Genomic DNA, 72,089 nt, shown 5'->3' with positions numbered 1-72,089 from the left:
GAGGATGAGAGGTTGTTCTAGAGTTCTGTGGTTCTAAAGGGGAGGAATGTACCAAGTTGCATTGTTGAGGGTTTTGGCTGAGTAACTTGCATGAGAAAAGATATCACATGGTCCTGTAATGTGTTTCCCTTTTTGGCTACATGTAAAGAAAATGATGCAATGTTTACAGGTGGGTAAGAGCTTTAAGTAGTTCTCCACCTACCACCGTCTTCCCTCTTTAGAGTGATCACAACACACCTCTGTACTTGGTGGACTATCCCTGTCATCTGACTTGACTATCCCTTTCTCATTGTAGGTATGGTCCTAGCAGTGGCAGTCGCCCTCCTATCGGCTGCTTTCTCCTTTCATTACTTCAGCAACTAATTCCTAAGCAACGATCATCTTCTGATCAGCGTGGGAACATCAGTGCAGCCTTTTCTCCCACTCTGCCTGTAATTTGAGCTGAGCCATATGGGCTCAGTGCACTAGCAACCAAAGAAACTGCCGGGAGTTTCGAGTTTCTTATATACAGTGCAACAGCCTGGTTTACCTGTTATAGCATGCAACTAGCGTAAGTGGCTCAAATTTCAGAAATTGCCAGAGCCATGCAGGCTGATTATACAATGTCACTTAGGTATCAAGGAGATCAAAGGGAAATATGTCTTCTATCAACTTTCTGATCCATTGAAGGTGCTTTGTAGAAGAGTTGAAATTTAAATTGAATGATGTGTTCAAGCTCACAGTGAGGAAGACAAAAGTCACACCTGTGATGACAGCCAGAGCACCTGAGTGCTACCAGTCACTAGTAGTTTTTAATAAATATAATGTAAATAATCGTACAATTATTGTATATAGAGGCTATATGCATGACACAGGATGAAGGAATAACTTTGCCAGGACACACCAAGGGATGAATATATTACAGGTTAAAATTATAGATACATTTTTTAAATTGAGAACCTAGCGTGTAAAGGCTATTCAGATGTAGTGGTCTCAACTCTTCTAAGATGTAGGAAGAAAGTGACTATAGCATCATATGTGAAAGCCTGGAAGTGCTTCCAAGCATGATGCCCTCAGAGGAGTGAGGACCCGAGCTTGGCATTGATCTTTGTGGTGCTCACCTTCATGCAGGAAGGTCTGAAAAAAGGCCTAGCGGTTGGCTTCCTGAAAGTTCAGATTGTGGGGGGGCTCTCATGTTTTGGCCTTAGGCTTACTAAGAGCACCATAGCCACACATCCAGATGTGGCCAGGTTTTTGAAGGGTGCTATGTGCCTCCATCCTCTAGTACAACAGCCTTTTCTGGTATTGAGTCTTAATCTGGTCCTCCGGGTGCTGGCTAAAGTGCCCTGTGAAATTCTGGGGCAAACTTCTCTGATGGACCTTACCATCAAGACAATGTTTTTGATGGCATTACCTCAGCTGACAAGTGTTGGAACTACAGGCTTTGTTATACAGAGATCTCTTCCTCTGAATTTCAGATTCAACCAGGGTCTTACTCATAGTCCCATCTTTCATACCAACAGTGGTTTTCAGTGTCCACATTAACCAAGAAGTGTGCTTGCCTGCCCTCACTCCCTTAGGATCAGGAAAGAGTGATCAGGCATTGAAATTGTTTGGATGTTCATAGACTTTTTCTGCGGTATTTGGAGGTTCTGAATGAATTTTGCCTGTGAGATCATCTTTTTGTACCGGCAGGAGTTGCCTGTGAAGATCGACCAGCCTCGAAAGCGACTATTTCTATATGGATCCCTATTGTCATTTCTTCAGCCTGTATCGGAAGTGGAAAACATTTGCTTCTATCCGTGACTGTGCACTCCACTAGAAGCGTGATTTCCTCATGGGTGGAATTCATCAGCAATGTCCCCGGAAGAAATTTTTTTTTTTTTTTTGTATCATTCACTCTTGATGTGGCCTTGATGGTATATCATAAAATTATGTGTAATTTCTTAATTTATTTCTTCTTTATTTTCCATACATTGTACTGTTTCTAGGTTTAATTTAGTTTTTATAAAAAAAAAATATATAGATATAGATAAATAGAAAATCTGGGTAACCTTTCACACCACTCTGACAAAGAAATCCACCCCCAGGACAAAGTGACTTGAATGCTTCTTAATTACAGGCTGTTCTGCATGCACATGTATAAAATCAGCTACTTGTATATATAAGTAGCTCCTCATACATATATTTGTCATGGCTGTTTATTAAATTGTGACCTATGTGTTTGTGTAAAAACATTTTTACATGTATATTCCTATATATGTGCATTTACATTTTTAGAATTTCTCTCATGTAGTGTCAAATATGCCCCTCTTCGAAGTTTGTCCTCCCTCCAACGCTTCAGAAAACATTTGAAAACTTGGCTTTTCTCTAAAATGTAACCACTCCCTCCCTCTCCTCTCTACTTAGTCCCCTCCTTCTTTCCTTTTTACCAAGCCCTTCTCCTTCCCATTGGAGTTCCTTTCTTTAGTAATTCCTGTAAACCGTGTCGAGCTCTACTTCCGTGGAGATGACGCAGTATATAAACTTAAGGTTTAGTTTAGTGTAGTTTATATGTTCTGTATTTTTTAAGTTCAATAATTTCATTGAAAAATTCAAATACACGCAGTCCCCAACCCATTCTCAAATAGCTGAGTTCCAAGCACAATTAAACATGAACATTGACAAGTTGACAAAAAAAAAAATCCATATATAGTTAATAAAAACTCGATGCTTAATGAGCTTTTTATACAATTCTTGCATATTTATTTTTAAAATTTCTATTCTGCTTATAACCTAAGCGGACTACAATAATCACATACAGAAATCCAGAATAAAGTAACAACGTTACATCTTTATAAATAATCAAAAAGACTTAGCAGAAAACTAAAATAAACCTCCTCTAGTTCAGGGGTGCCCACACTTTTTTGGCTTACGAGCTACTTTTAAAATGACCAAGTCAAAATGATCTACCAACAATAAAATTTTTATAATAAATCATTTTTATTGAACATGAGAAAATACAAATAATATGAAGAGTGGATATACAAATATATATAATTACATAAATAAAAAATCAATAATAAATTAAAACAATTTCAATCTTACAAACTCATTGATCACCACCCACCCAACTTCTCGATTAAATAAGCATATGAATATAAGAATTAAAAATAATAAGTAGAACTACTTATCTATTCTTCTAGGACAGCATATTTCATTAAAAAATATATATATATACAGTGGTACCTCGGTTTACGAGTGCACCGGTTTGCGAATGTTTTGCAAGACGAGCAAAACATTCGCAAAATCGGCGCCTCGGAAACCGATCGTGCTTCGATTTGCGAGCACCCCCCCTGCGAACCGGCACCCTCCCCCCCGCGATCCGGCACCCCCCCCCATCGGGCCCCCCCGCTGCGACCTGAGGTCCCCCCAACCCACCCAAACCCTCTTCTTACTTTTCTGTAGCCTCCGCAGCGGTACCGGCACCAGCATGTCCTGTGCGTGGTGCCGATGCCTGAAGATCTGCTTCCTGTGCAAGGCCTGAGAGTTCACGCCCGATGGCGGCAGGGGGAGTGCCGGATCGCGGGGGGGGAGGGTGCCGGTTCGTGGGGGGGGGCTTCGGGGGGAGCAATGCCGGTTCTCGTGGGGGGGGAGCAGCGCTGCTGGCCTCGGGGGGGGGGGGAAGGTGGAGGGTGGAAACATATCAAAGCAAGTTTCCCTTACTTCCTATGGGGAAACTTGCTTTGATATATGAGCATTTTGGATTACGAGCATGCTCCTGGAACGGATTATGCTCGTAATCCAAGGTACCACTGTATATATAAATATATAAAATTAAGGTCTACATAACAAAACACGACTGTGAGCAGCTGAAGTTAGTGTTTCTAAGAATGGTTTCCAAATAAATAAAATTCTACTTTGTTTCGTATCCCAGAAGAAACAGACATAGCCTCCAAAAACACTAAATATAACATTTGTGCTCTCCAATGACCATAATTCGGTCCTGTAGGCCCTATCCATGAATAAAGAATAGCTTTCAACCCAGAGAGAATTACCCTTTTCAAAAAATCTTTAAACCCCTTAGGTATTGGATGTTGTACGTCAAAAAGCCAAAATAGGCTGTAACTATTATAATGCCATGTAACATGCCACATTCTACTAACCCTAAAAAAAAATCTGACCAAAAATTAAAGATCAAAGGACATTCCCAAAACATATGTGATAATGTCGCCTTAGGATGATCACATTTAAACAAGAGCCTACAGAAGCAATTGTTGCCCTATATGCTCTCCAGGGCGGCATATACAAACAAAAAAGAAATTTATAACCCATCTCAAAATAAGAAACGTCAGGTAGAAGACCATGTAATAAAGATAAAAATCTTTTGAGATGAGTACCCTGTAAATTAATCTTCAATTCAGCATTCCAATCTTGAGCTACTGTTTCATAATCCATGCTAGTAGAAAGTTCCATCGTCGAGTACCTAAAATATTTTAAAGCAAATAGATATGGCAATGCTCATCAATATCTCCTTCCAGAACTGCACCCACAGTATTAGCAATAACTCAAAGTTCCAGATAAAGTTATTTTCATAAATGCCATAAATCTCTGTGAAGAGACCTCAGTCCCACCACTCCACCGCTGTAAATTGTTCCAAGCGAACAGACAGCAAGTTTGGCTGAAAAACTTCATAAACGAACCCAATCTGACATACAGTGCATTCCGAAAAGCGATCAAAACCGCCCTCTTCGCCAAATTCATTGACTAAAACTGTCCCCTCCCCCACTAGGACTTCCCCGCTGTAAACGCCTTTTCTTTCTCTCAAGAAGCTCCTTTCATGTATTCAGGTATTCTCTACCCATAGAACTCCAATTAATACGTTAGTACCAAAGCATTCAGGTACTCACTATCCATAGAACTCCAATTAATACGTAAGTTTCCCTTTTAGATTATTGTTTAATATTTAGACTCATTGTATGGTATTGTACTTAGACTTACTGTATTGTATTGTATTTTATTTAGACTCATAGTAATGTATTGTATTGTATTGTTATTGAGACTCATTGTACGGTATTGTAAGTAGACTTATTGTATTGTATTAAGACCTTTTGTTATTCGCTGAATGTCCAGCCTTCTTACAATGTAAACCGCCTAGAAGTCGCCTGACTATGGCGGTATAGAAAAATAAAGTTATTATTATTAATGCGGGGAGAATCACGTGGTACACCTCATCATAGGTCTCAACATATTATATTTTTATTTTATCTGTTTTTTCTTTTTTCCTTATTATTATATTACCCAATCTTAAATACTTTTAAATTAGTATAAAAAATACTTAAATATTAGCATAAATCACTTATCTCAGCCAGCCTTAATACGGGAGTAATGACCCAACATGTTTCGCACATTGCCGTGCTTTTTCAAGGGTCTCCCTATAGAAATAGAAAGGGGACAGTTAAAAAACCTTCATATAACAACCCCTATCCCTCAAATATATCTTATTCATTACCTCCCCATTAAAAAGTTCTTACCGAGGCTATAATATATGAGAGAAAGATGGCAACGGCGTCTAGTCCCAATGTTTAAATATCAGTTAGGTTTGTGTTAAAGTACCACCCCCCGTCTCCTATTGGTCCACCGATCAACCAATCAAGGATGCCCATTCCAGCTCCCCATTCAAACCATTAGATTCCACAGTATCAAATGTAAAAATGTATCTTTGTTCCTTCTCATTCAACCTTCTAAAATCCTTCCCACCATCCTACCCAATAACTTGCTCAATTACACGCAATGTAATATCTTCAATTGCTGCTGGACAGGGGAAGAGGTGCTGATGACGGGGGGGTGGGGGCAGAAAAAGGAGGGAGGCCTACTGCTGGACAGGGGGAGCAGGAAAGAGGTGCTGCTGGACAGGGGAAGAGGTGCTGATGGACGGGGGAAGAAAAAGGAAGGGAGGCCTGTTGGACAGGTGGAGCAGGAACGAGGTGCTGCTGGACAGGGGAAGAGGTGCTGATGGGCAGGGGGGGAAAAGGAAGGGAGGCCTACTGCTGAACAGGGGGAGCAGGAAAGAGGTGAAGATGGACAGGGGGGGAGGTAAAACAGGGAGAAGGGCTGCTGCTGGATAAGGGGAGCAGTGAAGGGGTGGTGGTGGACACAGGGGAGGTAAAAGGAAGGGAGAATGGACAGGGGGAGCAGGCAAGTGGTGGTGGTGGACAGCCAAGGAAAAAGAAAGACAGAAAGAAAGACAGAAAGCGGCTAAGGAGAGAGAGAGAGAAAGAAATAAAGACAGACACACATACACACACACACACATATATTCTAGCACCTGTTAATGTAACAGGCTATAAGACTAGTACAGGTATAATCACTTAAATCATTGGTATAAATTTATAGCAACGTTTACTGCACCCTACCTTCTTTGTCCCTCCTCAGACTGGCCAGCTAGCTGAAGGTCTTCTACCTTAAACATTCTGGAATTTATTTTTACCTCTCGCTTATCTATTTATTTTTTTTTTGTAAAATTTTTATTATTTTAAAAACTACAACAGTGTAGTACGTTTGATTGAATACAGAAAAATATTACAGAGATTACACTTATACAATTAGTATATAGAACCATAACTTTACCCACCCACCCACCTATCAATTATTAATAATACAAGACAACTTTATTTATTACATTGATATGAAGAATTAATATCAATTTCTCAATTACCTCTCCTTCCCCCCCCCACCCCGGATGTGTAAAGAAAAACTTAGAGAAAAATGCAGAAACCATTAATGTGAAGCAGCCAATGGACTCCCTACTTTGTTAAATGAAACACTGAAACACTGCATTCATTCTCTCATATTTGTATGTATTACATACATTTGTCCACCAAAATGTGTAGTTTAATCTATCATGGCTTTTCCAATTTTTCGTGATCAATTGAACAGCTATTCCAGTCAAAACCAGGAAAAGACGGCTTTTATATTTATCAAGGGGAGGTTTAATATGTAACATAGTACCACAAATTATGGCTTCATATGTTAAGGGAATATCCGATTCTAAAACAATATTTATTTGTCCCCAAATTGACTTCCAGAAACTAAATATCAGTGGACAAAAAAATAACAGATGATCTAAAGTCCCTATATCAGCATGACAGTGCCAGCATCTATTAGATTTGGAACTATCTAATTTTTGCAAACGAACTGGGGTCCAAAAAATCCTATGTAATAAAAATAACCATGTTTGCCTCATAGATGCTGAAGCTGTACATTTCAAGAAGCTATTTCAGTAGCCATGCTGAGGGCTGGTCTAGCGAGTCTCAAATGACCGTGGATTTGCTGCTCCATCCCAGGTCGACCAAACTGATTCAGTCCTGAATTTTATCCCACTGCGTGCAGAGACTTTTTCTAATTGTCCACTGCTTTGGCTTGAGGCAATCAGCCTGGCATTCAGTGGGGATAAAAGGTGGACTGGATCCATTCGTTAACTAATCCAGAGAGGGATGGAGACTTTGAATATTCCTGTGTTTCCACTGCATTTGAACTGGGTCATACAGGACATCACCGTCTCTTAGCTAATTTAGGCTAAAAGCTTCCCTGGGCTGGACAGCAGTGGCACCAGGTCTTCAGGGCGGTGAGAGCCTAAGCAGAAGGGATGGGAATGTGCACCCGACACTCCTGGAGTTTGGGGAAGAGTACAGTTCCTCGGAAGAACATCATGCTGTTACGTATTTTTAGAGAGGGTATTTCCATGATTAAATGGATTTCAAAAATAAAAGATGAATCGATATTGGGAATTCTGCTGTGTATTTCCACCACACCTGACCCGTTTCTGTTCACAATGCTAACTATTAAACAGAGAGCTTATCCAGGCACAGGACCTTGGGCTGGTGCCTCCTGAGAAAAAGCATGTGACTGAATATTTGGGGTGGAAAAGGTGAGTATAAGAGCATCGTCTCTTATCTACCGCCCTCCCCAAGAGTGACAGATGAATAAACTGGTGTAATAATAATAATATCGAACCCATTAAACCGAGATGTATATCATTGATGCCTGACATAACATGTCTAGAATCACAAAATTCTGAGGGTTGTGGTTCCAGGATAATTAACATAGAAACATGACTCCAGATAAAGGCCAAATGGTCCATCTAGTCTTCCCATCCACAGTAAGCGTTATCACTTTCTCTGAGAGATCCCAAGTGCATATACCAGGCCCCCATTGAATTCAGACACAATCTCCGTTTCCGCCACCTCTTTCGGGAGACCGTTCCACGCATCTACCACCCTTTCTGGGAGAAAAGTATTTCCTCAGATTACTCCGGAGACTATCACCTGTTAACTTAATCCTATGCCCTCTCATTGCAGAGTTTCCTTTCAAATGAAAGAGACTCGACTCATGCACATTTATATTAGGTAGGTATTTAAACGCTTTTATCATATCTCCCCTCTCCCGCCTTTCCTCCAAAGTATACAGATTGTCCCCATACGCCTTATCACAAGACCACATACCATTTTAGTAGCCTTCCTCTGGACCCACTCAATCCTTTTTACATCTTTTTGAAGGTGCAGCCTCCAGAATTGTACACAATATTCTAAATGAGGTCTCAAAAGAGATACAGATGCATCAATACCCCCTTTTTTTCCTACTGGCCGTACCTCTCCCTAGGCAACCTAGCATCCTTCTAGCTTTCGCCATCACCTTTTCAACCTGTTTGGCCACCTTAACATTATCACATACAATCACACCCAAGTCCTCCTCTTCTGTCGTGCACATAAGTTCTTCACCCCCTAAACTGTACCGTTCCCTCTGGGTTTTGCAGTCCAAATGCATGACCTTGTTTTCTTAGCATTAAATTTTAGCTACCAAATTTCAGACCTTCTTCAAGCTTCACCAGGTCTTTCTTCATTTATTTACACCATCCGGCGTGTCTACTCTATTGCACATTTTGGTATCATCAGCAAAGAGGCAAATCTCACCCGACAACCCTTCAGCATTATCATTTATAAAAATGTTAAAAAGAACAGGCCCAGGAACAGAACCTCGAGGCACAGCACTGGTAACATCCCGTTCCTCAGAGCGATGTCCATTGATCACTACCCTCTGTCGCCTTTCACTCAACCAGTTCCTGACCCAGCCCGTCACTTCGGGACCCATCCCAAGGGCACTCAGTTTGTTTATCAGACGTCTGTATGGAACACTGTCAAAGGCTTTGCTAAAATCTAGATTTATTCTAGTGTCGGAGAAAGATGTGGCTCGGACAGACCTCGGGATTCACCTACTACACTCCCTCACCTCCATGCAGGATCCCTATATGTAAAATCTCCCAGATAGATGCTTCTCTAAGCTGCTCTTAAAAAGAAACCAACACAGAACCTCCCACCATAGGAGTTGGTGGTTGCGTATCGCTGAACTGGGCTTCCCCAGGCTCTCCTTGATTTCTGTATTTCTTGTCTTTGCACTGCATACGCCGGGTAACTTAAAAAATTACCAAACTTCAGAAAAGCAGTAAACACTTTTATAGACTCTGACTTCTAAATTGTTACCTGAATGTGTCTAAAATATTGTTACCATGAAAATTAACATCATTCTTTGTCTGTGCTATGCAGTTATTTAATTATACTATGTATGCTGATCTGTAACCCATTCTGGGCTCTTTTGGGAGGATGGGCTAAGCAACCAAATAAATATATAAAGAAAACCAAAATGCATATAAAGAAATTTTGGGCTGCATTTCAAATCTTAGATTTATAGGTGCTATTCTGGATAGCACCACACAAGGGCGACAATTACTTTAGAAAGAACTATATTTAATAGCTCAGTGCTGTCCTCCTGTGGTCATTCCTCGGAATACAGGTATAATCGCTTAATCATTGGTTTAAATTTACAGCACCGTTTACTGCACCCTACCTTCTTTGTCCCTCCTCAGACTGGCCAGCTAGCTGGAGGTCTTCTACCTTAAACATTCTGGAATTTTTTTTTTTACCTCTCGCTTATCTATTAAAACATACAAAGGGCAGTAGAAGGATGACAAATATTTAGTATATTAACTCATTGCTTCTAAGATGTTAGAGACATGCATTTTGGAGGCAATGTGCCACAACTGCCAAATTTCCAGATCCAGAAGAGAGATCGTAGGTCAGTTCTGGGTTTCTGACAGCCTTATCCTTTATGCCTTTGATTTTCAGCACAAAGTTCAGTGGGTAAATGCAGGGACTACGAATCCCATAGTGCTTTAGGGTGGAAGTTCAGAACCAGGACTGGCCAAAAAGGCTCCAGCCTGGAACTGGGAAACTTGGTAGCCCTGGGTTCGCTTTCCAGCCTTTAGGGAAGACTCCACAGCTACTGCACAGCACAAGCTGTTTCAGTAGCCATCCTGAGGGCTGGTCTAGCAAGCCTCAAATGACCGTGGATTTGCTGCTCCATCCCAGGTTGACCAAACTGATTAGTCCTGAATTTTATCCCACTGCGTACAGAGACTTGTTCTAATTGTCCACTGCTTTTTCTTGAGACAATCAGCCTGGCATTCAGTGGGGATAAAAGGTGGACTAGATCCATTCGTTAACTAATCCAGAGAGGGATGGAGACTTTGAATATTCCTGTGTTTCTACTGCATTTGAACTGGGTCATACAGGACATCACTGTCTATTAGCTAATGAGGCTAAAAGCTTCCCTGGGCTGGACAGCAGTGGCACCAGGTCTTCAGGGCGGTAGGAGCCTATGCAGAAAGGATGGGAATGTGTACCCGATACTCCTGGAGTTTGGAGAAGAGTACAGTTCCTCGGAAGAACATCATGCTGTTACGTATTTTTAGAGAGGGTATTTCCTTGATTAAATGGAATTCAAAAATAAAAGATGAATCGATATTGGGAACTCTGATGGGCCAATCCTGTCCCGCTGAGGCATTTGCTGTGTATTTCCACTACACCTGACCCGTTTCTGTTCGCAATGCTAACTATTAAACATGGAGCTTATCCAGGCACAGGACCTTGGGCTGGTGCCTCCTGAGAAGAAGCATGTCACAGAATATTTGGGGTGGAAAAGGGGAGTATAAGTGCATTATCTCCTATCCACCGCCCTCCCCAAGAGTGGCAGATGAATGAACTGGCGTAATTATTCTTTACGGAGCCAATGGTTCTTCTCTCTCTGATGCTGCGGGAGTGTAATGACTGTTCTAAATAAGCAAGGTCTTGCAATACGAGTACATACAGTATACACACGTCACAACTGAGCCAATGGTTCTTCTCTCTCTGACGCTGCAGGAGTGTAGTCACTGTTCTAAACGAGCGAGGTCTTGCAATACGAGTACGTATAGTATTTTGTATTAAAGTTTTTGGGTTGTGGAACGAATCGTCTGTTTCCATTATTTCTTATGGGGAAATTTGTTTTGATATACGAGTGCTTTGGATTACAAGCATGCTTCTGGAACGAATTATGCTCGCAAACCAAGGTTTGACTGTATATAAATTGTTGCAGGGAATGGACCAGAAGGTTTAATGACGTATATAACTTTCCCAATAAATAGAGCTACCTCCCGGTACAAACGGTCATTGAAGCTTGGCTATTCTATAAGTTCATATGGTCGTTTGAAATCTTTGATGAACAAATCTTTTGAGTGTCAAACACAAGGCCCACGGGCCAAATCCGGCCTGCCTGACCATTTTGTGTGGCTCACAGCTGGGCTCCCAGAACATCCCCTTTTCACGGCCCAGCATGTCTTCCCTCCCATGCCGTTCCGATGTCGCCGTCATGCTGAAAAATCTTCCAGCCTTGGCACTGATTTAGCAATGTTCACGGCTCTCCTTCCTGGGTGGGTTTTTAGACATATTTCTGTTTCGTTTATGAGACTCAAATTGTATAATATCTTTCGTTGAACCTTTGCTCATAATCAACAGCAATGAGAAGAGTGAGGAGGAATACTTTCAAATAGTATATTTTGTATGCAAAATTGTCATACAGATTGGCACCCATATGTTAGTACTAGAAACAAACATAAAATACATAAGAACATAAGAATTGCTGACAGTCTGAAGGTCCATCAAGCCTACTATCCTGTTTCCATCAGTGGCCAACCCAGGTCCCAAGTAGTAAAATAGATTTTATGCTGCATTTCCTAGGAATAAGCAGTGGATTTCCCCCCAAGCAATCTCAACAATGACCTATGGACTTCTCTTTTAGGAAATTATCTAAACCTTTTTAAAACCCCGCTAAGCTAACAGATTGCACCACATTCTCTGGCAACAAATTCCAGAGTGTAATGACACATGCAAAGAAATATTTTCTGCTTTGGGCAGGGCTCAGCTCTTATATAGCCCTTTCTAACCCTCTGCCAGGTTTCTTATAAAAAAATTTTAGAATCTTTTTGACTTATTTCCACAGGCTCATATAGAAAGCAGGTAGGGACATGTCAACATTTTGACTTCTCTTTCATTAAATTTGTTAACCTGAATATTTCACATTCTTTCAACTTCAGTCAATTACTTAGAGGCCAACAGTCATGATCTTTTAGAAAAGAATACACCCTATCCTGATTGCTTTCCTGTTGACTTACAGTAAATCATTTAACAGAAGCATTTCTAATGCAGGACTGGTCCACACTTTGAAGTGTCTTAGGCAGATTTGCACACAAACATTTCATTTTCCTTTTCAGCCTTTATTTGCACTTCATTTTATACGGTCTCAAAAATGCCCTCAAAATCCAAAAAAATGAAATTGCTGCATAATTAATTATTTTTGGTACAATCTAGATTAATATTTCAAAGAACGGGCCTGTGACAAAGATCAAAGATTTTGAATTAACAAGAATTGAAAATACACATTTTTACTGGTCGTAGTTGAAGTTTAAGTGTTTGACACTTAAAACTATATCAGGAAAATAAATGAAATAGTCTACAATTTGTATTACATACTATTTTCTCATTCATTTAGGTCATTTTGAGGCAGTGGGTAGTATAAGGCAGGGTTTCCTCAACAAACATCAGCCATAACAAGCAAGCAACAACCATTTCTTCCTCTCTGCGCACCCAATAGAGAGAATGAATACCTTTATAAAGGGATAACCACAGCCATCCTTCCCTTAATCTAATCTAATCTAATCCTTAGGTTTGTATACCGCATCATCTCCACGTTCGTAGAGCTCGACGCGGTTTACAGTAGGAGAAATAGGAAGGAACTACAACAGAGGGTTAGAGGTAGAAGTGTGAAGAACATTTAGAGGACTTGGGATGCCAAGATATAAGAGTTTCCTTGATTCCTAAGTTGGAGGGAGACTTACATTTTTTGAGAAAAGCCAGGTTTTCAGATGTTTGCGGAAAACTTGGAGAGAGCTCAAGTTCCGAAGAGGGGAGGTAAGATTGTTCCAGAGCTCAGTGATATACAGCAGAAAATTGGGAAAAGTTACTTCCCTGACCCCTCATCTCTTTAGTTAGTTTACATTTCTGGAATTAAATACAGGATATCATCTTTTCTCAAAGAAACTGTGAGACCACATGAACACTTTTCAGGTAACAGAAAAGTTATCCAAGGTACAGTGGTTATTTCAGAGATTCAAATGTGCCTTCTCCATGGTATTAGCATTTTAATTATACCTACAATCAAAAATAAGGTTAAATTAATGCTAACAAAAATAGTTAGGTATTTGATCTTATCTGATAGGAAATGTCTAAGACCCTAAAAATGTTTGCCATAATAATTAATTACAAAAGACGTGATTACCTGGCAATCTGTAAAATTTCATTAATTTGTGAAGATGATTTAATGACTTTCAAGTCTATACATTTAACAGTGTACTGTATATTAATGAATAAGATGTATTTGATTTTTTGAAGCCAAAATTCTATGCCATAAAAAAAACATTGGCTCTCTTTTTTCATATAAGTAAATGGTTTTCAGTACATGAAATTATATGAAAATAATTTGGACTTATCAGAGATCCATTAAAATGCTGTATAAGCTCTTCGATATCTTCCAACCCTCTATTTGCCCTGCCTGTATGCTAACCTTTCTTTCTCAGGTAGTAGACCATATGCATTTAAGTGGGATTCCACATCCACAGCACAAAATTCCTCATTAAACTTTTCCGTAACACTAATAAAGTTACTTATCAGCTCCCCATTTTTATAAACTAATACAGTCGGGAGTACATCTTTTGAAAAGTGATCGTTCGCCCCCGTTTCAGATGCCTTTATTTTACAGAATTTCACTGAAGGATATTCTAGCGCAAGGCAGGCCAGGCAGTTATTCAGCGTGTCGCATCCTTTTATGCCATCCTCATAGATATGAACAATGATGGAGGTGCTCTTCTGTTCTTTGGCAATGACTTCTAAAAACTCTTCACCACTCTTAAGCTCACACAGGTCTCCATATTTGGGCTCAAAGCTCAACCTCTGGTGCATGTCTTGCATACATTGCTTGCGGTATTTTTGTAGGCAGTGTTCATCCTCTTTGTCATGAGTCAACTCGTATTCTTGTGTACTCATCTGTGAAAAATCCATGCAAAGTTGGCAAATATCAGAAACAATTTATGTTTAAAAGTGTGATGCTATAGTGTTGGCTCTGTATGATGGTGTTCTACTATGAAATATAGTTATGTGTGAAGGTAAAGCCAGAGAGAATGAACTAGGCAGACGAGGTGGGCCTTTTTTTATAGTAATTTTATAATTTTTAAAATTTTTATGATCCTTTTCCTTTATTATATTTTATGTACTGAAAGATTGGGTCTTTGTAAAATCATGAGTTGTAATTTTGCACAAAATCCATTCCTAGCAATAAAACCTCACATGTCAGTGTCATACTAAGACTTCTGAAATAGAGAGTTGCGCAGGGACAGAAATCCCACCCATCCCCGCCCCTCCCCGCCAGGATCCTCTCCGTCCCCACCCATCCCCGCAAGGAATTACCTCCATCCCCGCCCGTCCCCATAAAAAGCAGCAATTCCTTCTGACAGGATCATCAATTCCACAGTTTCTTTTGTGTTTGCGCTGCTGTTTTCCTTGTGGAATCTCTTTGGTGGAACCCTTTTTTTGTTTTCTGTTTAGGTAATTAACTTATAAACCCCCTCTTTTACTAAGGCTGACGTGTCCATTATATTATATGGACGAACCCTGCTTCCAAAGCCTTCATCCCCGTGGGAGTCCCGTTGGCTAGAGGGGGGTCCCTGTGGGAGTCCCGTGGGCCAGAGGGGGGTCCCCGTGGGAGTCCTGTGGGTTAGGGGGGGGGATTCCCACGGGACCCGCGGGATTCCCGCGATCCCCATTCCCGTGCAGACCTCTATTCTGAAATCAATCCAAGGCTTTGAAGATAAGCTGAGAGATGATTTACAGCTTGAAAGCAGAGATCTTATGTTACTGAATGGCTATCACTTAAAAGATGCTAACAATGGAACTAAGCAGGGTTTATTTTTTTGCTAGGTGGAAGGGACTACATAAATGGATAGCTGCTTTTTAGAAGGTTTACTAGCAATCTGACCTCAAGTGTGGACCTCCTAACTTTGTCATTTGTGTCAAACGTAACAGCTCTAGATATGTCAGCTTATTATTCGATTCATTAGGAAGCAAGATGCAAATGTGATCACTGATTTATAATTGCTGGACTATAGGACTTTATTTCAGATCGTCTCAAAACTCTCCTAGTCTCCATTGCATGCAAATCTCTCTCATGAATGTTTAATGTAGATATCCTGAAAACCTGACTAGTTGAGATGCCTCCAGGACCAGATTTAGGAACCGCTAGTTCAAATCAAAGAGCATACAATGAATCAGATTAAACATAAGGTAAACAGGATGTGTGCAAAAGTGCTGAGATAGCTTAGCATTTAAATTAATGTTTATTCAGTTAATCTTTTCAAGTCCCATTGAATATTCTATATTTTTAGATCCTCCACAAATATGGATACAAGGAGACATGAGCTCTCCAGGGACAGGGAGATTACCTAATGGAACTCACCTTGAACTGCTACTTAAAAGGGGTGTTCTAAATCCAAATAAAATCAAGAAATGGTTTGGATCCTCTGAAAAAGTGGCATAAATCAAATCTTTGTTTTCATCACTTTGATTCCGATTTGATCTTATCCTTACCTTGCGGCTCAATTTCTCTCTAGTGTTCTTATGATCTGCGCCTGAAGGTTTATATGGAGATGACATTTGTCTAAGAAGCTCTTTCTTGTTTGGAGGTACTGTTTCCTGGTCTTCACTTTCTAATTTAAATTTTCTCCAGTCATTGATCACTCCTTTTGGTCCTGGGATAGGAGACAAGAGTAATTCTCATTTGTCGATCCTGCTCAAATGTCTTTAACAATTTGATGTCTTGGTTGAAACTGATCTTCTCCGTCAATTCATTGCTACGTTTTTGTTTTTTAGTCTTTGTTTAGTAAATAGCTAACCTTATATACCAAAAAGAAATGATAACCATTTTCCATTCAGCTGTCCTAAATTTACCTGTTGGCTCAGCTGAATATCACCGTCACCCATCTAAGACCTGACTCCTCCCCAAACCATCCCCTTGGCCTGCCCCTAACTGGCCTATTTGTTTTGGTTGGTCAGAGGTTATGTTCAGTATATTGTACTGCCAGGTTTAGTGCCACTGAATATTGGGTGGTGACAAGCAATTTAAGTGGTCTATAACCTCTCCAACCCACTTAAATTGATTTGAGAATCAGACCATAGAACCTGGTGTGCTTGTGCCTAAATATATATGCACATGTATGACCTGTTCAAATATTATTCCATAAAACTAAATGGGCATTTTCAGTGGCATACCATGAAGGGGGAGGAGGGGCAGTCGCTCCGGGTGCAGCCCATAAGGGGGTGCTCCGACAACTCTGAGGGCCGGTGCCAGCGTCAAGAACTTCTTCCTGGCAGCAGCAGAATTCACAATTTGCTGCTCTTGGCATTGAGCTTTCCTCTCTGCTGGGTTCTGCCTTCATAGAAACAGGAAGTAGGAGGGACCTGGTAGAAAGGAAGGCCTGACATCAGCAAGATCAGCAAATTGTGAATGTTGTGTTGCCAACTGGAGGGTGACAGAGGGAGGGAGAAAGGGAGGGGGAGAGAAATGCTGCTCCTAATTGGGGGGGAGGAGGAGAAAAATGTTGCATCCAATTGGGAAGAGAGGGGGAAAGGGAGGAAGAAGACCAAGGAAGGGAGAAGAGATGAAAGAGAGATGCCAGATCATGGGAAAGGAAAGGAGGGAGGAAAGAGATGGAAGGAAAAGAGATGCCAAGCCATGGATAGGGAGGAAGAGATGCCAAAGCATGGGGGGGGGGGGAGGGAAGGGAAGGAGACATATGCTAGACCATGGAGAAAGGAGGGAGGAAGGGAAAGGGAAGAGAGGAGATACCAAAGCATGGAGGGAGAGGGATAGATGGAAGGGGAGGAAAGGAGAGAGATGCCAGGGCATGGAAGGAGGGAAGGGAAGGAGACAGATGCCAGGCATTGGGAAGGAAGGAAAGGAGGGAAAGGAAGGAAAGGAGATGTCTGACAATGGAGGGAGAGGAGAGGAAAAGAGCTGGAAGGAGAAGAGAGGAGAGAAATCCCAGGGCATGGGGGAAGGGAAGCAGATGCCAGACCATGAGGTGAGTTGGGGTGGGATGGAGAGAAGGAAAGGAAAAGAGAAAGGGAAAGATGCCAGAGCATGGGAGAGGGAGTAGGGACAGAGAAAGAGGGCAGATGCTGAATGGAGAGTGAAGAGAAGATGAGGAAAGTAGAAACCAGAGATGACAAAAGGTGGTAATTTTGTTGTTGCTGCTTTAAAATAAAGTATTATTGTAACTGGGGAGGGGCCTAAGGCTCTAATTGACCCAGGTTGTATAAGGCCCCTCCTGTGGGAGAGGCTTTCAATAACATGGGCCAATCAGAGTCCCAGGAACCTCCCCGATGCACCAGGGAGGGGAAGACCCATTTTGGAAGAGGCGAGCCATCTGGCCAGAGAGAGTAGGCATCCCTCTGGTCAGCCATCTAATTAAAGGTATGGGAAGAGGGATTGGAGGCGGTGGGGGGAGGGTGTTGTGATGCAATGGGAGAGAATGGGCATTTTTCCCACTGCTGGAGGGGTATCACTTGGCAGCGGGAGAGAATGGGCATCTCTCCCACTGCAGGGGGTGTTGTTTGGCAGTGGGAGAGGAGAGAATGGGCATCTCTCCTGCTGCTGGATGGGAGGCTGCTTCTCAAAACAGCTTTTCTAGCAGTCTCCAACACTGCTGTGCTGGGGTTTTAATAGTGTCGTCACTGTACCGGCAGCCCTGGACCAGTTGCTGATTTTTTTCGACAAAAGCCAACACCGCTCTTGGAGAATGGCTCGGCAATTTTAAAGAATCCACCAGAGTGCTCATTTTAATGTTGAAGAGCCCATTTGCATGTCGGTGTCGGAGACTGCTAGAAACCTCGCTAAAAACAGAGATAAGCCGTTTTGATAATTCGCCACTAAAATGCATGCAGGCTAAACTGTCAGAAAACAGTTTAGCGATGGCGTTGAACTTTTGAGAATCTGGGTCTCAGTCTCTTACTCTCTCATGGATTCCAGCCATTACAACAGGGGTGTCAAAGTCCCTCCTCGAGGGCCGCAATCCAGTCGGGTTTTCAGGATTTCCCCAATGAATATGCATGAGATCTATTTGTATGCACTGCTTTCAATACATATTCATTGGGGAAATCCTGAAAACCCGACTGGATTCCGGCCCTCAAGGACCGACTTTGAAACCTCTGCATTACAACAATGCAATAGCTCAACTGCAGCAATCCAATTTTTCAAGAACTATTGATTGTAATTATAGTGCTATTGTGGTATTAACAACATAAGAAGTGCCTCTGCTGGGTCAGACCAGAGGTCCATCATGCCCAGCAATCCGCTCACGTGGCAGCCCATCAGGTCGAGGACCTGTATAATAATCCTCTATCCCCTTCTATCCCCTTTTTCTTCAGGAAATCATCCAACCCCTTCTTAAACCCCAATACCGTACTCTGTCCTATCACACCCTCTGGAAGCGCATTCCAGGTGTCCACCACCCTCTGGATGAAGAAGAACTTCCTAGCATTGGTTTTGAATCTGTCCTCACTTAATTTTTCTGAATGTCCTCTCATTCTTGTAGTTTTCGAAAGTTCAAAAAATCTGTCCCTCTCCACTTTCTCTATGCCCTTCATGATCTTGTAAGTCTCTATCATGTCGCCTCCAAGTCTCCACTTTTCCAGGGAAAAGAGCCCCAGTTTCTCTAATTTTTCAGCATATGTAAGGTTTTCCATACCTTTTATCAATTGCGTCTCCCTTTTCTGAACCCTCTCGAGTAACGCCATATCCTTCTTAAGGTACAGCGACCAATACTGAATATGGTATTGAATATTGGTGCCAATTATTTTGAGAACTCAGTGGAACAGCATTTTGCTGACATCAAAATCTTTGGTAGAGAATATGGAGGAGCTGAGTGCAATTGCTGCTGAACCAGGTATAAACAGGTAGTTCCTGATCAAATTGCACGCAATTGATGACTCCTTTCTATCAGAAGTTGCTGTGGTATTGGAACCGTTTGAAAGGCTAGAATATAACTATCAACAGATACTAAGCCTTCACTATATCTGGTGATCTCAACAAAATATCAGTTGAAATGGGCCTAACAGGAGGGTGGTCCAAGATGGCGGAACGGAAACTACCTCTATACTCGATATGCCACACTCCAAGCATAAAGGAAATGTTCAAGCTCTTCCATCAGCGGCTAGAACATCTTAGCCTGTTCAACGCTCTATTCTGGAGTTTGCAGTGGCCTCGGGATCCTTTGGAGTGGCCAGAGAGGAGTCTGCTGCTCTGTCGGTGAGAGGAGACACCGAAGAGCTAGACCTGAAAACACCTTTTTCACCTCCCGGAGTTGTTCCACCACCGAATCCTGCTCTGTTTGCGGAAGTGCAGGTGAAGTCCCGTGAAGATATTCTCACAGGGGAAGGAATGTGAAAGAGCAGAGAAAGCTGAGAGCTGTAGCTACAACCTGCTTCCAGCCAGAAAACCCTCTGGTGGTGACATTGGAGAGCATATGGATGGCTCTCCAGAACCTGAACACAATAGTCCTCAAGTCTTCCCAGGATACTTCTCAACTTCTGAGTACTGTTGCAGCTTTAGACAAAAAAGTGGCAGGAATAAAAGAAGATTTTGCCACTGACCTAAAGTTAGTCAAGGACAATGTGAAAAGCCTTCAAGACTTGGTTTCTAACACCATAAAGGATAACAGATAGACTGAATATGCGTCTGCTGAATTTTCCTAAATCTATAGTAATGACTCCTTTGGATTTATTTTAAAAATACCTGATTGAAATTTTGAAATTTCCTTCTGAAGCCCTGTCACCAAAATTTATTATTTGCCTTCTAAGAAAGATTTAGGAGTAAATCCAGAGTTGGAACAAATTGATATAAACGCTCGGGAAAATTAAAATGCTATGGATTTGCTTGAAATAAATTTATCCAAAACATCCGAAAGAACCACTTTACTAGTATCACTTGCATTTGAGCAAGATGTCAATGCTATTTTTCGATGGTATTTCCGTAATTCACAAGCATTGTTCTTTGGTAAAAAAAAAAAGTGCGGATGTTTCTGGATTTCACCCGGCAAACACAAGAACGAAGAAAATTATTTCTGGCAATGAGATCTGAGGCACTGACTTTAGGAGCCTCATTTCTCCTGGCTTATCCTTGTAAGTGTGTCATTAAATACCTAGGAGTAAAATATGGTTTTTATTCACCAGAGCAACTGAGGAACATTCCTGAATCTGAAGAAATTGGTGACTTGAAATGTTCAGTTGAATTTAGAACTTGCTGTTATGGAAAATTAGGACCCTAAGCCCTTAGGCCTTTTCCTATTAATATTTTGATTCTAAATTGCTTCTCTTCCCTTTTCTAGGACCTATCTCCCAACTATTATTGTGTTCTAAGGAAGATAATAATTAATATTGAGTTATTAGGAGACTTCTTCTTTTACTTTAGATTTTCCTTCTGTATTTCTTGTGCAAGAGTCATCTTGTTGGAATATGTTTAATTGTAATTAAAAATGAATTAGAATGAAAAGAAATGGGCCTAACAACTGCAAGCTCAGCCAGCCAAGTGATAGCATCCTTAAAGAATCATCTTGCAGATTATCTGGATCGCTATTTTACAGTTACAGAGCAATTATTGGCAGCAACATGGCTGGATCCAAAGCTGAAGGATCATTTAGATCTGATGACAGTTGAAGGGCTTAACAGTGCCATAAACAGACTGTGAATACTGACAGCAAAACAAGTTGTAGATGAGATGCTGTCAGATGCCAAACTGCCAACAAAATGTACAAAACAAGAAGAATCGGAGGCAGATTTTTGTTGGCGACTTTTTCAAGAGCCAAGAAACAGCTTCTGTGATCAAGCAAGTGAATACATACATATTGAGCTTGGCCAAAGAATTCTGCTCATCTCTTACTACCTCCTGGCTGAAACTGACATGTGTTGCTTGACCCTACTTGGAACTCCTGTCACAGGTTCGTCATCAGAACGTTCTTTCGTAGTTGCAGGATGAGTAATTGAGGAACGTAGAATGGAACTGAGCTCCGACTCTGTAGATGGTTCATTATATTTACACAGTTGGAAACTGGCTGAAACTGACATGTGTTGCTTGACCCTACTTGGAACTCCTGTCACAGGTTCGTCATCAGAACGTTCTTTCGTAGTTGCAGGATGAGGAATTGAGGAACGTAGAATGGAACTGAGCTCCGACTCTGTAGATGGTTCATTATATTTACACAGTTGGAAACTGGCTGAAACTGACATGTGTTGCTTGACCCTACTTGGAACTCCTGTCACAGGTTCGTCATCAGAACGTTCTTTCGTAGTTGCAGGATGAGGAATTGAGGAACGTAGAATGGAACTGAGCTCCGACTCTGTAGATGGTTCATTATATTTACACAGTTGGAAACTGGCTGAAACTGACATGTGTTGCTTGACCCTACTTGGAACTCCTGTCACAGGTTCGTCATCAGAACGTTCTTTCGTAGTTGCAGGATGAGGAATTGAGGAACGTAGAATGGAACTGAGCTCCGACTCTGTAGATGGTTCATTATATTTACACAGTTGGAAATTGTTTCATTTGTTTTCTTGCAGTCCGGGTTAATAAATAATATGTTTTTCTTGCACATTTAACAAAGAGATATAGGGCACGTTTTATATTTTGTTTGAATTTAGAAGATCTTTTAAATACAGGTTGGTTACGGGAATGGGAAAGAAAACTAAGGGGGGGGGGAGATGGTAAGGGGATGAAGAATTGACTGGGGATAGTTGAGAGGCAGTAGAAATATGATTGGGATAGGGTAGGGATAGAGTAGAATTAACTGGGGATGGGTACCAGGTTATGCCCCAATGCACACCTCTACTCCTGTCCCTTTGTTGCAAGGGTTCAATATGTGCCTATAACCCCTAGTAGTGCCTTACAGTTCTTCTGCTAGGGGGTCAGTCTGCCAAATAAGGGTAAAAAGAGAACACATTATCAGTTAATTTTTGGTTTGGTTTGCCCTTTTCTCAATTTTCAGAATTTATTTTCAATGTGTTTCACACATTTGTTTTAATAACAAAACTTTTTATTGTGCATTATGAATTTAAACAATCATCAGCCAATTTGAAGGTTGATCAATCAAGTAGGCCAGAACATAGTAACATGAAAATTGTCATAGTGGGACAGACCAAAGGTCCATCAAACCCAGTATCTTGTTTCCAACAGTGGCCGACCCAGGTCCCAAGTACCTATGTAGATCCCAAGCAGTAAAACAGATTTTATGCTGGATATCTGGTAACCCTAGCCACAACACCCCCAGTCTGGATGGACATACATATTTGAAAGTAAATTCCTCATTTGAGCACTACCCCACTGAAGGTCTGTCTCTTAAAACAACAGAAAAGTGAGGGAGAATGGGGACAGCATCAGTGCTCCCTCCCTCTTACTGCTGGAACTGTCACACTCTGACCCCTAGTGGCAGTCTCATTGTACTACTAGAAGCCTAATAGCTCCCTTATTCTATAATCTTGCATGCAAAATTTTACACTTAGCTTGCAATATTGTTTGCATAGTTACATGTGTAACATAATTGACTCTAACAATAATCAATGATAACTGGAGTTAATTGGCAGTAATTTGGAGTTGCATGTATAACTGCACTTAGTTGGTATTCTGTAACCTTAGCATACAAATTCTTCGGTGCATAACATCAAGGGAGGTGTGGACTTGGGAGGGGCATGGGCAGGTCAGGGGCATGCCTTAAATTTATTGACAGTTACATGTGCAACTGTAGCATTTAGGCATGAACATGTATACCAGCCATTGATACAGTAGGCATCTATGTCTATATGTTGGCATGTAAGTGCTCACTTACATTAGTATTCTGTAATGGGAATTAAATGCCTAATTGCTGATACAGAATTTGCATTTAGAGTGCAGCATCCCAGCACCTCATTTTAGGTGATATGACTATCTATATGCCTCACATTAGAACTGAAGAGGGATGGATTCACTAGAGGTAGGTCTTGTCAGACAAATCTCATCAATTTCTTTGACTGGTGACCAGAGAATTGGATAAGGATGTGTGCTAGATGTGGGTTATTTAGATTTTAGCAAAGCCTTTGACAGTGTTCCACACAGACGTCTAATAAATAAACTTGAGTGCCCTTGGGATGGGTCCCAAAGTGACGGGATGGGTCAGGAACTGGTTGAGTGGAAGGCGACAGAGGGTAGTGATCAATGGAGATCGCTCTGAGGAAGGGGATGTTACCAGTGGTGTGTCTCAAGGTTCTGTTCTTTTTAACATTTTTATTAACAATATTGCTGAAGGGTTGTTGGGTAAGATTTGCCTCTTTGCGGATTATACGAAAATCTGTAATAGAGTAGACACACCGGATGGTGTGAATAACATGAAGAAAGACCTGGCAAAGCTTGAAGAATGGTCTGAAATTTGGCAGCTAAAATTTAATGCTAAGAAATGCAAAGTCATGCATAAACCCAAAGGAACGGTACAGATTAGGGAATGAAGAGCTTATGTGCACAACAGAATAGTGGAACTTGTGTGTGAATGTATGTGATGATCTTATGTTTGTGATGATCTTAAGGTGGCCAAAGAGGTTGAAAAGGTGACTGTGAAAGCTAGAAGGATGCTAGGTTGCATAGGGAGAGGTATGGCCAGTAGGAAAAAGGAGGTATTGATGCCCCTGTATAAGACTTTGGTGAGACCTCATTTAGAATAGTGTGTACAATTCTGGGGGCCGCACCTTCAAAAAGATATAAAAAGGATGGAGTCAGTCCAGAGGAAGGCTACTAAAATGGTGCATGGTCTTCGTCATAAGATATATGGGGACAGACTTAAAGATCTCTATCTGTATACTTTGGAGGAAAGGCTGGAGAGGGGAGATACGATAGAGATGTTTAAATACCTATGTAATGTAAATGCGCCTGAGTCGAGTCTCTTTCATTTGAAAGGAAGCTCTGGAATGAGAGGGCATAGGATGAAGTTAAGAGGTGATAGGCTCCGGAGTAATCTAAGAAAATACTTTTTTACAGAAAGGGTGATAGATGCATGGAACGGTCTCCCAGAAGAGGTGGTGGAGACAGAGACTGTGTCTGAATTCAAAAGGGCCTGGGATAGGCACGTGGGATCTCTCGGAGAGAGAAAGAGATAATGGTTACTGTGGATGGGCCATTTGGCCTTTATCTGTCATCATGTTTCTATGTTGTGAGGGCCACTGGCCCACCAGATCTCAACGGCCCAGTAATGTTTTGGTACGTTTATTATATTCCTTTATTTAAAATTGTGTATGTTTGCTTGTTAGCCGCGTCGGTTGTAAGAGGATTTTAATTTTTTTTTAAATAAAATAAAAAATAAATAAAGACCATGCAAAACAAGTCTTTTTTTAAATTCACCCATTATTGTAGCTAGGAATGTGTGAAGTTCCTGGATGTGGAATATGCGAAAAATCTCCTGTGAAATTTAGCTAAGGGATGCAGGTAAGCCAGGAGCTCCTTTGTATCCTGTGGATAAATTTCCCCAAAACAGGTACACGTAATTAATATAAGAAATACGGTTGCCAATTTTAACAAAAGTACTAGATCATTGTGCTCTTACCACATTTACTGTGTGCCTTTACCTGTATTCGTAGCTGAACCTTCAAAATTGCTTCCCTCATCCATACTGTGACTATCATGATCTTCCATGGCTCTGACTCTCTAGATCTATGGGTTTAATAAAATAGCATGGTTACTGAAATAAAAGATGCAAAGCACAGTCACAGCATACTATAAATACCAAAATGAATGACTGTAATGAAATTACAATTATTGGTCATTTTGAATTTTTCTTCTGTGTCAAAATTATAGACTTTAACGATATTCTATACAGCACAGTAGTTTAAATCAGGATCATATAACATCACCGTGGTTTCTATTCATGGTTTCTAAACGAAGAGAAATAAGCTTTAAGGAAAGCCAATGTTTTCCAAGAGAAACTGAGGATTCTAGAGTCCAACCTTGGCCCTCACCTAGATGGGTTTTCAGGATTTCCACAATGAATATGCATGAGATATGTTCGCATACAATGGAGGCAGTGCAAGCAGATCTCATGTACATCACTAGACAACAAATTTTTCCAAAAGTTTTGCTTCCTTAAAATAAACAGGTGATTCTGATAAGACTCCTTCAAAATAAACACTGACTGTATCACGTATGAATTTTGAGAAACATGATGGCATCTTTAATTGACTAAAACATGTTTTAATGTACAAAGTATTTGATACTTTGTGATAGTTCACCATGGCTATAAGTGTTTTCTGCAGATTTTCATTTGTACTCTGTGTCCGGTGCATCTCATTGCAATGTCTAGTAATAGTCAGCCATCACTGATGGATTCCAGTTGCCCTGATATCTTTTTTCCATAGTGGCAATGTCCTGGTGAAACCTTGCACCACGTTTGTCGCTGACTGCACCAAGATTTGCGGGGAAGAAGTCCAAGCGTGAATGTAAAAAGTCCATCTTCAGTGACATGTTGCACTTCATGGTTTTGTATGCTCTAAGAAGTTTGTCAACCAGTTGAATATAGTTTGGATAAATAAAATAAATAGATTCAAAACAAACTGGAGAAAATATTTCTTCACACAATGTGTAATTAAAGTATGGATTTTTTGCTGGAGAATGTGGTGAAATCAGTTAGCTTAGCAGGGTTTAAAAAAGTCTTGGATAATTTCCTAAAAGAGAAGTGCATAGGCCATTATTGAGATGGCTTGGGGAAATCCACGTTTAGTCCTAGGTAAGCCGCTTAAAATCTGTTTTACTACTTGGGATCTAGATAGGTACTTGGGACCTGAGTTGGCCACTGTTAGAAACAGGCTTGATGAACCTGTGCTCTGTCCCAGTATGGCAATTCTTATGTTCTTATGAAAGAAGTTTCCTTCTGCATATCTCATAGCTCTATGTTGAGCTCTGAGTGGCCCTGCTGAAGTCCTAGGAATAAGTGATGCGGCAGAGGAAAAGCTCCGGTGGGGAAGGCCTGTTCAGTGCTGCCGCCACTGCTGTTTGGAACAGAGGTATGTCGGCTTCACGGTGGGAGGGTAGGTAGGGTTCTGCTGCACGGGGGATGGGAGGGAGAGATGGAAAGATGCTGCACATGGGGATGGATTGTCGGGGTCATAGGGGTTCTGCTGTGCAGGGGGATGGGAGAGAGGGAAAAATGCGCAGGGAGATGATTTCGTTGTTGGGGTCATCGGGGTTCTGCTGCACGGGGGGGAATGGCTTCGTATTATCTGTTTCACAAAGATTACAAGACTTTTTTTTATTTCAGAAATGTTAAGACATCTGAAATTCAGTTTGTGTAAGGATGATCTGTAATTTGTTTATTTAAACCAAAATGCAGCAGTCAGACTAATCTTCGGACTAAAGAAATTCGATCATGTATCACCCTACTACTGGCAGTTACATTGGCTACCGACGGAAGCACGCATAAAGTTTAAATTCGCCTGCTTCTGCTTTAAAGCGCTAAACGGACTTGCCCCTAAATACATAACTGACCTTTTCTCCTTCTCTGCCAACAGACACAAGAGAAGCTCTCATTCCTACTTCGTTTCCCCCCCAGTTAGAGGTTGTAAACTGAAAATACACCATGAACACCTTCTTTCACATCAAGCAGCATTGGGGGGCAAAGACCTAGATCAACTGCTTATGAGGAATTCAGAAAACGTCTAAAAACTCAACTGTTCCTAAAGTATCTAGACAACTGACCCACTCATCTTCTTTCTCCTCCATAGTGATTCCTCTGTCCTATTAATCTCTTTCTCCTCAACAACGCATTTCCGGTCCTATTTACAATAGTGATTTACAATAGTGACACCATGAACACCTTCTTTCACATCAAGCAGCATTGTGGGGTAAAGACCTAGATCAACTGCTTTCGCCCACTACTTATGAGGAATTCAGAAAACGTCTAAAAACTCAACTGTTCCTAAGGTATCTAGACAACTGACCCACTCATCTTCTTTCTCCTCCATAGTGATTCCTCTGTCCTATTAATCTCTTTCTCCTCAACAACGCATTTCCGGTCCTATTTACAATAGTGATTTACAATAGTGACACCATGAACACCTTCTTTCACATCAAGCAGCATTGTGGGGTAAAGACCTAGATCAACTGCTTTCACCCACTACTTATGAGGAATTCAGAAAACGTCTAAAAACTCAACTGTTCCTAAAGTATCTAGACAACTGACCCACTCATCTTCTTTCTCCTCCATAGTGATTCCTCTGTCCTATTAATCTCTTTCTCCTCAACAACGCATTTCCGGTCCTATTTACAATAGTGATTTACAATAGTGACACCATGAACACCTTCTTTCACATCAAGCAGCATTGTGGGGTAAAGACCTAGATCAACTGCTTTCGCCCACTACTTATGAGGAATTCAGAAAACGTCTAAAAACTCAACTGTTCCTAAAGTATCTAGACCAGTGGTTCCCAACCCTGTCCTGGAGGAACACCAGGCCAATTGGGTTTTCAGGCTAGCCCTAATGAATATGCATGAAGCAAATTTGCATGCCTATCACTTCCATCATATGCAAATCTCTCTCATGCATATTCATTAGGGCTAGCCTGAAAACCCGATTGGCCTGGTGTTCCTCCAGGACAGGGTTGGGAATCACTGATCTAGACAACTGACCCACTCATCTTCTTTCTCCTCCATAGTGATTCCTCTGTCCTATTGATCTCTTTCTCCTCAACAATGCATTTCCGGTCCTATTTACAATAGTGATTTACAATAGTGATACAATAGTGATTTACAATAGTGACACCATGAACACCTTCTTTCACATCAAGCAGCATTGTGGGGTAAAGACCTAGATCAACTGCTTTCGCCCACTACTTATGAGGAATTCAGAAAACGTCTAAAAACTCAATTGTTCCTAAAGTATCTAGACAACTGACCCACTCATCTTCTTTCTCCTCCATAGTGATTCCTCTGTCCTATTAATCTCTTTCTCCTCAACAACGCATTTCCGGTCCTATTAACTCTCCTCTTCCCCCCTCTATAATTCAATCAATTTGTACCTCGCTTAATCTATTGTAAACCGCATAGAACTTAACGGTATTGTGGTATATAAACTTATTATTATTATTAATATTATTATTATTATTTTATAGGGAAGATGTGGCATACAAGAACAATGCTTAGATTAGATTAGATCTAACGCAACATAATGAAATTGCTTTCAGGATTCTGCTGCACGGGGGGGATGGGAGGAAGGGATAGAAAGATGCTGCACAAAGGGTTGGGTGAGAGATGATCGTTGTACACACACAAAAAATAATACATCCCTCGAAAATAAGCCCTAGTGCATTTTTTGGACCCCCAAATTAATATAAGACAGTGTCTTATTTTCGGGAAACACGGTACATCCCAATGGCTTGTTTGGGGGGATTTTTCTTTTGGATGCATTTCTTTGAAAATGGTTCAAAAAGATAGATGCACATCTGAAAAAAGGCCATTTTTGAAAAAAACAAGATATGCATTTTGGAGTTTTGAAAATGGGCACGTTTGGTACTGGATTTTTTTGTGGGTTCCACAAAACGAACAAAATCAGATTTGGACATCATATAACAAATGGTCCTTTAGATCAGTGATTCCCAACCGTGTCCTGGAGGAAAGCCAGCCAGTCGGGTTTTTGGGATAGCCCTAATGAATATGGATGAGAGAGATTTGCATATAATGGAGGTGACAGGCATGCAAATCTCTCCCCATGCATATTCATTAGGGCTATCCTGAAAATCTGACTTGCTGGTGGTCCTCCAAGACAGTGTTGGGAACCACTGCTCTAGATCTATCTACCTATAAAACATCAATATATCAGCTAAAAGTAAAATAACAAACAAACAAAAAAATAGCATTGTGACTCGATATAAACTAACCCAGCAAAAATTTAGAGTCCTCTATAACCAGCAGATCCTGAGGTAGTTTTTGCATTTAAACGTCTATTTGGTGAACATCAATAGAAGATATGATGCAATATTTCAGCTGATTATGTTGTGCAGGATTTGTTTTGGCAAGCCTGATAAGCAGATTTGAATAGGAGATTATGATCAGGCTGCAGTGATAAAGGAAGTTGTCATCTCCACTACTCATCACAGGCGTTAATGAGGAATTATTGGGATTAATCCTATCTAATGAAAAAAGAATTCATGCATCGCATGCAATATAGTTGTCGGTCATCACATAGCCTCATTTATACAAACAGAAGGCCTGGAAGCCCACACCTGCTGCTTATTGAGCCAGTAATGATCATTATTTTAATGATAGCTCACTGTTTTAGACTCGCAAGATATTTATTGTCTCCGAGTTAAGATGAAGATCTAATTCTTCTTTATTGATAAGAGTTTAGTCAGTCAGTTTGTTTTCCAAGGCTAAGAATGTTTAAAGGCTCATATTCCTGTGACATAAATGATCTAAACGTTGTCTATAAAGCAATAATTTATAAGAACTCTGTAAAATATCATCTGCATAGGACTTGTAGACAAGCAAAATACATAAGAACATAAGAACATAAGAACTGCCATCTCCAATACATTTTACAAAATGCTACAGAAGATTATGAAGTTAAAATATGTAGAATGAACTTCAATAGACTTCATGATAAAACTTCTATAGACTTGTTGCTGTGTGGAAATTCTACATAGTTTTGTGTGTCAGATTCTATAAATGGCACCTAACTCCTAGTGCGCCATTGACCGCAATTGTCAATTTATAGAATCGTACATTTATAGAATCGTACAGTGAAAGATTAGAGAAACTGGGCCTCTTCTCCCTCGAACAGAGGAGATTGAGAGGGGACATGATCGAAACATTCAAGGTACTGAAGGGGATAGACTTAGTAGATAAGGACAGGTTGTTCACCCTCTCCAAGGTAGGGAGAACGAGAGGGCACTCTCTAAAATTGAAAGAGGATAGATTCCGTACAAACGTAAGGAAGTTCTTCTTCACCCAGAGAGTGGTAGAAATCTGGAACGCTCTTCTGGAGTCTGTCGTAGGAGAAAACACCTTCCAGGGATTCAAGACAAGGTTAGCCAAGTTCCTGCTAGACCAGAACATACGCAAGTAAGGCTAGACTCAGGGCACTAAGGGCCGCCGTGTGAGCGGACTGCTGGCCACAATGGACCAGCAGCTGCAATTCTTATGTTCTTAGCAATCTTAGGTGCTGGTAGGCGTTGAATTCTTAGGCACACTGCCATTTAAGCAGGGCTGTGGAGTCAGTTCACAAAACTTGACTCCTTTATTTATAGTATCTCTACTTCAACTCTGATTTCTTTATATATATGAATCAGAGAACTTATATATAAGTTCGCGGGGGCAGGAATGAGGACAGAGCTCACAGAGATGGGGGACAAACTTTGTCCAATAATATTACCTCTAAATCAGAACCTCATATGGACAACAAACCTCCCCTCTGCAACACTAACAGGCTTTAATTTCACTCACACACAAGCCAATCACACAACAGGTAGTAACAGGGAAAAAGAAAGGAGAGAAAGGTGGAGAACAAGCCTCAGTTCAGCTTCATCTGGCAAAAAAACTCCACCTTTCAAGGCTAACCCTGTACTCCAAAATATAGAACCAGTAGAAAAAGCTCTATGGTAGCCTGCAGGGAAATGTTACAAAACGCACCGGGACACACAGCCCTCAGTTGTGAAAAAATGGGTAAATCAGCACTGTAGCAAAGTAGTCCAGGATTCAGCGTGGAACACAGCAAAAAAAGAGAACAACTTAGCTGCTTCGGCCTCCAGGATCTCTCAGTCCTTCACCTCCTGGGCCCTGCAGCCACTGAACCCATAGCCTGTTAGTGTTGCAGAGGGGAGGTTTGTTGTCCATATGGGGTTCTGATTTAGAGGTAATATTATTGGAGTTTAACTGATCCTTTGCCTGAGAGTATATGTATTAGTGGGACAAACTTTGTCCCCACGTCATTTTCTAGGTGCCACTTTCACAAATATAAAATAGGTGACATTTTATGATCCTCAAAGAACTTCTAAAATTAAAATATAAACTGAAACAAATGGGTTAATTAAATTATTATCTGTGAAATAAGAAGTTTAATCATTAATAATAATTTTATTCTTATATACCGCCATACCTGGCGAGTTCTAGGCGGTTTACGTCAATTAGATTAGGATCCGCGTTGACAAGCAGATTTACAACAATTTATCAGCTATATAACAAATTTTAACTGAACTTGATAGAGGAGGAGGGGAGATTGGGGAAGGTCGGGAATAGAGAAGCTATCGTGGAGGAGGAGAAGAGAGGGGGGGCAAAGTAGGGGGGGTGAAGTGTAATGAACATCAGAACATAAGAATTGCCGCTGCTGGGTCAGACCAGCGGTCCACCGTGCCCAGAAGTCCGTTCCCGTGGCGGCCCTTAGGTCAAAGACCAGTGCCCTAACTGAGACTAGCCTTATCTGCGTACGTTCCGGTTCAGCAGGAAATTATCCAACCTTGTCTTGAGTCCCTGAAGGGTGCTTTCCCTTATAACAGCCTCCAGAAGAGCGTTCCAGTTTTCCACCACTATCTGGGTGAAGAACTTACTTACGTTTGTACGGAATCTATCCCCTTTTAAATACTTGCATGACATACAATTTAACGCTTTTAGGAGTCTAAGTTGAAGTCAGCACATTTTCACCCACTCCAACTCCACAGCCCCAAAATTTCTTCCGACCTTGACTCCATGACTCCGACTTCACAGCCCTGCATTTAGGTCAGGGTTTTCTTGGCCTAAATGATTATGCCCAAGTTAGGCGCCTACCAGTGGCTAAGTTAAACCACACCCCAAATCTACCCTAAATCCGCCCATGACCACGCCTACTTGCTTGTAGGAACCTCGGTTTTTAATGACGTTATCTGTGCTGATTGAGCCAATTAAGAAAATTAAGTGAGGCGCCGAGATTGGCATCTTTTATAGAATCAGGGCCTTAGCTGAAATCCTATTTCTTTCAATGTGCTTTCCCATCGTTTCTAACTTAACTTATTTTTATATAGCTGCAGCCATCTCAGTCAGTTATGTCTCCTTGTTATCCTTTTCCTGCCTTCTGTTCCTTCTATATTAGGTACTTATTAAATACCTTTCCCCTTATAATGAATTGATGTAATTTGGCTTTTCTTATGTTTCCTTTTTTCTTCCCCTTTATATAATTTATTGTTTTGTAAACCGCTTAGATGTATGGTATTACTATTTGCGGTATTAAATAAAGATAATGTGGACAGCGCTTAGGGATCCTGCTGGCACTTTCAAGAGCCACATTTACAAACCCAAGTGACAGGTAAATGTGGGTATCTAGGTTATAGAATTGCCTCTCACGTGTTAAAGCTCTTCACTTTTTTTCGCAGCCCTAAATCCACTTTTCTTGCTTCTAAATGTAGGAGTTTAGTCAAAGTTTGAATATCAAGTTATACACTCAGCCCTGGTGTGTTTTGAAAGAGTCCAATTTCGGAGCGTAATTTAAAGTTAGAAGCATAAAGAGTGTGGCGTAGTGGTTACAGCTACCGCCTCAGCAGTGAGGTTGTGGGTTCAAATCCACGCTACTCCTTGTGACCCTGGGCAAGTCACTTAATCCCCCCCCCCCTTGCCCCAGGTACATTAGATAGATTGTGAGAGGGAAAAATGCTTGAGTTCATGCAAACCGTTCTGTGCTCCCCTGGGAGAACAATGTAGAAAATTTAATCTAATATAATAAAACGCTAGGCCGCGCATGCGCACTCCCATCGCTTGGGTCCATTTTCCGTGAGCTGTAGCGACCCATAGGAAGTGCGCATGCGCAGCTTACGGTTCTTTGAAAGACACAGCGGTGGCTACTCTCACGATCCCCGCCTGCGTTGGACTTTCGACGCAGGTGGGGATCATGAGAGGAGCCACCGCCGCGTCTTTCAACTAAAAAAAAAAAATACGGCAAGGCGGATGTCGGCCGCTGCAGGCCGCTGCAACTGTAGCCTGCCACAGCCGAGCACGGAGACGGGCCAAAGATTTTTTCAACTTCTCAAAGACGCTGCAGCGGCTCCTCTCAAGAACCGCTCCTGCGTCGGAGAAGGCGGCGATCGTGAGAGGAGCCGCTGGGAAGTTACACTGCTGGGGGCTCGGGCTGTTAGGTCCGTGCAGGCTCCTCTCACGGTAAATAGAGGGAGAGGGAATGCTGCGGCTGCTGGACAGGGAAGTAGGGAAGGAGATAGGAAGAAAGACACAGGGACAGGGGCAGGGAGAAAGACAGACAGACAAAGGGGGCCAGGGAGGGAGAGAGACAGAAAGAAAAACAGCGGCAGGAAGGGAGACAGAAAGAAAAAGACAGGGGTATGGAGAGAAACAGAAAGAAAGACAGACATATATTCTACCACCAGGGGGAGGAAGGGAGACAGAAAGAAAAGAAGAAAGACACAGGGACAGGGAGAGACATAGAAAGACAGACAGACAAAGGGGGCTAGGGAGAGAGACAGACAGAAAAAGACAACAGGACAGAGAGAGAGACGGAAATAAAGACAGACAGGCAGACATATATTCTAGCACCCGTTAATGTAACGGGCTAAAATACTAGTGAATAAATAAATAGATATCAGGCCTTAAGATTTTGATTTACCAAAATTCTAAGGAAAGAAAAAAATATTGCCTAGCGTGATAATCATGCAATTAGTACCATGCTGTAGCTGCTAAAGAAACCTGTTCATACTACTCGCAATGTAATTTCTAACAATAGCATTAACCTGATTTCTTCCTTGGAGTCCTGCCAAATAAGAAATGGAAACAACAGCACTTTATCTCTTCCATCTAAGAGCAAGTAATCAGACAATTAGTTGATTAAGAACTAAAAATAAATGACCTAAGTCTAGATCTCTGAAAGGTACAGTAAATTTGTAATGGGGTAAAGACATATTCAAGCAAGCGTTAGCAGGTAGTTAGACATGGTGGGCCCAAGGTAAGGAGGAGGCCCTCTTGATTCCCTGTCCTCCCTGATCGCCCTGCCTTTACCACCATATTTAAATGACTTCTTCACACACAAAATATAGAACAAGGGATCACAAATTTAGAACTAGAAATACCAAAACTGAACTGGAAACCCTAAGAAAATAAATTCAGCAACTAGTGCGACACTAGAGAAATAAAACAGAAATGCACTTCATTTTGTACTGAACACAATCAATGGCATAGCATAAGAACATAAGAATAACCTTAGTGGGGCAGACCGATGGTCCATCAAGCCCAGCAGCCCGTTCTCACGATGACCAATCCAGGTCCCTAGTATCTGACCAAAACCCAAGGAATAACAACATTCTGTGCTACCGATCTAGGGCAAGCAGAGGCTTCCCCCATGTCTTTCTCAATAACAGATTATGGACTTTTCCTCCAGGAACTTGTCCAAACCTTCCTTAAAACCAGCTACGCTAACCGCTCTTACCACAACCTCTGGCAACGCGTTTCAGAGCTTAACTATTCTCCGAGCAAAACAAAATTTCCTCCTATTGGTTTTAAGAGTATTTCCCTGTAACTTCATCAAGTGTCCCCTAGTCTTTGTCATTTTTGACGGAGCGAAAAATTGATCCACTTATACCCATTCTATTCGACTTAGGATTTTGTAGACTTCAATCATATTTCCCCTCAGCCGTCTCTTTTCCAAGGTGAAGAGCCCTAACCTTTTTAGTCTTTCCTCATAAGAGAGGAGTTCCATCCCCATTAACATCCTGGTCGCTCTTCTTTGAACCTTTTCTAGCTCCACTATATCTTTCTTGAGATAAGGAGGCCAGAATTGAACACAATACTCCAGATGAGGTCGCACCATGGAGCGATACAGGGGCATTATAACATTCTTAGTCTTGTTAACCATCCCTATTTTAATAATTCCTAGCATCATCGTATTGTCCCTGATGACACCCAGATCCTTTTCTTAGGCGCTAACCCCCATGATGGACCCTAGTATCTGGTAACTGTGATTAGGGTTATATTTCCCAATGTGCATCACTTTGCATTTGTCCACATTAAATTTCATCTGTCACCTGGATGTCTAGTTTTCCAATTTCCTAAGGTTTGCCTGCAATTTTTCACAAAAAGCATGTGTTTTAACAAGCTTGAATAGTTTAGTGTCATCTGCAAATTTAATCACCTCACTCGTTGTTCCAATTTCCAGATCATTTATAAATAATTAAATAGCACCGGTCCCAATATAGATCCCTGCGGCACTCCACCGTTTACTCTCCTCTGTTGAGAAAAATGACCATTTAACCCTACCCTCTGTTTTCTATCTGATAACCAATTCCTAATCCACAACTAAAGTTTGCCACCTATCCTATGATTCTTTAATTTTCTCAGGAGCCTCTCATGAGGAACTTTGTCAAAACTTTCTGAAAATCTAGATACACTACATCAACCGGCTCCCTTTATCCACATGTTTATTCAGTCATCTCCCTTGCTGTGGCTTATAGGGATCCCCAAACTCTGCTAGCTGAAAAGCTCCTCCTTCTCTGGCCCAGCAACCAGAACTCTCCAAGCTCTGCAGCTGGCAGTAGTATTCTGGAGCTGCTGCCTCCCCTCTCTGCTCATTCTTGGCTTTCAGGCATACATGAAAACTGAGCATGCATGGTGGGGGTGGGGGTGGGGTGGGGTGGCAGCAGCAGTTTGGTGACCTGTAGGAGGAGCTGTTCAGCTGGTAGAGCTTGGGGATCTCTGCCAGTTCAGGTGTTTATATTTTGCATTTGGGTGGGGTCATTAGGAAGGGTAGAAGGTGAGGAGAAAATATGGTGCCCACCCACTTTGGATTCAAGTATCCCCCCTCAAAATCTTCTGTCTGGCTACAACAACAAACACAATACAAAAACATCTGCAATGCACATATACCGCAGCTAACATATTCCATTTAATAAATTAAAAATAAAACACTTTTTTCTACTTTTGTTATATGGACATTTTATTTTTCCATTATGTTGGTCCCAGTTTCTGTTTTAGGCTCTCTTGAATGTCTTCTGCTAATTCTCTTTCCAGTATTTGCTGTCCGTTTGTCTTTTCTCCTCTTTTCTGTCTTGTTCCATTTCCTCACTACACTTGTCTCTTTCTAGCATATTTATCTTTCTCTTTCAGATCTTTTCTCCCTTTTTTCTTTTCTACCTGTCCAGTCAAATTTCACCCTCTTTCTCACCCTTCTTTTTCATTTTCAGTTACCTATCAACTTTCCATTTTCTCTCATACCCTAGTTTTCCATTTTCCATCTCACTCCTTTCCCAGCCCCCATTCATTTTTCATCCCCATTACCAGATTTCTACCGCTGTACTTCTCACTCATCTTCTTGCCACATGGTTCCACCATTTCCAGTATTGCCCCTCCCTGTCTCCATGCTTGTAGCCCAGCATCTCCTCTTCTTCTTACTCTCCCACTACACTCTACAACACCCTTCATGGCCTGATCTCTCTCTCTGTCCCTTTCACTCTAGCCCCTAGCATCTTCCTATTCCATCTCTTTTCCTTCCTGCCCATATCTACTCCTCTTTTGTCTCTAACATATTGATCTTTCCCTTTCAGATCTTTCCTCCCTTTTTTCTTTTCTACCTGTCCAGTCAAATTTCACCCTCTTTCTCACCCTTCTTTTTCATTTTCAGTTACCTATCAACTTTCCATTTTCTCTCATACCCTAGTTTTCCATTTTCCATCTCACTTCTTTCTCAACCCACTATTCCTTTTCATCCCCATTGCCAGATTTCTACTCCTAATTGGCTGAAACATTCTTTCAGTGGTCAGACTGGCTGAGAAAAGACCATAAAAGCATTCAAGTTTGCAGGTTATTGTCAAACAAAAGATACTTTCCTTACCTGGTTTCAGAACATCAACACAACTGACCCACAAGTTGACCAAGTTGAAATTCGACTGCTTGGGTATGACAAGAGAACTTTTTTTTGTACTGCAACATTCTTCACCAAAACAACCACTCCGTGTTTAAGAGAACAAAATTATAGCAGAGCTATGAATTCAAATACAGTAAAATCTTGGATTGCAAGTAAGCAAGTGTTTTTTGCAAGACAAGCAAAACTTTTTATTAAATTTTAACTTGATAAACAAGCGAGGTCTTGCAATACTAGTACATACAGTATACACACGTCACATCATCACAACTGAGCCGATGGTTCTTCTCTCTGACACTGCGGGAGCGTAGTGACTTCTAAATGAGCGAGGTCTTGCAATATGAGTACATACAGTCTTTTATAATAAAGCTTTTAGGTTATGGAACAAATCATCTGAGTTTCCATTATTATAGGGAAATTTGCTTTGATGTATGAGTATTTTGAATTACAAGCATGTTTTTGGAATGAATTATGCTCGCAATCCAAGGTTTTACTGCACTTTCCTTTACCAGGTTGGCTTCAGGGAGCAATATTGTTCCTTCGTTTATTTTTTTTGTTCCTTCTATATTCAATAAAATTAACTAGGTCCTAAGAGAGCACTGATAATTATCAGAGAAAGAGAAAAGCTAATGTTTACAGAACAGGAATCAGAGACACTTGACCTTGATGCGAGATTAAATGCCCAGTGATCCGTATCTAAGTGAAAAGTCCTTCCATCTTAGAAAATTTCTGAGCATTTTCCCTACAGAAATACTTTCAAAGTTGCTGCAAAGACCCTTCCTATGCAAATAATTCCCATTCTAACAATGTTCTGTCAAGGCCGTGAAATAAATCAGATTTAGATCCAAGCGGTTTGAATGTGCATTTTCCTCTTAATATAGCAACACTGGGGCGTTCAGATTTCTGGGTGCAGAACACTGAATGATTGACATCTCTGTTCATCTTTCTCTGATAGATAAAATCCGTACACCTGTTCCTAAAGTATCCAGACAACTGATCCTCTCGTCTCTCTCCCCTCTATAGCGATTAACTTGTTCTATTGATCACTCTCTCCTCAAAAATGGATTTCCTGTCCTATTAACCCTCTTTCTTCCTCCCCTCTTAAAGTCAATCAATTTGTACCTTTGCTTAATCTTTGTAAACCGCATAGAACTTCACGGTATTGCGGTATATAAGCTCTTATTATTATTATTACAAATTCAAATTAGGCAAGAATAACAGAAAAATAAGTTACACTAATTAAAATATTTCTTAGAAAACTGTCACATAACAAAGCAATACCTTTCTGCTAAGAATTACAACATACCGGTATATCTTGCAATTATGTGTCTAGTGCATGAAATGCAAAGTAAAATGACCCAAAAATCTGACAAGTTCAACCTGTTCTTTGCAGTATCTTCCCCACTTTTCTTGCGCTGGTCAATGTTCCATAAAGAGGAAAATGCCTGATAGGCAAGGATTGTCCTTGTGGGCAAAACCTAAGATGGATCATGACGAGGCTTGCTCAAATAGTGCTGGATGACTAATCGGATTAGTGTAAAGCAATTAGCAAATCCTGCTCACAAATGTCATTCCTTGAGAATAGAGGAAGAATGGCAGGCAAGATGTTACATTGGAGATTTTAGCACAAACGTTTACCTTGCAAAAGGGCAAAGGTAAGACGTAACGTCTGCATTGGGCTCCAGGTTCAATTCTGCACCACTAAGGCATAGGGTTGAGGACTCATCTCCACTCATATTTATTTTGCTTTCTTTTAAATTATATACATCTGTGTATATATCTAAAAAGAATGTACTTACATCCTGGTTACTAAGGGGAAAAAGAACAGGATATTTGTTCTTAGGGGCCCTTTCACTAGGCTGCCAGTAAGCTTAACACTGGGTGCACTGAGGCATCCAATAGTATGTTTCAAATGAGCATGTACTGCTCATGTGCTAAAAAAAATATATATATTTTTTCACTGAGAAGGTATGTCTGGGGTGGAGAGTGGGTGCATCTATGATAGTGCAGGATTAGCGCACGAGACCTTAGAGCTGGATTCTATAAACAGCGTCTAGAGATGCCTACTAGAGAATGACACGGTGACAAAATTCATCACCGTCCCTATCCTCGCGGATTAACCGCGGGAAACCATCTTCATGTCATTCTTTAAGGAGAGAGGGAAGAATCAGAGTATAATTGGGCACAACCACTGACCCGCAAGCTTTGCTTTGAATAATGCTGGTGTAGAAGGACCAAGGTTGAAATAGACACTAGAAAATGACATGGGATTATTTCCCGCGGTTATCCGCGGGGATGGGAACGGTGATGAATTTTGTCACCGTGTCATTCTCTAATGCCTACCCTCTAGGCGCCGCTCAGCGCAGTTGTCAATCAACTGTTCGACGCCTAGCGGTTCCTCGGCCTGCTTAGGAGTCACTAGACATCCTGAAGGTAGGTCCTAGTATATTAGGCCAGGTTTAACTTGGCCCGATTTACTGACACCTAACTCAAGATGCCTAGCGACATCTAAGTCAACCACGTCTATTCTCTGCCCCTTAACCACGTCTACTTTTCAGGTAGGTGCCGTTAAGTAGCGGAGGGCACCTCCACGTAGGTTCGCTAGGCATCTCAAGAGTTCGGCGACAAACTCTTAATTGCTCATTTTATTTTTTTTTGATTGGCTGCAAAATGGCGTGGTCAATTACCACACCAATTAAGCCAATTAAAAAAAAAAAAAAAAGGTTGAGCACAGATTCCAAAGTTAGGCATCACCAGGTGTCAGTGGCGTACCTAGGGTATGTGGCACCCGGGGCCCATCATTTTTTGACACCCCCCCATGTAAAAAAATATTTTTTGTAATAACCATGAAAAATAAATGGTCATAATAGAAACATCAGAGGAGGGGCGGGACCGCGGCGGAGGAAGCAGCACCGAAGCAGCGCAGGGATCGCTGGCATCGCGATCCCGCTGCGGGCTGCTTCGTAGGTGGTGTGGAGAGGCCAGGGGGCGAGTGGTCCTTCGGGGGGGGACTGAACGCCAAGGCCGGGAGCACCCCCTCAGGGCTTGCACCCGGGGCAGACCTCCCCCCCCCTTGGTATGCTACTGCCAGGCGTCCTCAATTAGGGTGCCTAATATAGGCGCCCTATACAGAATCTGGCCCTTAGGCCCAAATTCACTGATTGAAACCTAGGTGCCTATCAAGAAAGCGCGATTCTGTAACAAGGCGCCTCTAAAAATCTAGGCGGCCTTAAAAAAAAATAGGCGCTATGCATGTTAGGCGTGGGCATGGTTACATGTAAGGCGCCTTCTTACAGAATTGCTGCTCTTAAGCGTGCCTATTTATTGGGCGCCTCCAAAATAGGTTCCGCTCAGCGCGATTCACTAAACAGCACCCAGTTTTACTTGAATCGCGCTGAGCAGTGCCTATATTGGCGCCTAACTTTTGGGCCTTTTACTGCTTACAAAATAGGTGATGCTAATAGCAACGTTAGCGCATGGCCATTAATGCTATAAATATAATATCGGCCATTTTACTTAGCACACATGAAAGACCAGCATCAGGGTATGCTAAGGCCACTTTTTAGTGTAGTGAACTCTTTTACCATTTATATAATATTTTATGGGTTTTGTTGTTATATGCTTACAGGTTTATGATAAGTGGATTAAAACTATTCAGTTACGCAGACGACTTTACGCTTCTCATCCCATTTGTAACTGATAAATTTCTGCTAAAATGTTCCAACATTTCCTTCCTCTTTGCTTGTAACTCCGACAAAATGTTGTAAATCCGTGTTCAGATCGGATCTTAATTAATTGATGTGAACCGCCTAGAACTCATTGGGTATGGCGGTATACAAGAACATAATAATAATAATAATAATAATAACTTTATCTCGGAAACCATTCCCAAGACAACTGAAGCAATAAATGTGATGGAACAATGGATGACAGACTTCAAGCTCAAACTTAATTCAGAAAAAACGAAATTCTTCATTGCTTCCCCTCACCCGTTTGACACCAAAACCCCACTAAGCATCAACGATCTTAATTACCCTATTCAGTCCACCATGAAGATACTGGGAGTAACTCTAGATCAGTGCCTAACCATGAAAGACCAGGTGGACTCCTTAATCAGAAGGGGTTTTTTCACTCTCTGGAAACTGAGATCCGTTAAGTCTTATTTCGATACGTCAGCATTCAGAATCCTGGTACAATCCCTCGTACTAAGTCAACTTGACTACTGCAACATCGCCTATTTAACAATTTCCCAAAAGAATATGCGACATCTGCAGCTTATGCAAAATGCAGCGGTCAGATTTATCTTCGGGTTAAAGAAGTTTGATCACGTAACTCCTTATTACCGGCAGTTGCAATGGCTACCGATAGAAGCACGCGTAAAGTTCAAGTTTGCCTGCATTTGCTTCAAAGTACTATATGGTCTAGCCCCTAAATACTTAACAGACCTTTTCACCTTCTCCACCAACAAACACAAGAGAATTTGTCACCTGAACTTCATTTCCCCCCCAGTCAAAGGTAGTAAATTAAAAAAACACTACGAACACCTCTCACATCAAGCAGCATTATGGGGCAAAGACCTAAAACAATTGCTCTCGCCCTCCACTTACGAGGAATTCAGGAAGCGCCTAAAAACATACCTATTCCTGAAGTACCTAGACAACTGACCCACACTCCACTCTTAACAACGGTTTTCTTGACCTATTTCTCACTCTCTTCTCCCTTCAGGTCACTCATTTTGTACCTCTTGTAATCTTTTGTAAACCGCATAGAACTTCACGGTATTGCGGTATATAAACTGTTATTATTATTATTAATATTAATAAATGAAATGAAAATATAACTATTTATTTCAGTCGAGCTACATCAGGGGAGAACCTCACATTTCTTCATCCCACATAGCACCAGAAACATCTGAATTGTTTTCCAAGATGGCTACATAGGATGAAGAAATGTGAGGTACTTCCCTGATGTAGCTCGACTGAGAAGCGAAACAGGAGTACCCCTGTCCGGAGGAAATCGAGATAAGTATTTCAGTTTACAAGATGATCATTATAGGAAAAAGACTGAAATAAGTGATTTTGTTGATATTGATCTGGAACATTTCCCATGATAAATTACTCGCAATACTGAGTCGTGATAAGCTATCCACTTTAATAGATAATATCGCAATTTAAAAAGTTTATTGTTGTGGACTCCTATTGAAAACACACGTTTGAAAGCAAGAAGGCAAAGATTGAGTGTTCATTTTCATGTTATGTGGAGATTTTTTTATTTTTTTTTACAGACCCATGATGATACGGGCTCCAAAGGATGCTTTGTGAATCTGGGAGCCAAGTTATCGAGGTCTGTTTTTCTCCACTTTGTCTGTGTGTGACTGGTGGTCCCAACAATACTTCTACAGCACCACATTCACATTTGTGGTGGTTGTTATATCTATAACATCTGCGTCCACACAATTTAGTGTGATCTAGTTACTTGTCGTCAAAGGCTTTGGAGAAGAGCCAGGCTTTTATCTGCTTCCTAAATCTACTCCAAAACTGAAACAAAAATGTTCCCATAAATTGCTCTGTAATTCTCTTATTTACTTCTTATATAAGAAAGAAACCCACAACCATGTTTGTTTTGCCAGCAGGAAGCACTGTATGAGTTTACATATCATCACTGTCATTAGTAACCAGGTGTGCCTTATGTAATATCTGCAGAATTTTCAGCTCACCATACCAACAGAACACACATTCTGTTATTTTTCTTAACAACAATATGATCATCTGTTATGCATCCAGATTGCTATCTAATTTCATCCATGGGGGGGAGCTGTTGTACCGGAGGTGTTTGGAATCCTGCCTAGGAATTTCCTTGGCAACAGATAAATGTTTATTAGTAGGCGACGGAGAAAGTCTACTTGATGTGGATGACACTTTGCTGTTTAGAAAAACCTTATAAAAATAAAACAGGGAAAGATTTTGTACAATGATTACGTTATATTGGCTTACTCATCCTTATATTTCGGTATTATTAGGTCCTTTTTCACTGGCTGCTCTTATATAGATGGCAATTTAATAAATTGGTGTCAAGATGGTGGCACAATGAGGCATCCATAGTTTCAGATTTATTAGTGATTTCATATACTATCTTATTAACCCAGCCTACCTAAACAACCGCCTAATCCAAACTACCTCAGCCAGACATAGGAGAGCCCACAAACCGTTCATGCATCTCCCAATCAAAGACGTCGAATGAAAAAAAAACTGTCTGATGGCCTTCTAGCCACTCAAGCAGCAAAACTAGACTACCAACTCTCCAATTTCCTGATAACGATCCCAGACTACAAATCGTTCAGAAAAGAAATAACAACCACGCTATTCAAGAAATCCTTGATGACAAACTAACACCGCAAGACTCTTCCCAATTCTCTGAAGTAACTTGCTCTTCTCTTCAATTCCTCTGTAAATGGACAGATAACTTTTTTTGTAATCCGCCTTGAACTGCAAGGTATTGGCGGAATAGAAATCACTAATGTAATGTAATTTCAAGGTGGTTCTACAATAAAAAAAAAAAAAAATTAGGGTAAAACAGATAATACAATTAACATAACTAAACAAAAGATAAAGTAGACTACTGGACAAACAGGTACAAATGGAAGAAAGGGAAGGACAATAGTTAAAGAAAAGTGAGGTACAAAGGAGAAAACAAAGGACGGGGTTAAAAACAAGTAGGTCCAATACAAATGGACTAAAAAGAAAGTTTAAAAATCCCCTAAAAGGACACTCAAACTTGAAAAGCATCTTTAAAATGAAATGTCTTAAGAAACGACTTGAATTTCTCGAGGTTCGTTATCTCTCTTAAAGCATTCGGTGCTGAGTTCCAGAGGGAAGGGGCAACTACTGAAAAGATAGTGTTTCTTCTAGCATTTATATGGTTCAGGGATGGGATTGCTAATGGATTTTGATCAGAGGAACGAAGAAGGCGTAATGAAGTATACGGTATCAAGAGTTTAAGCTTTTATAGAATACTAGTGCAAAATCACATTGATACTCTGATAATTAGGCATGCCTTCTTACGACAAGTCAATGGCTGGCTAAGTGTGCCATCCTACGCATCACTTGACAATATGCCCGTAACTCACCCTTGCTCTGCTCATATGTATGACCCCTTCCAGTTGCATTCAGCCATGAAGGCACACTGTTTATAGAATAGCTCCTAGCACTTAATGCGTATAACTACCAATTCCTGGTGCCAATTAAGCAAATAAGTTCTATAACCTAGGTACACTATTGGGGCCTAAGTTTGGGTGCTAACTTATATGGGGAGGATCATTTTTTAAGTTCAGTATCTTTATTGGAATTTTAATGAACATGAACATTAACATAAACAGAGTAACACTGAGTAAGAAAAAAGGTACAATATCAGATATCCAATGTCCAGCAAAGCATTAAACAACAAAAGTAGTGCATTACTAAACTAAACTAAACTAAATCTTGGGTTTATATACCACATCTTCTCCAACAATGTGGAGCTCGGCACGGTTTACAGGAGTTGGGATAGAACGGAACTCCAATGGAATTATAGAAATAAGTATAAAGAGAGGTTAGGGCTTAGAGTACCAGAGAGGGGAAGAAGGTTACATTTTGGAGAATAGCCAAGTTTTCAGATGCTTACGGAATAGTTGAAGGGAACTCAAGTTACGAAGAGGGGGAAGTAAGATAATTCCAGAGCTGAGTGATTCTGAAGAGGAGGGAAGACCCTAGTTTACCAACATGGGATATGCCTTTTAAGGAGGGGAAGGATAATTTTAGTTTTTAGGTGGATCTGGTGGAAATTAGATTTGAGGAATTACAATATCATATCTGAGAATAAGTGCCAGAGAAATGTGAAGGCAAGAGATTATTTACATAAAAGCCCAGTTCATATATGAAGTGATAATATATGCGGGGAAACCAAGTGATCATGGGAAAGGCCTAAAGTGGGAAACCACCCCGGATACATACAAATACAAATCTTAGCCTATAGATTTTGGTAGAGTAAGTTATTGAATGGAAATCATAAAGTATGGAACTTATGCAATGAGCTGTGCTTTTATGTAAATATCTGTTCATATTTCACAATTAGACATACGACATTGGACCACCAAGCTGTGTAAGACACATTCGAGAAGTTCTTCCAGTTTGACAAGATGGTTCTCAGTGCCACCAGTAAGAGGGCTGTCAGTAAAGCAGCAGCTGGTTCTGAGATTGGGTTTTTTAAAGCTATCTCACCAAAATTAATAATGTTAAGTGATAGTGAGTCAGTGAGATGGAGAATATCGCATATAGTTGACCAAATCCTCTGCCAAGTATGTTGGAGCAGGGAGCAATTAAGAAGCATATGGTCTAGTGTGCCTATTTCAGCATTACATGACCAACACTTGTTCTGAGAATTGTCAGTTATCTTGGATAGGCAGTAAGGCGTCCAGTGAGCACGACTGAATACGAAGTAGGCAGACTGAGAGATTGAAGAAGAATTTAAGGCCTTATGCATATGATGCCATACATTAGTCCATTGAGCGTTGTCTAGTGTCGTTCCAGAATCCCTATGCCACACCTTTCTTAGACCTCTTGTGGGATGAAATTTATGAGATTGCAGGATCTTATTCCATTTAGAGGCCTCTCCTCTTTTGAAAGTTATCTGGTCATGTAGAGCTAGTATGGTAGGAAAATCGTGAGATAAGGGAGTATCTGAAAGAAGCTTCCTGAGACTATGTGTAAATTGAAACCATCTGAAAAACTGATTGGAGGATCATTTTTGATATGACATCTACATCCGACTTTGAGCGTTTTGCGAAGTACGTCCAAAAATCAGGTAGGAAAAATGTCTATTTTTGAAACTCTAAAAGATCTGTCTTTCGAAAATGGACATTTCTGGACATAGTTACCTTTAGTGTGTCTATCTTTTTGATGGCATACAACTCCAAGGGACATGGGAGAGGCATGGGCGGGTTAGGGGCATGCCAAGGAATCAGGTGTAATGTTATGGAATATTGTCATTTACACACCTAACCTCCAGTACTTAGACACTAGCATACCAGTCATTGATCCAGCATAACTGCTCGTGCCTAAAGATAGGTGCAGTAATGTAGACTTTCACTAATATTCTTTAAAGGCAGTTGCACATGGAATTCCTATTATAGAATTGCTGCTTAGCACCCACAAGTTTGGCAAATAACTTTAGCCAAAGTTTCTTGCATTTACCCCTTTGTTTTCTATCCTCTGATGCAGAATTAGAATTGATATGCAGAAAGATTAATTTGGGAGGGCAAAGGTACACTATATCAGCTTTCTATAAGTTATTGAAGAGACAAAACTTTGTGGGCACTGTTGGAGCCACCATTTAGAAAGTGAGAACTAGAGATCTTTCTGGAACTTTTTAACAGACCAACTGCAGGCCTCTCCTCATTTGAAAGTTATCTGGTCATGTAGAGATAGTATGGTAGGAGAATCGTGAGCTAAGGGGGTTTCTTCTGCACTATATTTGACTGCAATATTTTCCTCATCATATCCCTGTTGGTTGTGTTTCTTTTTTAGTGGTTACTGTCTGTTTTTATTTGTAATGGAAAAATAAGTAAAGTCTTCGAAGTAAAAAAAAAAAAAAAGATTAACAGAAAAACATTAAACATGAAATAGGACATGGCATGGATAGGGATTGTGCCTTATGGAAGTCGTTAATAATGGCCCCCTTTTATGAAGTCGTGTTAGGCTATTTTATTGCCGGCCATGGGGGTATTAGCTCCGATGCTCATAGGAATTCTAGAAGCATCGGAGCTTTACTACCGAAGCCGGCGATAAAAAAGACTAATGCGGCTTCATAAAAAAGGGGGAAATGTTAACTGTCAATATGGCACAGTTCACACCACCTCAATAGGTGGCGCTAACTGCATTTCATTATCCAAGTAATATCGCTATATTTATGCGAGCCATTCAATTGAAGGATGGTGCTATTGTTTCATAATTCTCTTCTGCTAATGAATGACAACTTTTGATTTCTACTAAGGCCCCTCCCTTTATCATTATTTCTCACTCAACAGAGTAATCCTTCAACAATAAGCAAGAGCTGTTATGATTAATAAGACTTATTTAATCACTGACAATTGTAATTGGTGCAGTAGCAAAGACTAGATGAGTGATGAGGCCACACAAGGTGCAAATATGAAGGGCACAAAACTTGTTTTCAGCCCTCCATCTCCTATGATTGGCAGTAGCAAAGTGGGCAGGATGGAGGCAAGGGCAGTACCAGTAGGCGAGTAGCATAGGACACCGTTATAGCTCAGAACTGTACTGTTTGTACTATGAGGGGCCACAGAAAAGTTCTCAGCTCAACCAACAAAGTTGGGAGAAAAATATAGAATGAAAAAAGTGGAAAATCGCATATAGCCCTCGATGGAGACTGCCCCAACTTTGTTGGTTGGGCTGAACTTTTCAGCAGCCCCTCATACATTCCATTTTCTGGCTCTTGACTTTGATGCTGTAAATCAGGGGTGTCCACCCTGTGGCCCGAGGGCCACATGTGGCCCTGTGAAGTATTTTGTGTGGCCCCGGTCGAGGGCGATGCAGTGTTTTCCTCTGCTGTCCCAAGGTGTTTACCGTCTTGCCAGCTCCTTCCTCTGTCTTGCTGCAGCGTTTGCGCATTCGTGCGGCCCCAGAAACATTTTTTTCGGCCAATGCGGCCCAGGGAAGCCAAAAGGTTGGACCCTGCTGTAAATAATACCAACATGGAAACTCTTTGAATGCCCTGCAACTTTTTGCATTTTTTGGTGTTTGTAGCTGGTACCAACACAACGGTTGGATGAAAAATCAGAGGAAAGTGCTTCTGCCAAATATCTGTTAGTACTTTCACATACAATTAGTAAATCCACTTTTCTGACATTCATATTTCAAAATCTTGTCTTCAAGATAATAAAAAGCTCTGGAAGGTAAAGGGGAAGAGATACCGGACGGGAAATTTAACAGCGTCGAACTTGCTGGCCCTCCGCGGACCGGCAGGAATTTTCTGCGGACCACCACCGGTCCGCAGACCGGCGATTAAAGAACAGTGCTTTAGGCTGCCTAACACCACTTCCAGTGTTGGCCACACCCACTTTGATGTTCATCGGCCTAAAGCTCCTATGTAGGCGAGATTTCAGTGCCTTTTATTTAGGTGCCGGTAGGCACTTCAACCTTGCCCCTCTTTGCTCTTTCAATCTGCGTTCTTCAATTATCTTAGGCACTGGGAGAGAATGGAAAAAGTGGGAAATCACTGGACTACGTGTGTAGCTCTTGATGGAGACTGCCCCAACTTTTCAGCAGCTCCTCGTAAATCCCCACTTTCTAAAATCAGGTTTATTTGATATGAATGTGTAAATGCCAGTATTTGCATGTATAAAGACTTCAAAAGACTGCCCTATCTCCCTGTCTTGTTACTTGCAATTCATTAACTCAAGTGACTCCTCCTGGAAGCCCCGACTCCTTTTAAAAATATACTTATAGCTAACTTCCTTTCTTGCTTTCTTGTGGGGACTGCTCGTGCCCTTTCTTAATCATACCTTCTCACCCTCAGCACCCGCAGATCTATGCCTCTCATGTGTGAACTCTCCCCGGTAAGTCTACTTTTCTAAGCCTAGTCTCATTCTTTTCCAATGACACTAGCTCTCGGGCAATTTTGACCATGCCACCACTGACTCACAAGCCCCACAAGTTTGACTAATCTCACCAATCTAGGCCTAGGAAACTCCCATATCCAGGATAAATCTCATTGTCCACTAAGAAGGTACCTGGTGCCCACTCCTTCCCTTTCACCCCCCATTACTCTTGTGCACCACCTCCTCCTCCTAATACTGACTTTTCCCAATCTTTCTATTCATCCTAAACCACTGAACCCCCCCCCCCCCATATCACTCATGTTTTGAATTTACCACCTCATCCTCCCTTTTGTCTTCCACCTTCTTCTCAGCCCTATAGCTTCAACACTTCCGCCCTCTCATTCAGTCATCCCCACTCTTCCTGTGTGTATCTCAACTGTGGTGTGCACCCCCCCCCCTCACCATGCCTTTCTTACACTCATCCATATTCTCTTACTTTTCTTGCTCTCTGCCAGGGACATCAATCCCAATCCTGGTCTTCCCAATCAACCTTCACCTTACTCATGCAGTCACACTGCAATGTAACCAATCTTATTTCTGTTCCTCTCCGCCTTTTCCATGCACCCTGTAGAATGTCCGCTCTGTCTTCTTCATCCATGACCTCTTTATCTCTTGAACTCTCCACCTGCTGGCACTAACTGAGATCTGGATCTACCCTGAAGACTCTGCGTCAGCTGCCACTTGTGACATGGAGTCTACTTTTTCTCATATACATTTCACCTAGTTGGTCATGCAAGTATTGTTGGGTTCTTACTCTCACCATCTTGTAGATATTAATCCCTTCTTCTACCTCAATCATACTGCTCTCCCTTCTTTGAAGTCTACTCTATCTGTCTATACGCTCTCGAATAGTAGTCGTTTACCGACCCCCCCTGGTAAGTACCTCACTTCACCTCATTGTATTTCTCTTTATCAGCTCAGGTGGAGTCTGGTGAATCTGAATCTATGAGGGGCTGCTGAAAAGTTCTCAGTCCAGCCAAGAAAAAAATGTTATGGAGCCATGAAACTTAAACACATAAAAGTTATCCCAAACTTTTCACGACACTTTTTGTTTCAGTGATATGAAATGAAACAAAAAGAGTCAAGAAAAGTGTGGAATAACTTGCAAGTTTCATGGCTCCACATCATTCTCTTCTTGGCTGGGTTGAGAACTTTTCAGCGGCCCCTCGTATTGTGATGTCATAATGCCTCATTCCACCAGTGCCTAAGAGCCAACCTCGTTGGTGATGTCACAATGGCTTGGTTTCCCTATACTTGTGCCCACGTGCTAGATGCCGAAAGCCTGAAGTCCTAATGCCGTTGTACAGGGCCATGGTGAGACCTCATCTGGAGTACTGTGTGCAATTCTGGAGGCCACATTACAGTAAAGATGTGCGCAGAATTGAATCGGTTCAGCGGACGGCCACCAGGATGATCTCGGGGCTCAAGGGTCTCTCATACAAAGAGAGACTGAACAAATTGCAGCTCTACACTCTCGAGGAACGTAGGGAGATTGGAGGCATGATCGAAACATTTAAGTACCTCACGGGACGTGTCGAAGTGGAAGATGATATTTTCTTTCTCAAGGGACCCTCGGCCACAAGAGGGCACCCGCTCAAACTCAGGGGCGGAAAATTTCATGGCAACACCAGAAAGTATTTCTTCACAGAGAGCGTGGTTGATCATTGGAACAAGCTTCCAGTGCAGGTGATCGAGGCAGACAGCGTGCCAGACTTTAAGAATAAATGGGATACCCATGTGGGATCCCTACGAGGGTCAAGATAAGGAAATTGGGTCATTAGGGCATAGACAGGGGGTGGGTAAGCAGAGTGGGCAGACTTGATGGGCTGGAGCCCTTTTCTGCCGTCATCTTCTATATTTCTATGATGCATTTGATTTATTGAAATAAAAAGTGTCAAAAATTGCATAAGTGTCATGGCTCCACATCATTCACTTCTTGGTTGGGCTGAGAACCTTTCAGTGTCCTTTCTTATACAGGTTCTAGCAGCGGACTGTCATTTGTAAAGAAATGTCATTTGCTGATAATTGTGCACCGGATTTAATAATGGTGCCCAAATATGAATGTGCCCTCTTAGCAAAGAGCGTGCACGCTCAGTAACAATATATCCCCCCCAAAAAATAATAAAGGAGGGGGGGAATAATACAAATGTTTTCTAGCTTTCCATCCCTAGTAGGTTTTACTGCAGAGAATATTTTGAAATTCCTGTAGAGGGCAGTATTTATCTTTCAGAGATAAGAGTCCAAAGATGCCTACTTCCCATCAAACTATATAGAGCAGTAAGCTTTATTTATATCTATTTGTTGTGGCGTATTTTCAGGTTAATAAGTGTTGTAGATAGGTCTCCCTCATCATTATATTTAGAAAAAGCAGTTGTCTATACTTGAAGTTCACAGTGTCTTTTATCAGAATTAGAGGCAGGTCTCACAGTTGAAATCTAAACAACCTGAGGTCCGTTCTATAATGCCTTTATTGGATCATTTATTTTGTCTCTTTTATTCTGCTTTTGTTTTTCAGTTTCGAGCTTTCCCATTTTCTCATCCGATGTCCCCTAATTTCAGATTATATCCGATTGTGTTAGCTTCTATTTCAGCAGATTTGTATGCTTTCTTTTCAATTTATTGCTTCTGTTAACAACAAAACTTGTCTTAGCAAGGCTATTCTTGATCACTAAATTTTTGAAATATATAAATAAAAAGCTTCAAAAAATTTAAACACCCCAATTATTAGTAACTACAGTAGAGCTCATTGCTTAAAATAGGACCTGTGCTAATATAGCTCTAGTTAATTGTAACCTCCCCCCCTCCCCCCCAACAAACAACAAAACACATCAACTGTAATCCGTCAACTGAACCTCTTAATGCAGTTTGGGAATGTCGATTTTCAACCTCCTTATGGTGTTTGCAGAAATTCTGCTAGACACTGGAGCAGTAGGCACTATTTACCTTACGTAAAATTTAGGTACAATATATGAGGGATAAACCACCTCTACCAGGCATAGAAAACCACACACCCCATTCACTTACCCCCCAATCAAAGAAGTAAAACGGAAAAAAACTATACAACGGACTACTGGCCACTCAGGCAGCGAAGATAGACCACCAAGTCTCCAACCTATTGACAACAACCCCAGACTACAAGATTTTCAGAAAGGAAATAAAAACTATACTCTTCAAGAAATCCCTTCATAAAGCTTAATACCATGATAAAGCTTAAGCCCCCTCTTACCATCCCCTCCCTAACCCCTGATCCTACTTTTCCATCTCTTGGAAACCTTCTCTGATCTAACGTTGTAACCCTTCTTCCATAACTCTTTTTGTAATCCGCTTTGAACCGAAAGGTAATGGCGGAATAGAAATCTGTAATGTAATGTAATAAAGAAGGGGAGAGATTATGCTTCAGTTTCCAAATAAATTCCCTATCTATTGTTTCAGAAATTTTCCTTAACACCCCTCTCCTAGTTTGCCTCTTTCCCCCACAAAGGCTTCTTTTCACAGGTAAACACCCCATAAGAGTTGCCATATTGGGACAGACCGAAGGTCCATCAAGCCCAGTATCCTGTTTCTAACATTGATCAATCCTGGGCAGTAAACCAGTTTTTATGCTGCTTATCCTAGAAATAAGCAGTGGATTTCCCGCAACTCCTTCTTAATAATGGCTTATGGACTTTTTTTTAAAGGAGATTTTCCAAACAAGCTTCTCCAACAAGCACTGTGCCTTCAAGGGCCTTGTATTAGCCCATAAAATCCTCCACCACAAAACACCCTACAACATAGCTGCCAAATTGCATGCCTACATACCCGACCACCCCCTCCACTCTGAAACAGAGCAACAACTCTGCATTCCCCTAGGAAGAGCCCTTCAACTGGAAACGACATGTAAACGCTCCTACAGCCACTTCATCCCTAAGCTTTGGAATCATTTGCCCACACAATACAAATCCCTGGACTCCCTGATGATTTTCTGAAAGGGAGTAAAAGACATTCTTCTTCCGTTAACTGCTCCAATCCTGAAATTAGTTATGCGGAACTAGGACAATGAAGCCCTCAAGTGATAAGAACAGATATATTTATTTATTTTGATTCATATCCCGTTCTCCCAGTAGCTCAGAACGGCCTACAAGCAAACATTCACAGTGGTGCATATTTGGACAGTACAAAGATTATACAGTAGTTCAAGTACGGGGATTATACAGCAATTTAGGTACAGGTTAAGAGAGGACTATACAGTAATTTAAGTAGCGGTTCAGGATGGAGGGGGAAGGGGAGAAGGATGGGGGAGTTTAAGGGGTAGATCGCAGTTGTCATTTTAGTTGAAGAGGAGGGTTTTTACCGCTTTCCGGAAGGTCATCAATGAGTTCTGTGATCTGAGTTGCGGGGGGGGGGGGGGGAGTTGGTTCCAGAGTTGGGGGATGAAGTGGCTGTAGGAGCGTTTGCGGGCGATTTCTGACAGGAGAGACCTTTTCTGAGCAGAAGAGGGGCGAGTGGGAGTTAGCTTGGATTCTATGTAGGCTGGAGTGGTGGCGTAAATTCTTTTATGTGCTATTACCAGGACCTTGAATGCGCAGTGTTGGTTAATCGGAAGCCAGTGCTCTTCGCGGAGGGCTGGGGAGATGGGGTTGTGGCACTTGAGGCTGTGCAGGAGGCGGATTGCTGCATTTTGTACCCGCTGGAGGCACCAGATCAACAAGACTACCCTACTGTTTGAACTCCCCTTTATTTACCTCCAACATGCTTTCCAGTCCGTGCCCTGCTATGCTCTCTCTGTTTTCAGAGTCTCCACCCCCTAAACTATGTCTCCACCCCCTAAACTATGTCCTTGCTCCACCTGATTCTCCACTGTACATGATAACGTGTTAACCTCACCTTGTACCTAGACCCTATGCCTATGGAATCTGTGCATTGTTCCGTGATGATAAGTTGTTAGTCTTTAATATTGTACCTAGGTCCCCTGGTTTTTCTGTTAGCTCATACTCAGAATCTGATCTTCTGTTACCCGCCCTGAGCTTTCTGGGAGGGTGGGAAATAAATCGAAATAAATACATTTTCTTCAATCATGCTAAGTTAATTGCTTTTACCACATTCTCTAGCGACAAATTACAGATTTTAGTTACACGCTGAGTGAAGAAATATTTTAGCTAGTTTGTTTTATATCTACTGCTCAGTTGCTTCATTACATAGTATTTCTGGAAAGAGTAAACAAGCAATTCATGTCTACCTGGTCCACTCCACTCAGTATTCTACAGACCTCTATTACCGTATATAATTGAATATAAACAGATTTTTGGGCCCAAAAATGGGGGTTTCAGTTTATATAAACGTCAGTGCTGAGCTACCCCCTCTCCCGAACCTGTTGTAGGCCTCTGCTAGGCTTGCTGTGAGACCTGGTGGTCCAGCAGTGGTCCAGAACAGGAGATATCCCTTCCATCTCTTGTCCCGGCAGATTCTAATAACTTTTACCTCCTTCCCCCTCCCTGATGTACCTTTTACATCCTTGGTGGTCCAGGTCAACCGATTCTAAGAATTTTTACCGTCTCCCCTGTGTGAACTCATGGCAGCCAATCAGCTAGCGGCTCTACATGGGCAGAAGTGAAGGAAGGTCGCTCTTGCCTGTGTAGAGTCTCTAGCTAATTGGCTGCCATGATCTCGCAGCAGCCAATAAGTTTGTAGATCCTTTTTCATGGTTACTGCTAACCTCCGGGGTGTCCACTCTGTTACCAATCTTGGTATCATGCGTAATAAGGCAAACTTTTCCTTCTAACCTTTGGCAATATCGCTCACACACATATTGAACAGAATCAGCCCCAGCACCGATCCTTGAGGCACTCCACTACTCACCTTTCCTTCCGTTAGAGATGCAGTAACCAGAATTCTACACAGTAGTTGAGGTGCAGTTACACCATAGAGCAATACAGGGAAATAGTTTTAAAACCAATAGGAGGAAATCTTTTTTCACTCAGGGAATAGTAAAGCTCTAGAACACGTTGCCAGAGGATGTGGTAAGAGTGGATAGCGTAGCTGGTTTTAAGAAAGGTTTGGACAAGTTCCTGGAGGAAAAGTCCATAGTTTGTTATTGAGAAAGACATGGGAGAAGCCACTGCTTGCCTTGTATTGGTAGCATGGAATATTGCTACACCTTGGGTTTTGGCCAGGTACTAGGTACCTGGATTGGCCACCATGAGAACGGGCTACTGGGCTTGATGGACCATTGGTCTGACCTAGTAAGGCTGTTCTTATGTTCTTATTTTTGTTTTCCATTCCTTTCCTAACAATTCCTAACACAAGGAACAATGCACACCGAGCAGAGGGTTTCAGTGTATCAATGATGACACCTAGATCCTTTTCCTGGGCAGTAACTCCTTGATAGACGGTATTTTATTTAAAAAAATATCTATACCGTCTAAAACCTAAACAGTTTGCATAATAATACATCATGAAAACTGATGGCAAGCCAATCACAGAGCGGAGCGGGACCAGGCAAGAAGCGCACGCAAAGGTCACGCTCCTGCCTTATGCGCCGCTCCGCAGGGAGAAAGGCAGCAGTCCAGCACTGACCACCGCCAGAAAAAAAGGTACTGGGGGGCTGCAGGCTTTGGGCATTGGTCTTCCCTGTACCAGACCACCAGACGCGCCCCCTTTCTCCAGTAATGCACACCCTTTGGGCCCCTTTTACAAAGCTGTGGTAGTAGCCCTTTGTGAATAGTGCAACTCTTTCCTCGGTCGTGCACGTTCTTTCGGAAAGAGTCCAGATTGCTAAACGAGACGTAACGACACTTTATCAGCCTCTCAGATCCTTAAGGTCAGAGGGAGTGATGCGATTATCTACAAATTAGTTTCTGCATGTACAGTACATGAAAGCATCTGTTTTCACAATACACAGGAGTATCATTATGGAATAATTTGACAGGATCGTTGAGAGCACTTTCGGATATTCAGAAATTTAAGAAGACACTGAAAACTACTCTGTTTATAATGATAATAATAATAATAATTTTATTCTTCTATACCACCACAATCGTGCAACTTCTAGGCGGTTTACAACTGAAGAGAGCTGGACAATCAGCGAGTTACAATATGCAGATAATTAATGAAAATACAGTTTTAGTTGAATGAGCAGTGATAGTTTTTTTGAGGATATTGGAACTGTGTTATGTGTATGTATGCCTTTTTTTATAATTATGATTGTATTTTGTAAGCTGCTTAGGTTTAAGCGGGTAAGAAATTTTTTTTAATTACCTAAATAAATAAACATGGGAAATAATAGACTATGAAAATTTTTGGAATGTGCGCTCTCATATTTTATTTTACATCTGTCCTCCGTGAAAATTTGAGGCAGGGACATGATCAGCCAGCGCAGACAAGTTTGTGCTTGAAGGGTCGAATGCTTGCTTTATTTTGAAGTTAAAAAAAAAAGTTTGGTAGCAAATTTTGTTATCTTACGGTCTGTCTTTTTCTGACTTAACATTATCATCCCAAAAACCGAAACATGCCTGGTCCAAAGTATTTCAGATAACGGATCTTGTAAGCTTTTTAGCGCACGCTAAACATACGCTAACCGCTAACGCGTGCATGTTATCCTATGGACGCGTTAGCGGTTAACGCACGGGTTGATTTAGCACGCTCTAAATCTGCGCTAAAACGCTTAGCGTCCCTTTGCGAAAGAGGGCCTACTTTTATTTATTTATTTATTTATTTAGATTTTTATCCCGTCCTCCCAATAGCTCAGAACGGTTTACAAATGAACATACACAGTGGGGAGTAACTAGACATATAAGTAGTACAACAGGTTTAGGGATTGGATTTATAGTTTTTGGAGAGAATTAAATACAGGGAGAGTATGCAGAAAGAGAGAAGGGGGAAATACAGTAGTTTAGTTTAACCCTTTCAGGACCAAGGGACATATTTGTCCCATAACTTTAAAATCCTATAAATTTTGATTGGGATAGTCTACAGTTCTAAATTTGATATGTACGGATTCCATATGATGCTGCCTTTATGTAAACAAACTGGTTCCGACATTCATTCATTAGCGTCGTTGCCAGATTGACGAGAAGATTCTCTTGCCACACTGTCCATAAGCCAGAAGTGTGATTTTTTAAAATAAAAATAATGATATTTCACAAAAAAAATCAATTTTTTGGCATCTGCAAGCCCTTTTTACCATAAAAATGTCGTCAAAACCACAAAAATTGGCCTACGATCCTTATGGTCCTGAAAGGGTTAAGGAAAGTTATGAGCGTTTAGGTACAATTTGTTAGTGGATAGAGTAAGAGAGGGTCATATTGGAAGTTCGGGAAGGTGATAGGAGAGTGGAGGGTGGGGCCTAAGGGGGGGAGAAGACAGAGGAGATCTTTAGTTGAAGAGGAGGGTCTTTACCGACTGTGTCTTTCGTAGGTCGTTTGAAGTTTACATTGTGAGAAGTTCTGCCAGATGTCTGCCAGTTCCATGCACACACACAAAAGAAACAGAAACAACCCACAATGTTTATACTATTACTTATTGTAAATCCTTTAGGTGAGTAGGTTTACTTTATTACAGATCTGATCACTGTCTCAACTATTGCTTAAAACCCCATGAGTAAGGCTTCCTGTGTCTTCAGCAGATTTTCTGCAATAGATATGAAAGCACTGTTTAATAAAGAACAGCAGATGTAAGATGTGGCATTTTATATCATATTGGTGATTGATTTTATCTGTTTTTATGTATGCGTTATGGAGACCTGCTTAGGTTTTAGGCTGGATATAAGCTTGCTAAATCAATGGTTTCAGTCTAGCTCCAGTGATACGGTTTGCTTTCATGATGTATGGCATTCATTCAAGTAGAAAGTATGTGAACAAGACTATTTTATCCCTTTCACCCCTTGCATCGACAATACCAAACTCCTGCTAGATTTACTACAAAAAAATCACCACCATTTTACTTAATCTGCGCCTGCACTAATGTACGTTATCTACTGTAGGTCCTGTTTTATGCAACGGGACCTGTTTAGTAATAATACAGCAAGGCCCGGATTCTGTAGATGGCACGGTTATTGTCGACGGCCAAAAAGACGGCCGTCGATCGCATGTCAGTCACGCAACGGTGTCGTTTGCAGAATTGCAGCTACGTGAAAGTCCGGCCCCAGAAATGTAGGCGGGGTTTTAAAGGCCTATAGTTCCAGCTCCTACCTTTCACCAGAATCGCATCTATGGAGGCGCCTTACGATGCCCTAATGCACTTCTGCCACAAACCATGCCCGCTGTGGCTTTAGGTGTCGTAAAGCGCCACTAAAGGCGGGATAATGGCAGCTCTGGTTTTTTTTTTAAATTGTGTTTTATTTTTTTATTGGCACAGCCAATTAATGGGCCGATTAAATTCAATTAAGTTAGGCCGTGCTAGGACACCTTACCACCGCCTAACTTTGGGTGCTGTTTACAGAATATGGGCCAAAATGCATATTAATGAATTAGTATTCACTAGCCCTTAATGTCACTTAACCTTCTAATGCCCCAGTTGCCATGGATTGTGAGCCTGCTGGGGCAGATAGGGAAAATACTTAAGACTACACGATTACTATTCAATATAGATGACGGCAGATAAGGGCCAAAGCCCATCAGGTCTGCCCACTCTACTGACCCACCCCCAAGTCTACTATCCTAGGGATCCCACTCCTGGTGACAGGTTCCCTTGGCTTAACCCTCTAAGGGATCCCACTTGGGCATCCCATTTGCTCTTAAATTCTTGCACGCTGTTTGCCTCGATCACCTGCACCGGGAGCTCGTTCCAAGGATCGACCACTCTCTCGGTGAAGTCGTGCCTTTGACTTGAAGCTCCTGATTGGTAAGGCCCGGCTTTAGTGCAGAAAGAGGCGGTTGGAGCATACAGCGAGTGATTTCCGGTGCTCCGGCTGCTCTCTCCTGCCTCTCCAGCTGTCCTCTTCTGGTCGGCGGTCGCAGTCGGAAAATACTGCGAATGACTGGGACCGCGAATGACCGGGGGAACACGGTATTGTAAACCACTTTGGGCAAATCTCTTCATGAAAAGGCAGTTAATATACCCCAGCAAATAAATGTTGTTCTAGGAATATGCACTTGTAAACATGCATTTGATTTTTTATTTATTTGTTTGTAGCTCACGCTTTTTCAGTAGTTAGATTCAGATAGAACAGGAATGTCACAATTTAATTTCTACCTGAGGCAATGGAGGATTTCGGGTCCCTTTTACAAACATAACATAAAAATTGACTTCTAGACCGCATAGCCTTGCAGATCTGTGCAGTTTACAAAAGATTACATCTACTTACAACTGAGCAATCATCATGGAATTTACTTACCCAAAAATCTAGAGAATAAGTAAGTTTTCAAACGTTTTTTTTTAATTCCAGATATGAGAAAGACATAAGAGATAATTGTTTGAATTTTTTGTCCCAACTGGCAGCCTGATATGAACGCATACGTTCATGAAATCTTTTGAACTTGCAACCCTTCACTGACGGAAAAACAAAAAAAGCGTTTTTGAGTAGCAAAGGAAAATGAATTAATCAAATAAATCGCGGTTGGGATTCTCCGGTGGTAATGTACACCAAAGCCCATTCAGTTCTTACGGGCTTTGGCGCATTTGCTGGGGAAGAATTGCTACTGCACTTTTGTAAAAAGGGTCCTTAATGGCTCGCCCAAAGTCACATGGGTGGGATTTAAACACTGGCTTTGCTGGTTCTCAGACTCATGCTCTAATGACTAGGCTCCTCCTCCTAAAAAAGATTTAGGGGCCCTGTTGCTAAGCAAGAAATGAGCTACCACGGGATGCAATGCAACGTAATGCCCTGCGATAGTTATAGAATGCACGTGCGCTAATTGAAAACTAAATAGTGTTTGAATTTTTTCAGTGGACTTGTCAGAGGCAAAGAGTAGGCATTCCTACACTAACTAAAGTGAAAAGAATTCAAACTGTGCTGTTTAGTATTTAAAACACCACATGTACTGTATATCGAGTGCCTGACGGAAGGACAGCGAAGAAGGGCAAGGGTTGGAGTGAAAGGAAACTGGTAGAGGATCCGTGTAGTATATCGATGTATGAATTTCTGGGGTGCGACAGCATGAAACACTCTACATCAGTTTGTTATTTGTGTTCCAACTTCCTGATAAATATATATTTTTGACATCCTTTATAAGAACATAAGAAGTTGCCTCCATTGGGTCAGACCAGAGATCCATCGCGTCCAGTGGTCCGCTCCCGCGGCAGCCCATCAGGTCTGTGACCTGTGAAGTGGTCCCCGACTATTCCTATAACCTATCTCTACTTCCATCTGTACCCCTTAATCCCCTTATCCTTTAGGATCCTATCTAAACCTTCCTTGAACCCCTGTAGCATGCTCTGGCCTATCACAACCTCCGGAAAGCGCGTTCCATGTGTCCACCACCCTCTGAGTAAAGCATTTTTGAGGAGGAAATGCTTTGTTATGGAGCACATTGGTTATCTGGTACAACTTATGGCAGTTTGATTGTATCCAAAACAGAGACACAATTCAAGCGTGTTTGGGACATACTGTATAGCGATGTTAAGGGCATGGGAAGAAGATGACTTGAGACTGAGTAGGTTCTGTGGTGACTCAACACAGGCAATAGATCGTTAACTACCAAAAGCTATTATGTTTCTATTGTTAAAATGAACTTTAGATTTCCAGATTATTCAATGAGTACATCGTAGAAACCAAAGCTACATGAGAAAATGCTCAAGGCAAGGATAATTTATTGGCGTGCAAGAACATATCATCCTTTTAAAATCAACTTCACCTATTGTAAATGAAATCCAGACATCTCTCACCTGTGACAATAAATTCCTACAAGCTTAAATTCTTTTGGCATTATTTTTCCCTTCTATAGTCCACAAATTGTTCCTATTCTGAAGTCATTGAGCGTGATAAAGTCTAATAGCATGAGAAGTATCCATTGCCTTTTTTTTCCCTTCTTTTCACACTAGCAAGCTGATTGTTCAAAGTGAATTAATAGTCAACTTTTGTGTTCCAGTTTGAACTTATTTGTTATACAGTACGTATCTGATAAGAAAGAATACCATAGGAAGGAAATCATTTTGATGAGGAATGGAAACTGAAAATCTACATTTCGAATCTGCCAAATGCTTGTCTCCAACTGTTGCCAGTCCAGGTCACAAGTTGCCGAGTCTCATTTCCTTATCTTATAATAGTATAGATTACCAGACTAGGAGGAAGATAGAAACTGTTACAGCATCTGTTGCTTCACCTCCAGTTTGGTCTCCTTAACTCCTGGTCTTTAAAGCACAGATCTAACTTAATTTTTCATCTAATCTGAAAACGTACCTTCTAGTTATTCTATATTTCTGAGTTTTTGCAGAAAGATGGAGAATCCCTGACTCTTTAAAACAAGTGCTGACACAAACAAGGTGCTGGGGTAGCAATAATTTACCTTGGTTCTAGAATTAGCCCTCATCTTTTGGTATCCTTAGAAACTATCAATAACTTCTTCTCTGTCTCTGCCTGCAGGAGTTAAAGATCTCTGAGTTCATGGGTTCATTTCCAATGCTGCTACCCACGGTCTAAACTTATTAGTGTGTGGTATCTACAATATTCATGTTGGCACACCTTTTACTCAGTCTGACAGGCATTTTTTTATCCTGAATATCAAGCATTTTCCAGCACTGGTCGCCGTACAAGAAGAAGAACACGGTACTACTTGAAAGGGTCCAGAGAAGAGCGACTAAGATGGTTAAGGGACTGGAGGAGTTGCCATACAGTGAAAGATTAGAGAAACTGGGCCTCTTCTCCTTCAAACAGAGGAGATTGAGAGGGGACATGATCGATACATTCAAGGTACTGAAGGGAATAGACTTGGTAGATAAGAGCAGGTTGTTCACCCTCTACAAGGTGGGGAGAACAAGAGGGCACTCTCTAAAGTTGAAAGGGGATATATTCCGTACGAATGTAAGGAAGTTCTTCTTCACCCAGAGAGCGGTAGAAAACTAGAACGCTCTTCTGGAGTCTGTCATAGGGGAAAACACCCTCCATGGATTCAAGACAAAGTTAGACAAGTTTATGCTGAATCTTAACGTACGCAAGTAGGGCTAGTCTCAGTTAGGGTGCTGGTCTTTGACCAGAGGGCCGCCACATGAACAGACTGCTGGGCACGATGGACCACTGGTCTGACCCAGCAGTGGCATTTCTTATGTTCTTATGCTCCCAAATTGGTGCGACTAGAACAGCGTTTAGTGTAATACTAAAAGGTATGCATATCTTTTATAGAATCAAGCCTAGTACGTGTGCATCACATAATTTAGGCACAAAGATGTGCACGGATCAGACATATTCTACATTAGAGATTTCTATTCCGCTATTACCTTGTGGTTCAAGGCGGATTACAAAAGAGTTATAGAAGGTGGGTTACAAAAGAAGATCACTGGTCATTTCTAGTGAAGATAAAGAGTAGATCAGGTACTATCGATGAGTCGGGAAGAAGGAAGGTATTTGTGGTGTTAGGACTTTTTAAGGGATTTCTTGAAGAGTGTGGTCTTTATTTCTTTTCTGAACATCTTGTAGTCTGGGGTTATCAGTAGATTGGAGATTTGGTTTTCTAGTTTTGCTGCTTGAGTGGCCAGGAGGCCATCGTATAGTTTTTTCTATTTAACTTCTTTGATTGGGGGGTGAGTATAACGTTTAGGAATGCCCATGATCAGTCCAAAATCTGCCCCGGTCATATCCCCTTTTCAAATTTGCATACTACAACTGGCACATACTTTTTATAGAATCATGCTTTCTGAGTTGTGCACATAAGTTTTAATTAGTGCCAATCAGCATCAATTATAAGGCATCTAAGGGTATTTCTGGCCTTAACCACATCTATTTTACTGGTAGGCACCTCTGTAGTTGCAGTTCTGGTGCCATTTGCGGAGGCACCGTCTCTTTTTTTTAAATGACCATTTAATTACTTTTAAACAATGTGATCAATTATCGCTTCAATTAAAGGCAATTCAGCCAATTAAGTTAGGCAGTGGTAGGATGGCTACCACCGCGGGTTTGAAAAAGGACATTTTCTTCACCCGAATTTTGAACGTTTTTCTCATAACATCCAAAGTTAAGAGTTAGACATCCTATTGAAAATGCCCCTCATGTTTGATGTCAGATACAAGAAGTACATATTGCTACTCAGACTATGCACATGCCGAAGGAACTCGATTCGGTTTACAGTTCATTAAAAAATAGATAACATACTACTACTTAGTTACTGTCCATCGGCTGATAATCTGGTTCATAGACAACGGCGCGAAAGACAAAGGTGCGCCCAGACAATTGAGTGCAGTGCGGAGGCGCGCGCCGCACTAAATTACAGTTTTTAGGGGATCCGACGGGGGGTTTTGTTGGGGAGCCCCCCCAATTTACTTAATAGACATTGCGCCTGCGTTATGGGGGGTTTGGGGGGTTGTAACCCTCCACATTTTACTGTAAACTTAACTTTTTCCCTAAAAACAGGGAAAAAGTGAAGTTTTCAGTAAAATGTGGGGGGTTACAACCCCCCAGACCCCCCCACAACGCCCCCACAATGCGGCACGATGTGTATTAAGTAAAGTGGGGGGGGTTCCCCCCACGCCCCCCTGTCGGAGTCCTAAAAAACAGTAATTTAGTACGGTGCGTGCCTCCGCGCTGCGCTCAATTGTCTGGGCGCACCTTTGTCCTGGCGCGCTTTTGACCTGACACCGATAATCTTAGATAACTATTGTGTAAACAGCCAAGTTATTAAATTTTTCTGAAATTGATGTAACTGACCTAACAGTCTTAACGAATCTGGGAGTCTATTCCAAATTTCCACCAGTTTAAATGCCATCGATTTACTGAGCTTCCCGGCACATTTAAAGTCCTTTAGAGGATGGAAATGATCATTTGTGTTTCTTGAGATCACAACTGTTTTGTACAGTTACTGCTTATGATTAATAGTTAATAGTACAGCGATTTAGAACAATTATAGAACACCGCAGGTGGGAACTGACCACTGTCTCAAGAGGACTTCGTGTAAAAGTAGAAGCACCAAAGGGGGCGGGGACTTGCTATTTTTAATAAATATATCGGAGTACCACATTGCATTTACAATGTGCATTTGCAATCTTTGATGGACTATCTGTGCTGTGTTGTCTGTCTTGACTATTCTTTCATCACTGTTAGAGGGACAGAGGTGTGGATTGAACCAAACACAAGCAAAAAAAAGAAAAAAAGTTACTACCACCCATTAGGCAATATTCAACAAGAAAGTCAAGAGCCATGCTTAAGTCTTTCTCCCAGGATAACTAATGTGTGCAAATTAACTGAGTTCTTCGGTCAAACGTACATCTCCCAATGTTCTCGTCATGAAAAGCAAAGCTATTTGATGCTCAGGAGCACAAGATCCCTTAGGTATGGTATGGGATAGGATAGGATAGGATCCCCTGCTAACCCTACTTCTCCGATTCTCTCAATTGTGGAAATCATGATTTTAAGGTATATCCAATTATTTGTGTTCTTCCGTGACTTTTGCTTGTCCCTTGAGATACTATGACAACATTATGGCCCTACAGAGACTCAACCTATTTTGCTTCCCCTTTCCTGAGGTCATAACGGCAATATGAAAATCCTTAAAACTGGCTGGCAGCATAACTAAATGGTAAAATATATTCTGTATGTTAGTAAATTGAAAATTACATAAAATCTGAAGAAACTGAAGGAAAATGGACCATAATGGTCACATCTGAAGAATGAACCCATGTGGTCTAGAAAGGTCAAGTTTATCATCTTAAGATAATTCTCAAGACCCATTCTAGTAATACATAAGAATAGCCTTACTTGTCCGTCTAGCCCAGTAGCTCATCCTCACGGTGGCCAATCCAGGTCACTAGAACCTGGCAAAATCCCAAAGAGTAGCAACATTCCATGCTACCGATCCAGGGCAAGCAGTGGTTTCCCCCATGTCTGACTCAGTGACTTGAAAAGAATCCAAAGGAAACTAGCCAAACTGTATAACTGAAAATCAACACTAACCTTTAAATACCACACTGACCTTTCCTCAAAATGAGCGCTTCATAGATCACTGTTTGGTCATATGCTTTCAGGTTAGTTTGTCTGCAACCAAATGATGTGTCACTAAAGGCTTAGGCAGCTGCTAACACATATCTTTTGGGTCACTTATTAAAAGGCACATAACAAGAGGAGTAAACTATCCGAACCACCGCTGATGAAGAATTCTGAAGAAATCAATAGGTTTTTAGGGATAGAATATAAAATCTTATTTTTGTGTTAAGAAATTAGGTGACAGTTATGTTTCCTAGTCTATATTTTTAACATAACAATGAATGAGATATTAAAAAAGGAATTGACTCGCCCATTTATCCTCCAGAAATTAGGGTAAAGTCACATGACTAGTTATTGGGTGGCCAGTAAATAACGAGGCCTGCTCTTCAAAGCTTTAGCAGAAGCTGGGGGAGGGGAATAGAATATGGTTAGAAGGATGCATTTTGAGCCCACTTTGCTCCAAGCCTAAGGATGCATTAGTATTTATAAAGTGCTACCAGACACACGCAGCGCTGTGCAACAAACAAGCAAGAGACGGTCCGTTCCAGGCATACATAATTGCTCTGCTGATGTTGGAGTCTGTCATAGGGGAAAACACCCTCCAGGGATTCAAGACAAAGTTAGACAAGTTCCTGCTGAACCAGAACGTATGCAGGTGAGGCTAGGCTCAATTAGGGCAATGGTCTTTGACCTAAGGCCCGCCGCGGGAGCGGACTGCTGGGCACAATGGACCTCTGGTCTGACCCAGCAGCGACAATTCGTATGTTCTTATGAGAAAAAGGAGGAGAAGTCATCCCAACTGTGATTGAAGAAAATTGCTCTTGACTTTTCCTTACCACTTTTTCATATCCTGAAACTATTAAAAAAAAATACGTGGCATCGCATAAAATATACCCAAATAACTCTTATTACAATCAGAAAGCAAACTAGAAATGCCTAAAGGAGATGTATGCCAAAAAGTTAACCACTCCATGCTCCCTTCAAAGGTGGGAGCCAAAGAAGAAGCCACCTTTCACAATGGATGATGATCCTGTGTGGGAGAGTGGGACTAAGAGGGAGGCTTCAAGTTTTAACTTAACGGCTGCAAAAAAAACATAACTTTAAATAATGAAAGAGACTGACAGATTAATCCACATTGATTTTTATTATTTTATGATAAAATTGTATGTGGATGCTTAAAGTTATTTGCTGTGCTGCCCTGAGAAGAGTGGAATAACAAATTAATAATCCAACGTCCTCAGCCAAGGCGGTAGATTTATTTCTTCACTTTTCTCTACCTTTCTCCCAGGAGAGCTCAGAAAGGTTTACATGAGTTTATTCAGGTGCTCAAGCATTTTTCCCTGTCTGTCCTGGTGGCTCACAATCTATCAAATGTACCTGGGGCAATGGGGGGAATTAAGTGACTTGCCCAGGGTCACAAGGAGCAACGTAAGTTTGAACACCCCCCCCCCCCTCTCCTGGGTGCTGAGATTGTAGCTTTAACCACTGTGCTCAGAAAAGAAATGAAAGCCTAGTGAGGATTCTGTGCATAAATGATTGTTTAAGATACTATTGACTGGGTTGTGGTTAGTGCATATCCTTGGGCAGAGGCGTGATGAGATCAGATATCCGTTGCCTGCCGAGCCAGAGGAACATGAATCGTGGGGACAGGGAAATACCTAGTGCACCTGATTGCAACTCACCTTGAGCTACCACTGAGAAAGGTGTCGAAAAAATCCAAATAAATAATAAAATGAAAGCAAATAAAGACCATCTGGCCAGTGCCCCGGGCGCCATTTTCGTGAAGGCGTCGGCACTCCTGCCCCTCTCCAACTCCTCCCCTCGCTATGCGCTTTCAAACATTTTTGCTGTCCCCATTTTATTCAGGTACTTTCTCAGATGCCCGAGTGGGTCCGCTAACTGGGTAAATACCGGTGCTGCCACAACTCTGCCTTTAGACCACCCTGGCACTAGTGGGATAGTGCTACATTGGTCCCACTGGATTTTCAGCATCATTGCTACTGAAAATCTGGGGCTTGCCTGCTGACAGCAAGTTTATTCTCGCCCAGGTGAATCGGTCCGAATATCTACTCCTTGACGTCACGCCTGAAGGAGCCCAAAAGGAATACATGCCCTCTTAAAAGAAGACTGTCGATAGCCCTGGTTTCCTGCAGTGTACAGGCCATATAATTCGTCTACTATTAGCTATTCAGAGCATTGCACTCTCTCTTGTTTTTACAGCAAACTCTACCAGAATGAACCGCAGAGAAATGCAAGCATCCAATTCTTTCCAGTTTTCACCTGAAGAACTCCAGGTAGACCAGGCAGAGTGGATTGTGTGACGAATAATTTTATTCAACAGCATATAAATATTTACCTCCAGCCGAGAGACATCAGTATAGTGGGAGCGCCCATGTGTGCCCTTGAATGGCTGTGGATTGCACACAGCCCAACACCTTCCCCCCCCCCTCCCTGGCTCCTTTCAAGAAGAGCCTGTTAAGACCAGTTAAAAATGCTTTCCAAGACCTGCAACAGGAAGGTTAGTCTACCATTAACCCTCCTGAAAGTACTTGGGACTACATTTACTAGAGAATTTTTTTTTTTTAAGATAGAAATAAAAAGTGAAACAAATCTCTTACCAAATCAGGCTTTTAATACTTTGAAGAACGACTTATCCACGTTGATTAATTTCAGAATATAGTAAAACCAGTCCAGTTTGCTGAAGGGAGGCCATTTATAGATTTAATACCTAATGTATCCAGGTCATAACACAGTTACTGCTACATTTACTATCTAGTCCTACTGCGTTAGCATGTGAAAACACCATTAAATGCACATTGTTTTACCACAGGTCCCATTTTATATATGTATGTTAATAAGGTAGAGTCTCTATGGGCTAGAGAAACTGGGCCTCTTCTCCCTTGAAAAGAGGAGACATGATTGAAACATTCAAGATAATGAAGGGAATAGACTTAGTAGAGAAACAGCGATTGTACACCCTCTCCGAGGTGAAGAGAATGAGAGGGCACTCTCTAAAGCTGAAAGGGGATAGATTCCGTACAAACGTAAGGAAGTTCTTCTTCACCCAGAGAATGGTAGAAATCTGGAATGCTCTTCTGGAGTCTGTTATAGGGGGAAACACCCTCCAGGAATTCAAGACAAAGGTAGACAAGTTTCTGCTGAACCAGAACGAACGCAGGTAATGCTAGACTCAGTTAGGGCACTGGTCTTTGACCAGAGGGCCGCTGCGTGAGTAGACTGCTGGGCACGATGGACCATCGGTCTGACCCAGCAGGGGCAATTCTTTTTTTATTATTATTCTTTCTTATGATTATTCATTACAATAATTACAAATATTCATGAATATCCACAAAAAATTCTGTATATAAAATACATTGAAACATATATATGAAAATAACTTGATCTAGTCCACATTTAAATGGTCGCTAGAGCTTAGACTAGGAAATCAACTCAGCCTAAATTGGCTTACTTTACATTTCATTCATCATCCTCCCAATTGAAAATAACAATAACAGAAATTAAACTTTTAATAGAGGTTTCTCCTTAATAAAATCTTCTAGCTGGATCGGTTCAAAGAACACTTATTTATCACTTCCATACGATATAAGGCTTTTACATGGAAATTTTAAAAAGAAAGTAGCTCCAACTGCCAAAGCTTTAGGCTTTAGCTGAAGAAACTGCTTTCTTTTGAGCTGTGTATGTCTTGAGACATCTGGAAAAATTGTCACCCTTTGACCACAAAACAGATCTTGTTTTTTAAGAAAATATAATTTCAAAACAGCTTGTTTTTTCAAGTTCCGTCTTAAAAGCCACCAACAAAGTAGCACGTTTACTAATTATATCCTTAGAAGATTCAAGAAACTGTGATACATTCAAACTGTCAGGTGAAACTAATTGGTCCATGCCACCTTCTCCAGCTATCTCCTTAGAAACTCTTGGAATGTAGTAGAGGTTATCAACTTCAAAGGTATCCACTTTAGTATAATATAGTATTTCCCTCAAATACATTTTCAAGAGTTCTATGGGAGAGAGATAGTGTGTTACAGGAAAATTTAAAAGATGAAGGCTTTTAGACCTGTTAGAGTTCTCCAGTTTCTCTAATTTAGCATGTATTATCATACCATCTTTAATATTAGAGACAGCATTAACCTGTAAAGTATTAACCACTTGATCTAATTTCTCCAGTTTTTTTGCTGTTTCTTCAGATTTAACGTCATACTCATTAATTTTAACAATAACATCTGATGAAAATTGTCATAAATTTGACACAGTTTTTTATAAGGTTGACTCTATTCTATTGACAACTATCCATACATCGTTTAGAGTGATCACTTTATCTCTGGATTGAACATCTGGGTTCATCACCGTACTCATTTGTACAGGGATCAACCTTTTAGTTCCCCCCCATAGGTTGACCTTGAACCTCCAGTCCAGAAACTGTAAAAGGATGTAGGGGCGAGACTACTCCCTCAACCTGAAGGGAAGAGTCTACTGCCCCAAGAGAAAGTAGTGGTTGAGGAGGTGGTGAAGGCTCCCCAGAGGATATAGAAGCAGCTTGGATATCTAATGTTACCTGGTCTTCTACTTGAGGCAAAACAGGAGTCACAAAATGACGATCCATTGGACAAGTCGAAGTAGATGGAATTACTTTAGCCTTCCTCTTGCCCATCATAGAAGGATTCGATATAGCTGCTTAATACTCTTCATGGGCTCCGAAGGGGCTCAAAAGGGGCAAATCATGCCCCTTTAGCCACACCCCTTCAGCTCGCGGGCCGCGTATTGCGGCCCTCCGATAAATTAACAAGGCTGGCAAGGATCCTCTCAGCTGGCTGGGGCAGCTGGCTACGGGACTGCCTGTCCCGGTGGAGCAGTGCAAAGCAGCACTAGCGGCAGATCTCCGCGGCCCTCCGATGATTTAACAAGGCCGGCAAGGACCCTCTCAGCTGGCTGGGGCGGCTGGCTGCGGGATTGCCTGTCCCGGTGGAGCAGTGCAAAGCAGCACTAGCGGCCAGCAGCGGCAATTCTTATGTTCTTAATACTATTAGGGGTAATTCTAAAATGCACGCATCAATTGCATGCATAAATGTTTAGAAATAATAGAAATATGCGCAATAGTGCGTATTTTACAGATGGACTTGCATGTGAGCAGATTCTGGGCGAAGCATAGGTGGGACACACATTTACTCAAGTAACTTACAGAATGGTATAAGATACACCAGTATCACTAGGCATAAGTATTCACATCTGTATGATGTTTGTAACTTCTGTTTAACTGACTTCTGATCAGCTAACTCTGTTTAACTGACTTCCTAACTTTCACGACTTCTTCATTTGTAACTTTGTTTAACTGATGTGAACCACCTAGAACTCTCTGGGTATGGCGGTATACAAAATAAAGTTATTATTATTATTGTAATTGCAGCTCTACACTCTCGAAGAGCGTAGGGAGAGGGGAGACATGATTGAGACATTTAAGTACATCACGGGACGGGTCGAGGTGGAAGATGATATCTTTCTTCTCAAAGGACCTCGACCACAAGAGGACATCCGCTCAAACTCAGGGGAGAGAAGTTTCGTGGAGACGCCAGAAAGTACTTCTTCACGGAGAGAGTGATTGAGCATTGGAACAAGCTTCCAGTGCAGGTGATCGAGGCACGCAGCATCCCAGACTTCAAGAATAAATGGGATACCTATGTGGGATCCCTACGAGGGTCATGCAAAGGGATAGGGTCACTAGGGTATAGACTTGAAAGAGCAGGTCAGTAGAGTGGCAGTATAATTACAATTATACTTAAGGGGGTCAGTAGACTTAAAAGGGTGAGTCAATAGTGTGGGCAGACTTGATGGGCTGTAGCCCTTATCTGCCGTCATCTTTCTATGTTTCTATGTTTATTATTATATGCATGTGCACGTTTATACCCAGCTACGCTAATATTCGGTAAAGGAAAGTCGGCACCTATTTTTCTTGATATAATATGTCCCGGGATTCTGTACATGGCGCCTAGAAAAATGGTGTCATGCTTAGGCGCCTATGTAAAAACTTAGGCACCAGAAATGTAGGTCAAGGTTTTAAAGGCCTATGTTTTAGGCGTGTACATTTTTGGAGAATTGCACTTAGCAGCACCTAAGTCACCTTCTGCCCATAAAAATGCCCATTTAGGTGTTAGGCACTGCTAAGTGCCATGCCATGCCTTAGGCACTTTTATAGAATTGAATAAACGCCTATAGTTCAATTATTATTATTTTTTTTTCCAATTATTGAAGCTACTAAGGGGATTTTGCCAAATAAGTTAGGTGCCATCAGGATTCCTATATCTTGAAAAAGGTAGGTGGTCCTCCATTACAAAAAGAGATCCATGTACTTGCAAAGTCCACTCAGTGTTCCAATAGGAAGCCATTCTATAACAGGTAGAGAATTCTCCCTCCTACTGGATACATCAGGTCATAAGGAGCAGCATGGGCTTTGAGCCCACAGCCTCAGGGTGCTGAGGCTGTAGCTCTAACCACTATGCCACACTGTCCTATAACGCCATAATTTTAAAGTGTTTGAGGCTTGTGCAGATGAGGACAAAACTTGCAGGGGAGGGACAGAGCTCATGGGGACGGGATGGGGATAGAGAGATCCCATGGGGGTGGGGTGGGGGTGAAATTTGTCCCCGTGTCATTCTCTAATCTGTATCCAACTTTTAGGCACACGGATTTACACCAACTCAACCCTTGTGTAAATCCCCATGCCTAAATTAGGCATGAATCCTCTGAAGTTATAATAGTTGTGCATGTTTAATGGAGTGCCACAGGGTTCGGTGCTTGGGCCTGTGCTCTTCAACATATTTATAAACGACCTGGAAATTGGTATGGCGAGTGAGGTGATTAAATTTTGCAGACGATACAAAGTTATTCAGAGTAGTGAAGACGCAGAAGGATTGCGAAGACCTGCAACGGGACATAAACACACTTGAGAAATGGCAAATGAGGTTTAACGTGGATAAGTGTAAGGTGATGCATGTCGGTAACAAAAATCTTATACATGAATACAGGATGTCCGGTGCGGTACTCGGAGAGACCCCCCCCCCAGGAAAGAG

The 72,089-nt window shown here is 41.4% G+C and overlaps 2 protein-coding genes across 6 annotated transcripts in view; one reads left to right on the top strand and one right to left on the bottom strand.

The window, feature by feature from the left end:
• Nucleotides 1–2,420, top strand: part of ODR4 (odr-4 GPCR localization factor homolog) — a 41,750-nt gene extending 39,330 nt beyond the window's left edge. For 4 of the 5 annotated variants that reach the window (XM_033962245.1, XM_033962248.1, XM_033962244.1 and 1 more), the window contains one exon: nt 1,675–2,420. In XM_033962245.1, the coding sequence (XP_033818136.1) occupies nt 1,675–1,970 (296 nt within the window). In that variant the 3' untranslated portion in view covers nt 1,971–2,420. Of the gene's footprint in view, nt 1–295; nt 819–1,674 lie in introns of those variants that run through there. The other variant, XM_033962247.1, reaches the window with a different exon arrangement.
• An 11,505-nt stretch (nt 2,421–13,925) lies between these two features.
• Nucleotides 13,926–67,388, bottom strand: PDC (phosducin). Its single transcript, XM_033962301.1, has 4 exons — nt 67,364–67,388; nt 25,074–25,158; nt 16,026–16,186; nt 13,926–14,429 (listed from the first exon to the last, which is right to left on the bottom strand). The coding sequence occupies exons 2-4, from the start codon at nt 25,138–25,140 to the stop codon at nt 13,926–13,928; spliced, it is 732 nt and encodes a 243-aa protein (XP_033818192.1). The 5' UTR covers nt 25,141–25,158; nt 67,364–67,388.
• Between the last annotated feature and the right edge of the window lie 4,701 nt (nt 67,389–72,089).

Source organism: Geotrypetes seraphini, chromosome 10 (genome assembly GCF_902459505.1).
Source record: "Geotrypetes seraphini chromosome 10, aGeoSer1.1, whole genome shotgun sequence".
NCBI classification, from domain to species: domain Eukaryota; kingdom Metazoa; phylum Chordata; class Amphibia; order Gymnophiona; family Dermophiidae; genus Geotrypetes; species Geotrypetes seraphini.
This window is presented reverse-complemented; position numbering and strand designations above follow the sequence as displayed.

Bases quoted from the DNA above. Each gene is read 5' to 3' on its own strand.
- PDC (XM_033962301.1), bottom strand. From the start codon at position 25,140: ATGGAAGATCATGATAGTCACAGTATGGATGAGGGAAGCAATTTTGAA. The intron at 16,187-25,073 runs GTAAAGGCACAC...CTCCTATCCCAG, and splicing joins AGGTTCAGCTACGAATACAG to GACCAAAAGGAGTGATCAAT. The intron at 14,430-16,025 runs GTAAGGATAAGA...GATTTTTCACAG, and splicing joins GAGAGAAATTGAGCCGCAAG to ATGAGTACACAAGAATACGA.